The sequence below is a fragment of the Nipponia nippon genome, unplaced genomic scaffold (genome assembly GCF_047370975.1).
Source record: "Nipponia nippon isolate SJK-2023a ecotype South Korea unplaced genomic scaffold, ASM4737097v1 scaffold_6, whole genome shotgun sequence".
In the NCBI taxonomy this organism is placed as follows: domain Eukaryota; kingdom Metazoa; phylum Chordata; class Aves; order Pelecaniformes; family Threskiornithidae; genus Nipponia; species Nipponia nippon.
The window spans coordinates 17,292,430-17,364,518 of record NW_028262380.1 but is presented as its reverse complement, the minus strand read 5'-3'; the positions used below and the strand labels follow the sequence as shown (position 1 = coordinate 17,364,518).

The window sequence follows — 72,089 nt, the reverse complement described above, 5'->3', positions numbered from 1 at the left end:
AGATGTATGTCTGAACTTTAATACTGACAATTTTTGACTGAAGAGAGATCACATTTTATTTGCTTGTTCTCATTTTCTTTTGTCTTCTGAAATTATAAAGCAGAAGAAGGTACTCGAGTTACAAAGCTGGACACTCAGGCACCATCAATAATTTTAGGGGCATTAAAGACTTTTTCACAAGTGACTAGTCTCCTCGTGATACTGAAGGACATTTGGACATCAGCAATGAATTCTACTTGAAATCGCCATCCATGGTAAAGAAATCAGAGACAAACCCTTGATTTGGACTCTGTCCTTAGTTGGTGTTGCTCTCGTGACTCATTTTTGTTTCCCAGTGTCTCAGATAACTCCATCTTAGGCCATGGACAGACGTCCTCCTCAAGATCCCAAGTGCCTGTTCAACCATTCCACCCCCAGCTGTTTGCACAGCCAGCAGCTGGAAGCTGTCCCCACAGCTCTGCTCCTGGAAGGGATCTTGGATGGATTTGCTAAAACGCTTCAGGCAAAGTTAGCCCCACTAGCGCAAACCACTTTCATCAGTTGTTCAAATTAACCCAACTGTGGTTGTCTGAAGCAGATTAGCAAATGCTGACAAGATTCCTCCTGGGGACAGTAATCTCTAGCATAAGCAAGTAGCATACAGCTGGGGGAGGGAGAGTATATCCAATGGGCATAGCGGTGTGAATGTCCATCCCTGATCTTGGGTGGCTGCAATGAACAGCTAGACAGTAACTGGGTGTATGGAAAGCAGGTTAGCCAAACTGAGGTCGGTCAAAGGGACAGGCAGTGTGGGACACGGTTTTGGGTTTTGGCATGTTCAAGTACCTACATAAAGAGCCTGTTTTTCATATATGCTGCCTGGTTTCTGCTCCTATGGAAGTTAAGGTTAGTGGCAGATGCTCAGCACCTGTGGGACGACCAATGTATTCAGGCACCTCACTCTTTATTAAAGTGCCAACTTTAGTCTTAGCTTTGGAAGTTTTTCTCCTGTACATAGACCTTCTGGGGTTTTAATAAATTCTCTTTAAAGGAATCCTAATCTCAGTTCCTTCAGTTCTTATCTTACCAGGAACAATATTTAGAGTAAAGCATCAAACTAATCTCATGCATTGTGATCATGCAGTACAGATGTGTGTTTGCCAGTCAACTGTTTTGCCTGTGTATGCACAAAAAGGAATTCTTTAAGTGACATGAGGAATTGTTCAAGCCTTTGTAAATCCAGACATAATAAGAAAAGTGAGTACAGTGGTACTAAATGAACTATTTTGATATTAAGACTGTAGAACATTACAGTGTGATAGGGCTTGAATTGGGAGAAGGGCAATAAATTAGTCTTATCCTATTTGAAATTCTAAAATTAGATACAATAGTAGATAATATAGAGATTTAAAATGTAGTTGTGCAGTGATGAGTTCTGCCCATGTTTAGTATATCGGGAGTTAGATAGAATGTATTGCTGAAGAGTGAGTTGTGAGAGTCACCTTCGATTTGTTAGCCCTAATCAGGGATGCAGGTGTGACCCTTCCAGCTTAGAAAGATGAGGAATAGCCTTCTGTCAAGGCAGAGGCATGAGATCCAGGCAAGCAATGCTGTAACTGCCCCCAAATTACTCTATGAACCAGCAAAGCTCTGGATTGGGAACCTGGCCCATCCTTGCCTGCCACGGGGCTGCAGGTTCCTGCAGGAGGCTGCTTCCCACTGCAGTTCTGGTGAATTCAAAGTCCTTAGGTTGGGCTTTTTTACTTCTAATGCTTACTTCTGCCCTGCTCTTCACCACGTGGCTCATTCTTTTCTAACTGTGTACCTACATCGGTTGCTAACTCTGCAGTGAATTACTTCAGTGAAACAATTGCGGCATCCATTGTTCGTCCTTGACCATCATGGTTAAACAAACTCATTTTTTCATCAAGATTAATGAATCCATGTTATTCAAGGCTCACAAACTTCTCAAAATATTTTTCATTGGTAGTGAAGTATCTCTTGATCACACTGATTTAATCTCTAATATGCCTAGCATCACAGCCTGCATGCACCAGCCATTCATGCAAGGGGTTCAGATCCTGTGGCTCAGGTCAGCCTAGATGGGGCACAGCTGTGTGCCTCTGGCTCAGGCTGCTGTGAAAACAGCTACCTGCGAGAATGAGCTGCAACAAGCCTTGCCTGGGATATCCCCCATGTACCCTCTGCTCATGGTCTGCCACCTGCATTTAAGCTTTGGGACCCCTACCCTGCTGCCTGGCTGGTGCCTGCAGCCTCCAGAGCTCAAAGGCTTGCTGCTCCCTGATGCAGCAGAGTATCTGACAGTAACCTGCTACCAGCTCCAGGGCCAGATCAGGCAACTGGTACTGGATGTATTTTCAAAACACTTAGGTTATATCTAATTGTATTTGAAAGAATCACTTCCTATTTCACTTGAAAGGGATTTTTAACCTTACATGCAGATTTATGTCCTTTCAGAGGCATAAAATGGTACTTGAGAGATGAGGTCTTTGTCTCTCAACTAGATGAGAAAATGAGAGCAAATCCTCCTACTCTACCTGAGGGGAACAAATGAAACAGGGCTATTCAAGTTTGATACTTGTGCTTGGCCACACTGTTATATTAGAATTCATTATTTTTGATCACTGGGCATAGCAAAACCCTGCTCTGAGGCTAGATGGTCCTTCCTTAATTTGGGTTGTTAATAAAGCTAGAGGCATAGTAATTCTGGATTTACCTGAGTTTACTGAATATTCTGTTAGGTACATTAGCTGGCTGGATTTAAACTTAACATCCTACATTAGTGCAGGCCATAATGGTGATAGGATGTAACATGCTGTTGTATGCAACAAAGTATTTCTCCATCTTTAGTCCATGTTCCAGCATCACCTAAAATGACAAAATATGTACGGTCCTTGGAGGCTTAGAGAATTTACCAAGCAGCTGACTGGGCCAAAACCTTCCTGGTGACCTTCCCCCCTCTCTCAGTAGAGTGTGTACCGTGCTATAGTAATGAATTAGCCTCATTGCAGCTTACTTTGACAAGATATGTTTCCCTTTAAACTGCTTGCATAGTGCTTGATTCTCTACCTACATGCCTGTATCTTCGATGCAGAATAGGTTCGTTCCCTTCTTCCTTTCTTCTCTAATTGAAAAATTAGGTTTTCTATAAAGTGCATTTCAGACACTTAGTCAACAGTGATGGATGGCTCACCTTTCCCACCTTCTCAGAGCAGACATGCTCAAATACTTTTTCTTTGGCCAGCTCTCAAAACCAGCCTCTTGACTGTGAGAACGAGTGGTCAGGTGCTGTTACGGTGCTATAGTGAGAAGGCTCTCTTCCCCACCTGTCACTGGAGCACTGCCACTCCAACTAGATTTTTACTTCTGTTTAGATAGGCTTGCCGACAGGTTCCATGCTGGCAACCCATTGGTATTTTCCTTCATTTCCACTTTTTTATCCTGGAAAATTGCTCTTCTCCTGGGTATTGTGGGTTGAACTCAAAAGCTGCCCTTGTCTGCTCTGGTTTCTTCATATAATTCCCACTGGCAAAACAAAAAGTCTCTCTCACTAGTGGTCCCAAGGAAAGATCACTTACAATGGGTGATGCAAAACTTTGTAACATGCTTGTCTTTTTTCTTACACACGTTGAAGGATAGGTACCACCTCTTGGAAATGATTTACGGAAACATTGCTGCATTATGTCTGATCTGCCTATGTTGTATTCAGGCAACATAATATGAACTGGGGAAGAACACTAATTCTGGGTGGATGAAAACACGTTCGTATAGTATTAGTGCATCAACATGCTTACTGTATGAGCGTACTTAGTTGGTCATTTTCTCATGAGAGCAGAGTCCTTGGACTTCAATCATATGCATGTACTCTTCTTCTCAGCCCTAATGTCGAGGACATTACCTCTTTAGTTTTAATGAAAGTTGAGCAGAAGATGGAAATCTCACAAAAAGTATTTATTTGCTGACCTCCCTGAATCTGGGCAGAGGAGATAGTGTGTGATGGATTGTATGGAGTAAAAAAAATAACATTATTTGCCTCTTGCAAACTGATATGGCAAAGAGAACATAAATGAAGCAGCATTAAGGCACCAAAGGAGAAAGGAAAGTGATAACTGACTTTAGAAAATTATTTTAGAAAGAGGAAAAAATATATAGACTGACTATACTTACAAAAAGGGGATGAAAGCTCTGAGCTATAGAGGAGGGAGCTGGAGTAAGAATTAATAGAAGACTTCAGGCAAACTTCAGGTTATGGAAGTAAGCTTTATGGAAAGACAAACACAAGCAGAAATGGAAACTCTTACCAAGTTTTTAACTTGAGAGAAGTATAAAAAGCAAAGCAGACTCTGTTAAATGTGCTGCTGATCAGTATTGCAAGCATTGCAAGCTTTCAGAAAACCTGAGAGAAAAGATAATTTTAACAAATGATACTCATTTTGCAAAGTCAGGAGAATGGAAACAGTGGAAGAGAAAAGACTGGATGACCCAATCACATAATTCTGATTGAATTCTCAGGTCTTTTAATAGAATGTTGTCAGCCTTAACTATGAGTATTTAACCAGCTATTAAGCAATATCATCAATGTCTGTGGTCTTTAAAAACTGGAATAAGCTTAACCACTCCACTCTAACAATAGATTGCAATACATTAGAAAGCCCTCAATTTATTTGCAACCTCATGGCTGATAAAGGATATAATATTTTGCCAAGGCTGCCCTGTTTTGGTGACTGAATTAGTCATAAAGTCCCACAGCCAAATAACAGCCCTACATGATTTTATTTATATTTTTTAAAGCCAGCAGTTGCACTGAGTAAGTCAAACACCGGCCAGCTTTTCTACGGCAAGGTCAAGCTGTTATGGAAGTAGCAGAGGTAGAAGCTTCCCAGTTCTTCCAAGGTGTAGCACATCCAGCAACAGCACAGCCTTGTTTTGCCAAAGATGCAGGGAACTCCAGGGGCAGACGTAGAGAAGTTGGGATTCTGGAGATGGCTGCAACTTGCATGTCACCTTTCAGCACGACTGGACTCTTGAGGTATCTATAAGGTGCAGAACAAAGGAGGTGTGCAGAGATCCCTGGGAAACAGTACAGGGTGAAGGAGAGGTTTTAGGGCCATGAGTCCTTATTAAATGGCACCCAACCCAGTTTTCTTACCACAATGTTTTGCCTTCTAAACATAAAGTAGGTTTAGAAAAGGATGTAGATGTAGATGGTATATAGGCCCTGTAGTTCACCGCTAGCTCGCCGCTGTTCAGAGAAAGCAAGTTATGCTGGCAGCATTTGTCAAAGCAAACCTTGAGAAAGCAGGAACATCATGGCACATACAGGTTCACAAGACTAACTTCTGATCTCTGACACCCCTCTGCAACCACCACCCTACTGTTTTCTTTCTGAGCACCTGTAAATGGCAATGTATTTATTTTTACTTTGCTACGTCCAGTGGAATATTCAAAAGATTGGCTAAAAAATGCCACACCTTCCCTACACTAATCTTACATATTCCTATGCTACAACTCAATAATTTCAAAATCTCTGTTATTGCAACACCTGGCTCCTTTTAAAACTTTCCTCACCAGTCAGTCTCCAATGCAGTCTCCATCTCTGCCATTCACTTAACTAATTGCCACTGCATTCTTCAAGCTGTCTGAAAATACCTTCTAACATAAAATGAACTGCCGCTCTCTAAATGTACACTATGTGCACAGTATGTCAGCTCTCAGATCCATCATGAAATGTATCATTGCATCCATTGAATTTTATCCAATGTATGCATCATGAAATAGGGGTGCCACATGCACCATCTGTGTACATAAACGATGCAGTTTATTCTGCACAGAGTGCAACACATCAAACCCACTGCATGTGCTAAACAAACAGCTCCACCTAGTTTCTAAATAATGTTATTTCTTAATTCGCAGTGATCATGTACTCTGAACAAAACTGAAGGTGATAGTTTTCCTATCGGGAAAGGAAATGGAAGAGACATGGGATGGAAGACCTGAATAGAAAACAGAGACCTCAGTTTTACCCATGCTGGTCCTCTCTGTGAACGTAACCCGATGTCCTTCAAGCTCTCCCCTATTCCAATTCAAGCTACATCTAAATCTCTTAAGTTTTGGGGTTTTTTTGTGTTTGGTGGTGGGGTTTTTTTACATTATTTTGTTAAGATACAGCACTTTCCCTTTGTTCACATAACAAAAATTCTTACCCAAGCTTTCAAAAGTTGGTGTCTCGTTAACTGCAGCAACCACTGGACTGGACTGGAAGCAATATCTCCTGAATTCTGGCCAGTAACCTGTCTTAAAAACATTTTCAACAACTTTAACAAGATTCATCCTTTTACTAGCCAGGTTTCCTTTACTCTCCTACACGGCCATTTCAGAACCTCACTGATCTAGCGGTTAGCAACTTTTCTCTAAATTCTAGACTAAATTCATTCTTAGACAATTTATGCCCTTTACTGTATTGGTTGATATTTTCATAACAAATTAGTTCTTCCACCCTCAGATCTTTCTGAGTTATTGTTATTTAGTATGTCCTCCAGCTTTGAAAGTTAGTTTCTACACTACGGTGCATTGAAGTGTTAGACATGAACATCTACTCTATCATCTACCTGGTGCTGTAAAGCTAGTGTGCCTACATGTGCATCTTCATCTTTCATCTATGCATCTTCATGCATACTTCATCCCGAGTAGCATCACCAAAATCTAAGGCTTTCCAGATTGGCTCTGCTTTGTGCTAGTGATACAGTGCATGGTATAGCCTATCTTACTGTGTGTTTAGCAGCTAAGAGCCACCCTCTCTACTGGCTCTCATTTACTCGTCTTCAATAGGCCCCTCAAAGCTAAGTTGTGGGAACAGCAGGATATAATGCTCTATAACATCTACTAACTCAACTTTGAATTTCATCCCAAGCTAAATGTCTGTTCCTTTATGTTACAGAGAGGAGAGGGAACTCACAGGCTGGCTGTTATTTCATATTGCCTTCCCATAGTGACAGAAAAGCTAACTTGGTATTTTCTCTAGGGAGTTTTGAAGAAGGGCTACCCAGTGGATCTCTTTACCCACAGTCAGGAATTGATTTAACGGATGCTTACAGAAGTTCCTTCTCAGAAATGTGCATGGACAATGACCTCACTGTGTAACCATCCTATCCACAACGGCCAAGCCTGGGCCTCCTCACTGATGACTGCATTAGCAGAATTATTGCCAAAGTATTTTCTCTGTTCTTTCCCTGCGAGCAGTTCAGTATGGACTGACTAGGTAAGAACAGAAAGAGTATTTCAATAAAATGTTCTCACCGAGCTGTACAGGTGGTATTTAAAGGGCTTGGTATTCTAGCTATTATATGCCAGCAGGTCACATTTACAGTCACAAGATGGCAGCATAGAATAACAGATTACTGATATGTTATATTTGTTGTTTATGTGTATTAGTTGAATTTCAGTTTGATTCTATACTATAAATGTTGAGTTTAGCAGTGCCAAAACCATTTACATTTGGTGCTAAATTTATTAAGTATTTTCCAGAACTATAGTCACCTTTTTATTTCACATTTTCTGACAGAATTCCAGGCCTTTCTTTAAAAATCTGGTTATCTTTGGATTTTCTTCCTAGTGAGCCTTTCAAAAACAGAAATAGTACTTATAAGCAGGCAAGTGCAAACAATTTATATCCACATCAGAATTATAGCACAGACTGTGATAATTCAGCTGCTGGCAAGGACTCTTCACTGGCAACTGTATAGACCTGGTAGAAGTCCACATTAAAAATAAAAATTACAGTGACATGAAAGATGCATTTTTAAAAATCAAGGGATTACTCATAAATACAAGCCTGGACGCATCAGTAAGACAGAGTAGTGAATAGAGTTCTGATCTGAAGGTCCCTGAGGTCAACAGAGAGCTAAGAAATCCCATAATTAAAAAGGGTATATCCTACCGCAGGTATGTGCAGCCCCTGGAGTACACTGGCCTAGTCTAAATGTCTCCCATAACTTGTTCTGTCTGCTCAGTGTCCCCCCCAGAACTTGCAGGAGCCAAGCCATAGATGGGATGATAGACTACCCAGAGCATATTTTTCTCCTTCTCCAAATATTCACCCAAGAACGCTTTGACACATCTTGCAGTGACCTCTGCAAGCAGTGGGCAGACTTGGTCTGTCAAGACAACTAGCTGCACCCAGGTATTTTGGGGAGCCTTTGGGTTTTGCCTTGCTGTGATTCTTTGCTAACCTAGCTGGGGCAAGTCTCTATAATACAGAATACATTTAATTGCTGATTGTTTCCACAGTTCACAATGCTTTGTATTATTACTAAAGATGTTAATCACTTAATGTCAACATAGATTGTTGGCTTGTTATTATTACAGGTATGCAGATTCAATAGGCTACATCACCAATGTTTCCGAAATACCCATATAAAGAACGTAGACTTAATGAAATTTCTTCATCATAGAAGTCATCAGTCTCTGCACTTTTTTCTCCTCAAAACAGCATAAATTCAGAACTTACAAATTAGGAAGGGGTCAGTGGCTGTGTGAGAGACCCAGAAGTGAGAGACCCTTTCTGACTGCTGATGCAGAGAAAGGCACCGATACCACATGGAAACAGAAGCCCAGGTGAAGTCAGATGCCGCAGTATTACCTCCAGTTTGGTCTGGATTACGACAGCAGCGTGAGGCAGAGTCCGGTGTCTGCTGATGAGCGAGACATGAATGATCTCTGTCAGCTTGAAATCCTTTTTGTGCCAATTTTGTCAAACCTGCAAAAGGGGGCGAAAGCAGAATACAGCAGGGGGCTGAGGTGTGCCAGAGCTAGTCCTCTACTTGACCTAGCTCATTCACGCAGTGCAAACATGGAAAGGCAGCACACAGCCACTTTGGGGCCCCTTTTGTGTTTAAGTGGAGCATTCTTCTCAATTACTGGTAATTACTCATTGTGTGGTCCTTAAAAGATCTATCATACTGGAATTCATAAAATCTATGCATGTTTTGGATAAACAGATAAGCACGGCCACAGCTGATGAGACCTCTACTTACTATGAGGTAGTATCCCCTCTCCAGCATCCTATCTTCAACCCCAATTGATTTCTTAGGAGGAAAGAGCAAGAAATCCTGAAGCATACCAGGCTGGAATAAAAAGTGCTCCTATAGGCAGATTTTTCTAACTCCCATCAGTTAAAACTTGGTTCATATCCAAAAGAATGAAGATTAATCCTTACCACAGAACTGATCTTTACCAATGCAATTCTGAATATTATATCTTCATTTTCTATTTGAAGCTGTTGTGTACATAGCTACATGCTGTTAGAAGACCTTTACCTCTATATTGACTGAATTTCAGTTGTGGAGACAGTCCCTATCCTTTTCAGCAGATTTTTTTTTTTATATAGTTATTTCTGGCAGGCATGATTACACAAGCTCTAGAGGACAAAGTGAACCCTTACTAGCTTATTTCTGAGTGTTTATCCAGCACTGATATGAATTATCTTAGATATCACTATTCTCTTTAATTAGAATAGGAAATAATGGTTCTTGTCAATTTATTGTAGCTATTTGTATGATTCTAGGAAAAACACAAAAATAAAATTTTCATCTGCGGCCTATATATTTTAAATCCAAGCTTGTGCTGATAAAAAGATTAAAAACTGCTATAATTTTCACAAATATCTGGAAGTCATTGTGCTTCAGACAATTTAAATAATCCTACATTTACCTGTTACATCAGCAACATTCACATCCATCTTGTACTGAGAAAGAAAACCTCCTTGCTTGTAAAAAGCACCTTGTCCTTTCCCTTTGTTACTTGGATGAACTAACAAAATATGTATATAACAGTAACTGTTCTGTTACCTCTCACAACTATGTTCTTCATTTCCTTGTAGTTCATTCATTTTTCATTTTTAATCGTTTAATTTGTTATTATCTCCAGTTTAGACAGAAAAATTCTTGGAACAAAATCTTGTTGTGCCTTATTTGTAGGGGAGATGCCATGAATTTATATGACAGTACATAAACAACTGCAACAATCACGCAAAGGAAATCCAGATGTAAATCAAAGTTATGGTATTTGCCTTCCTGATGTATTTCCCATTTGAGAATTTCAGAGATATTGACAGATGTTGCTGAATCAAGCATCACAGTTCTGTGAAAAGATGGCATATGTACTAGTATCCTCATTTTATACATAGGAAAAAAGCGCTATAGAAATAATGATTCTACTTCTGGAATAACAAAAGAAACATGTTGATTCCCCATGCTTTAATCATAAACTGTTCTGTTCTGCTCGTGTTTTAAATGGTCATTTGTAAGTCTTCTACTACAGAGAAATCCCTTACTTAGCCCCTCTGGCTGAGAAGCAGCCATGCTTTTCATTTGTCGCAAATTGATGAGATGGCTTTTTACTAAAATAGTCTACTTTTTGTTCTGTGCATTTCATTTCTAGTTGGATTCAAATGTCAACAAATTGATCCTTGGCAAACCAAGTTTTCCACTATGTAATGCCATTTCCTCATTGAACTAATTACTTGACTGTATCAGTTGAAATATTGCTTTTAAAGTAATTGGGGACTTACATATCCATGTTCTTTATGCAAATTAAAATAAATAGCTATACTTAGTAAATGAGAAAACTGCCTAAGTGTTAGAGCTGTTCCCAACCTGGAAATCCATTTCCCACAAGAGAAATTCAGTTGTTAACCCACTCCTGAATTTAAGTTAAAATTTTTAAGCCTGTGTGTCTAAAATGACACTCCTCAACCCAGATCTAAAATTCTAAATACAAGTGGCTCCCTTACAAAACTGCTTGTCACCTCCAACCGCCTCTAACCCAGTAAGACTTGTCAGTGCTCTCGCTTTCTCGGTGCCGAATTATCTGCTCAATTACTTCCTTCAAAGCCCACAGAAATCAGGCTTTGTTGCACAGAAAAAGCTGGCTCAGGATCAGTCTATTCCTTAACTTCCTAAAACAGGAGGCTTCTAGCATGACAGTGTTTGAGTGGGCATTGCAAACAAATGGGAGGGTGCTCCTCTCTCCCAGGACACCATTTATTTTCCAGAGTGAAACACTCAACTCCTGGCTTTGCCTTCAGGACACTGTGATGCTGATTGTGCGGCTGATTCAGCCAGGCATTTCACCCGCTCACTCAAGTTGGGCTAGAGGTCTAAAAGGTCAATTACAATATTCAGGCAAAGTTTTAAAAATTTGGCTACTGAGGACATGAGCTAAACACAGCTAAGGAGGTGAGAAGAAGATCTGTCATGGAGACACACTGCAGAAAAAAAGGGTGAATTGGCACCATGAGCAATCTTAACTCACAGCATCAGAAGCCAGGAACATGCTGTGAGTAGGAAAGAGTAAATCAGAAGACACAGTAGTTCTGTGAACATTATTATCTTTTTTCTGTTAATTCTCAGTTATCGCTTTATTAGGCTTGCTTGTCCATATCATGGACTCCAATTTAAATGTATGCTTGTGCTCTGCAGACACATCAGGGCATATAATTTAACCATCTTACTGGAAGGGTGAAATATTGCTATTAGACAAGGTGTGCTTTGTATATTACCACAAAGTATGCCGCTTGCAATTAAGATGATAGCTCTGCATTCATCCAAGGGGCAACACTCACATATTCAACTGTTCTTATTTTAATTGATAATTCTCCTGATTTCATTTCAAACAATCTTACTTAAGGAAAGGGGAGAATAATTGCTATGGATTGTGAAATATAGGAGTACTGGGAGAGAACTGAATGTGCCAGCTGGGAATATACAAAGGAGGGAATGAGTCATGCAACTTCCAGTCATTCGGAAAGGGGTCGTCCTGACTGGGCAGGACTGCAATTAGTAAAATTTATGTATCAAGCATTTATTCCTGGGTTGAATGAATAAATGATCTGCTAGCAGATCATAATGATCATAAATGATCTGCTAGCAATGCTGTGATAAAGGTTCTGTCAGCAATTATATTATAGAGATTTATAATACAGAACTAAAATAGTGCATCCTGGTCACTAAAATAACTCCAGAGTCAGACTTTGGATCAAGTTATCATAACCAAGCAGCTGACTAATGCCCACAAAAATATCTGTATGCATGGGAGTCATCTTTATGCAAGCTGGTTGGGTAATTGCTTGTCTAGGATTCTCTTTGCTTATAAACATCTCTATAGAATGTATGGGTACTTCGTTACCTGAACGCCCATTTCTGTGTGCAGGTGCTCTAAACAAACACATGAACATCAATGCATACCTGTGCAGTTTTTTTAGGCCAAAACAAGCCATTAGATTGTAAAGAAGCATATATTCTTAAGGCAGTTAGAAGTTTATGTAGTACTCCACAGTAAATCCCGGTAACAGAAATGCTGACGGTACTTTAAACGCAATAGTGTGAAGAGACACCATTTACAGGACTTTTCTTAGTCAGCTGCCTGTGCTTGAAAATGTGCTTTCACAAGATTTTCCAAAAGGGAATATATTTCATATTGTTTCAATTAAATTGCCGGATTCTTTAACCAGTTGACGGTTTCCCCAATACCTATATTCTGATATTCCAAACGTGAACTCAGTGACTGACAGATGGAATCTCAGCTTTTACTCTTGATGTCCCTCTGCGAATTCTGTCAACTCTTAATGTGGCTTTGGTGCACATAACTTGTTGTAAATTACAGGATCTCACAACAATAATAATTTGAAAATGGAAAGGAAAAACATGTTTAGTTAGTGCTCTGCTAGTTGATGCAAATGTAGGGCAGGTAAGGTTACTTTGCAGGACTATCAAGCATTTTCAGTGTAAGTGCCTTTCTTCACAATCTGCCAGGGCTGAAAGAGCAATCCCAAACACATTCCAGTGCATCTTGTTACTCATCAAGGTAGAGCAATCCTCCTGGAGTTCCAAATGGTAATTGGATTTGTATGGAGCCTGCCAAATTAAAATTGCCTGCTTCAAAATATAAAACTTGAGCAAAAAAAGGATGGGAAATTTTGAGTTCCAGTTGACAATGCATTCTTATCTCATCATGCTACTACAGAGGGTCTTTGGTGCATGACATAAGAAGTCACTCCCTTGATGCTGTAACTGTGCTATCGATAGAAACAATTTGATATATTGATAGACAGTTTGTGAATACATCAAAAATCTACGTCTGCACACTAACATATAAAAGATCATGCAGACTACGTTGGCGTTACTGAAATTAAATCAAAGTTGAATGTGATCCAAATGCTGCTGTCACATTTGAAAATTGAATTGTAGGAGTTAATAACAAAAACAACAACTAAAGCAAAAACCAATCTCAAGGGAAGACAATTATTAAAATATGTAGCACTGAACCCTTGCCTGAAAGAGACTGGCTGATTTTAGAACATTTCTAATGTTAAAACAATACTTAGCTCCTAAAGTTGATCTTGATTTCAGTATTCTGTTGTCATGTATATGTAAATAAACATTTGCATGTGTTTATATATATAACAACAACATCTGTGTTCATGAAGAGCAGTTCTGCATAAGGTTTTTCACCTTCGTTATATTGTGCACAGTGGATTAGGTGATCTGTATCTATTATAGCATTGTTTAAATAGTAAATAACAATTAAATTAAACAATAAAACATTTCTTCTTTCAAACTTAAAATAACTCAAAACCAGTCCCAACCTCATGAAAACTGCATGAGTCCACTGAAGGTCACGACTTTATTTTGACTTACAATGACTGAAGGTTTGGTCTCACGGCCATTAGTTATACATTTATAAGCAATATTTTTCCTTTTCTATGTATGCTATGGTTCATGTTTTTCATTTGCAACTATAATTACAAAATGAGCCATGATTTTCAGAAATAGGAATTTAAACTAGGTGGGACCCCTAGTTTAACCTCTTAAATGATTCAGTTGGTCCTACAGGAGGCTCAATATTTTTGAACAAATTTTTACTGCCTAAAATCAGAAAAGCACTTACTCTTATGTTTAAATCTAACACATTTGAATTCTCTCCTGAGTGGAGATGCTTTCCAGAAGTGAGAGACTTAAGATCCTATCTAGAGATCTCACAATCTAATTTTAGGCACAAAGCTTGTATGTATGTATATATCTGCATACTTTATCATAACAGAAATGCTCTTGCTGAGCTGAGATTTTCAACTTATTAAAATCAATAGGACTGTTTATAGCAACTCTGATTGCTAATGATTCTTATAGCAGAGATTTCCATCTCAACTTGGGTTTGGCATGGCTGAAAACTCATATTGTAAATTCAGGCACAAAACCCACTCTAAATGTGGGATTTCACTTCTGCTCCCTGGACCTGAAAAATATGAAGAAACAGTAGACTGAAACTTATACATTAGGAAACCAGTTTTTAGAGGTAACTTATTTTCTGACACCTAAACAAAACACCAACCACTTTCTGTCTGATACTGGGAATTTTATTCTTAAGTACAGGAAACTCATGTTCAGGTGCTGAGACCCTCTTCCCCGGGCGCTTTTCTCTTCCCAGTTCATGACTTTTGGAGCTCTCATTACCATTTTTCCATCTGCATCTTCTCCACCGATTTCCTCCCACTTATTCCCCTCACACCTCATGTCTGGCTTAGCTCTGCTGAGGAAGCAGCTGAGGATGGAGTCAAAGGCAGCTGCACTCTTATTTCATAACACTTAAACCCATCTTGTCATGTGTAGAGCCATCTTGAAATGTTATGTAGTATAGCTACGGATATGTAACAAGAAAAAAAAAGAGGAAAAAAGAGATTACAAAACCTTTTTTCCAGCACTTCAGGATGAAGATTGTGATAAAGTAACCTGGAATCAAAGAGATTTAGGAATCTCCCTGCTACTTTACTTCCAAATGTGTAAACCTTATAGGGAAATGCCCCATATATCACTGAGTTCAGTTATGTTGATGTTGAAAAGACCATTTGCTGCTTTTCTTACATAATAGGTGTCAGAGGTTCAGGTATCTGCGTTCCAGCAGAGGCAGCAGCTTAAGTATTAGTTGTGGCATTTTGCTCAAGATATAAATCCTGCAGAAATCTTGACACTGAGAAATGGAGATCAGACCATGGGCAGGAAAAATCTGTCACTGACGGTCACAGAAAAAGTATTGCCTTCGTAAAAACATTCAAGATATCTGACAGGGAAAGAGCTATAAAAATATTACACTAGGGAACTCCTAGAAGTCTTAAGAAAAATCAAAGAATATTGTAAAATTTATTTTTAAGACAACGTGAGCATGTTTCTAAAAACCTGTAATAGTGAACTAACTTTCTGTACCTCTGCCCTTCAGTCCTCCTTGAACTACAGTCCCAGGATAAGATCCCGCATAAAACTATCTCAAAAGAATTATTTCTTCCAAAAATTTCAAAGATGGCAGATGTGGAAAATCAGGCTGTCACTGGAAAGCACCATTGATTTTAACTGTGCAGCAGCTCCTGTGCTATATAATACAGTATCCAAAGCAAACAAATAATGGAAATGTACCAGTGAGAAGTCAAACCCGACTTTCAGGTACTGTAGTATTGTGTAACATGATTTGTGCTTGCATTATTCAAGGACATGCTGATGTTGAGTAATGCCCTTAGCTTACCTAGGAGCCAACCTAATCTTTAGTGAGCCTACAAGTCAGGAAAAAATATGGTAAACTGTAGCATTGTAAATTTTATATTGAGATATGAAAAAAAATTAATAAGTGAAATACATAGGGTGCTAGTGTCTATACAACAATTTCTCATACTGATTATTTTTCATATGTGAAGATTATCCTATGCAAAAATTCATGTGCTGCTTAGACATTGAACATAAAATGGAGGAAAGAATCTTTACATGATTTTTCTCCTGTGGGCGTAAACAGATATTTTTAACTTCAGCTACCAAACAGAACTGACTGAGACAGAATTAGATTATACTTCCAACCAATACTTTTGTACTTTGCAAATATATGACAGCTGCAATTCTGAAAGATTTAGAACTAAGTTTGTTAATATCAGTTGTTGCTAAGAGATGCATTGCCTTTAGTAGAAGAATGAATATGCACCCACATACTAAGTGGATCGATGAACTAGAAGTCACAAACCCAATAAAAAATTACTTGTTTATATTACAAAAGGGCCTGAAAATATTTTATTGTGGAAAAAAATCAGCATTATTGCACTTTGAATTCATCATGAGTTTTGTTGACTTGCCTCCTCACAGAACAGGTACTCAGTGATGACATTTTTAAAAATGAAGAATGACTGAAAATCACAATGAAGACTATAACTCAATATAATTCTTGCAGGAAACTCAAGAAATTAAACCATTAAACCATACATTTTTAGTATCTAGTCCTTTTTGAATGATATTGCAAAGTCTAAATAAGTTTGAGCCTCACTGACGAAAAGCTTACAATGGAAGATAGATACCAGATGTTTTCATATAGTTATGAGTATTGCAGTTACTCATAACTGTTTCCTACAGCTATGAGTATTGCATTATTATCATAATTTTAACACCTGCCTCTTCTTTATTGCTAATTAATGTATTCTCCAGTTCCACTTCTGCTTAGTACAGTACACTGAGTTTCCACACCTCTCTCTAGACTTCTTTTGTATTTCCTAACCTATGTCCATAATTTACTTTAATATGAGATATAATTTTGTTGACAGGTTTTTTTGCCATGTTTGTATTGCTCTCTAAAAAGAAGATCTTACTCGACCTCTTTTTAGCACACTTCACTAATAGATCATCTATATTAAGCGGGGATATCTGAGTCGGTGGGGGTAAATGACAGATGGCAAGGTCTGAAAAGACAATAAAATTCTGCCGGCAAAAAGCACTACCAAAAATTATTATACATTTTCTGAGTCTTCTTCTTAATGACCTTTTATTGGGTCTTGTGGGGAAAAAAATCCATTACAAAAAAGGAAGTGTTTTAGACCATGTAAAAATGTTCTTTAGAAAAAGACCATACTCACTAAGAGACAGAGTAATCGCAGCAATGAGTACTCAGGGACTAAAGCACAGCTGAGCTAGGCACACTGTAAAAGTTTTAATACTTGACAGTGCCAGAATAAACTTTCCTGATATCAAATTAGCAAAAATTCCTCTGTGATGATTATGCACAAGATCCATGATAGGTAGATAAACGTGACTCTACTATACGTATGGAAAATTTAAGGCAAAAAAAATGAAGTAGCTTGCGCAAAGCCCCAAAGATCAGCAGTGCTGACATTTCTAATAAAATTCAAGTAACTCTTAATTCCCAGTCTGTATTCACTGCACGACTAGCCTAATGGTTTTTGCTGTTGTATGAATGAAACTGTTTTTTCTCCTTGGAGACAGTGATTATTTTGAAACAATCCTCCCTTTCCCCCCCACCTGCTAATTATCTCTTGGGGAAAAAAGTGACACTCCAGCTGTGGCAACATAGACAGGGCTGTGTCTTGTTTTAAGAAAATCGCTTCAGGAAAAAGATTGGTGAATGGTTATGAAACTGCAAAGTGGATTCTGACCTGCTGCAGAGTCACTCCATGGCATGTCTCATAGCAGATAAGCTATGGAAAGCAACAAAATACAGCTTCTCATGCCCAAACAGCAGATGGTCCCAGATAACTCCCAACAGCAGATATCGTAATGAACCACTACTTCCTACATCAACACCGCTAACATTTTTCACTAAACAACTTTTCCCCTCTAACTTGGCTAGTTCAAGGGCTCAAATATCTGAAGACTGGATTTTGCTGCAGTTGGGCTGACCTTCTGGAAGCGGCCACCATGCCAAAATATCACATGTAATAGTTGAAATGCACACATCTTTGCATGTGGAAAAGCACATATTAAAATTCTGGCCAATGGTGGGTTACAAACGGCATATAAAGTACAGAAAAACATACAGAAAGACTCTGTGGGTAGAAGCTTGAGGGTAGCTGCTCAATGCATCAAAAATATGTGCCAATTCGGTATTGCAGTTATACTATTATCGTGCCTTCAGCTGAACACGTTCAAGCGGAAAACTGGAAGATCTTGTAAACTAAGCAAGGTTATCTTGGGTCAACCCCTGAATAGAAAATGTATGTGCTGACACAACTGGTGCCGGCAATTCATGAGAGAGGTTCTCAGTGGGCCTGATGGAAGAACATAGCTGGTTGTTAGATGATGCTTGATGCTGCAAACACCTTCATTTAGGTAAGACTGATAACAAGGTTGTGACAATTTGTTGTCCTTAAATATCATGCAATGCATTTTTATGGATGGATATAGCTTTTATACACAGTTGGAAGGCGAGAAGCAGACTATCTCTCAGGGCGTCGTATAACTTTGCATGGACTGGAACAGCTCTCCTGCTGAGGGAATTTTTCAGCTCTTTTTGGAGCTCTTTGTTCCACATCCTATTTTTCCAACTGTTTTTTACATCTGCGGAGAAAAGATGGGAGAAGAAAGCCCAAACTGATAACGTATAGTACCTTTCAGTGGTAGCTCCTGGTTTGATACTCTTATTACACATTATGAGTGCCTGTAAAAAGCGCTCCACTGCCTGAAAATATCAAGACTTGGATTAATCCTGCTGGATTTTAGGCATTTAGAACCACTAATGGCAATGGAAATGGGCACCTCTAGTCTATCCAAAGCCTGAAATGCTCTTTGAGACAATGGTACAATTACATTAGAGTTATAGAGAAAGACTACTATGGCCTTCCAAAGAAAAAATAAAGCACTCTTTGTTTTCCCAGGACGAGTGGCTAAATATTAAGCTGACCAAATCTGGCCTCTGAATTCATGATAAGAACATGAGAACTGAATGTGAAGGAGATCTTGTACTTGAAATTCATGCCAAGTATTTTGTCCTCGTGCCCATGTGAATTCCCTCTGCAAACAAGTGCTTCGCTGTTACCTTGAGCTCCCTGCTTCTTATATTCACGTTTACTCTTGTATAAATTATAAGCACTTTGAGACAGAGCAATTATTTTTCATTAATATGGCCTCTCACAAGCCTTATCACCGCCAATATCACGCTGCCAGTAACTAGCAGCGTTTCCAGCCTCAGCTTTTCATGAAGGACAAGATTTCAGACCCTGGTTCTCAGGCTGGCAGGGCTTATTGACCTTAGCGGGCTCCTCGAGCACGGGCGCCTGCCCTCCTGCGCCCGGCGGGGCGTTGTGAGCGCCCTGCGAGCCAGGTGGCCACGACAGCAGCCGTCCTTCGTCCTTCGCGCGGGTGGGCTGGGCAGCAGTGACTCCTTCCAGAGGCCTCCTGCGGGAAGAGCTGCACGAGGGCGGGGAGCGCGGGCCGGTGACCTCAGGTGCCCGGTCCAGTCCAACACGTGTTACGCAGTTCATGGAAGTCCTGTTGGCTTTAGAGTTAATAATTCATCTCTCACTTTCCATTTTTGAACAAGGTCTTTATTTGCATGGCGCGGGGTAGATTAATGACATTATTTGCAATTGTTTTGACTACCGCTCCCCGGCCTGTGCGGCGGGGGAAACCGTGGCCATTACACACTTGTTTCTTCCGACAACGGCGGAGGGCCCGCCAGATCTCTCCCCTAACACAACGCCATTCTGTGCGCCCAGCAGCGCCTATAACACCAGGGTAAGCTCCGAGGGCGGGCGGAGGAAGGCGCTGAGGGGCGGCGAGCCGTTAGCGCGGCGCTCCCGGCACCTAAGCGGTTAACGGCGGCGGCGGCGCGGCAAGATGGCGCCGCGCCGGCTTCGCCCCCGCCCCCCGAGCCGGGCACTCGCGCGGCGGCCGGGCCTCGCCGCTGTCGCGCGGTGATGAGTCACCGCCAGGGGCGCGGCGCGGCGCGCGGCTCGGGGGCGGCGGGCGCGGAGCGGGCGGCGAACATGGCCGGCGTTGCCGACGCCGCTGCCTCCGCCGCCGCGCCGGGCAGCGGCGGGGACGGACGGCGCGGCGGCGCCCCGGAGCAGCAGGACGGCGGCCGCGGGGAGCCGAAAACTCTCTGGGGGAGCGGCGAGCAGCGGCCGCCTTCCGCCGGCTCGGGGCAGTCGTCCCCGCAGCAGCGAACCGAGACGCTGGGCTTCTACGAGAGCGACCGGGGCAGGAAGAAGAAGCGGAGCCTCTCGGGTGAGGGGCGGCGGCGGGGCGGGAGGCCTCCTCTCGCAGGCCGGGGCGCGGGGAGGGCAGCGAGGGCCCCCGGCCGGGTTGCCCCCCACGGGGGACCGGGGTGGCCGCGGCGGTGCTGCCCGGGGCGGGCGGCGCCTCCGGGGCGCGTCGCCAGCGCTGGCTCCTCACAGCGCCGCCCGGCCCGGCCCGCGCGAGGGGCCGAGGCCGGGGTGGGTGCCTGAGGCGGGGCTGAGGGCGCCGCGGCCGCCCGCCCGTGCGAACTTCGGCGAGCGACTTCGAAAAGTGCGCCGGGACTTCGCGGGCCCGGGGAGCGGCGGCGTTCAGCCGCCCCGGCAGCGGGGCCGGGCGGGCGGGGAGCTTCCCGCCGGCCCCGCTGCTTCTTCGCCCCCTGCCCTTAAGTTTAGTCAGTGGACTCGCCCGCGTCAGTGAAATAACGCCCCTCGGCGCGGCTGGCCGTGTCCCGGCTGGGAACGGCGGCAGCGAAGTCCCTGTGCGCTGGCAGGCAGCGCGTTAACTGGGAATCGTCGGGAGGTTGTTACACCCCAAGGGCATCATCCGCCGGTGTGTGTGTTCTACGCTGAAGCCGCAGCTCAGGTTGCGAGGCTGGACACCTGCCAAGGCGCGACGGCAGTCAGCGCGTCGCACGGCGGTTCCTGACGGGAGCGGGGCGGCTGGGAGCTGGGCCCTGCGTGTCCTGAGCCCCACGGGCCCGGAGGGCTGCGGGCGCGCTCAACTTTCTTCCTCAAGTACGAGGAACGCTTCATCGCCTTCGCGTTTCTTGTTACGTACGCGGAGCTACGAGTCCAATGGTCTTTGCCTCTGCTACTTGAAGTAACGCTGCCGTTAGAGCCTTGAAGTTGCATGCAGATTATTAGAAGTCTTTTAAACTAAATGCAGCTTACTAGCCGAGCATTTTATAGGGAAAAATACGGGAAAATATCATGGCCTTTGCTATCAACGTGCAGCTATATTTACATTTACACTTGGAACTGGTTATTTCAGGTATCTACAGAGTAATTTTTGAAAATAGCCCTGCCTTTTTTGTCAAAATTGTCACTCAGCGCGGCAGGGTTGATTTAGCGTTGGTAAGGTTATAAATAACTTTATTAGCACCATATTCTTAATTGAGTGGCTTGCTGAAAATGTGGAAAGTGCTCAAAGTGGTGTTCAGATTTCCAGGCTTTCTGCGTCAGTGTTGGCTTGAATGTGATACCGCAGGTCTTACCTAATATAAAAAGGAAAAAATAGGAATTAGTATTTAACTTAAATAATCTGCCAACAATTCAGTGCTTTCCTTCTAAGCTTGACAGGTGCTATGTCCATTTCTGACGCGTGTTATGTTATAGGACATGCAGCATCATTGACTGCACTTCTGTGCTATCGATGAAACTGATGTCGTTTCCATAGTTGTAAGGAATTGGCTTGATTGTAGTATTATGAATTGCTTTGTGGTGAAAAAAAGAATGGTCACGATACATACTGATGTGCCTGAAAGAGAGCTGAACTAAATAACTTTGTGAAAAGTAAGGAAATCTTTATTTGGGGGGGGGGGGGGCTATTTCCTAATTATCTTCTAGCAGTTGATTTTAAATTAAAAAATAGTTAAAAATCATTGGTGCTCTCTGACTCTTCAGGACAAGAAAACATTAGAAGAACAGGCTGCTTGATAGAGCAGCTAAAAATTCTGACTCATCTAATGGTAGCAATCTGTTAACTAGTAGATAGAAGTAGGGTTTTTTCAAGTAGTAAAGCAGGACCAGTACTGTGCAGAGAAGTTGTTTAGAGGAGAAGAAAATACTTGTTTTTTTTAAAAATATTGTGCTGTTTTAGTCTTGATTGATTATTTGAGTGTTTGTGGAGGAAGTGTGTATTTAGGACTGATGGAAGGGAAGTCAGTGCCTGGAATTGTTGCATTTAGGATTAAAGTTATGATTACATAACAACAGAAGATTATTGTGGCGCAGTGCATTTCGCATTTGCACAAATTTTCCTCTCCATTTCTGGTTAATGGTTATCCTTTGTGTAACTGTGCATTCGAGTGTAACTTGGGTAAATCATTATCTTTTTACCTTGAAGATGAATTAGTGGCCTTTTACGTTTTGAAGATGCTTGTGCTTTTCTGTCCTTAGGTGGGGAGATAAATGAGAATACTTTAAGTGTTAAGAGTGTGCTATCTGAACAGCTTAAACTTAGGCCACAATCTAAAACTTTCTGACTGCAAAGGAGGGAAATTTGAAGTAGGGAAGGAATTTGAAGTAGGAATGAGAGTATTGACTTATTTTTAAAAGAAAATGATGCTTTGATAACAGAATTGAGCCGTGTTTCCGATGATTTGTTACTCTGTCCTGCCTTGGTGTCTCATCCTGTTCTTTTGCTTGCTGTGTTTTTCCTACAGGGTCAGCCACTGATCTGTTGCACAGCTGGCACAGAACTAGGGCTGATGCTGGGTGGCAGTAAGTGCTCAGAAAGGAGCTGGCTGAGCGACTGTGTGCTTCAGTGTACACAGTCGCTGTCACTGGAGAGATTGTTTTGCAGTCACAGTCTGGAGCTTGCGTATTGATCAACCTCAGTCATGAGGAGTGATTCTCTCTTAATGCCTAGGGCATGAAAGTCTAGCCAGGTGGAGGAAACTTAAAATAATTTGTTTTTTAACAATAGGCCCATGAACCAGTTTGTGTGAGGTAAGGAGTGGGGAACAAATAGCTCATTAGTTAGAATCACAGAATATCTCAAGTTGGGGGGGACCCACAAGTCATGATGGTTGCCCATATGCATATATTTACTTCGCAGGAAACTTCAGTTGTTTGAGATGCATTATTTTTAAGTAGAGAAGGTCGGTTATCTGAGGTGGAAGAAAATACACTTGGGCAGTTAACAGAGTAGTTAATTTGTGTGTTTATACCGAAGGTTTTTACTTTTAACTTTTTAAACAAGAAAGAATTGGGAAAAACAAAAAAGTTGCAAGTGATAGTGTTACAAAGGAAGACTCCAGAAAACAGGTTTGCAAGAGATCTTAACAATTATTTAGTGGTATGAACTTCTGCCGTATTTCACCAGAATGAACTTCGATTGAAACTTTACATGTCAATATTAGTTTTTTACTACTTATTAAACTGCATGTTGGTTTTATTTGTTTTAAAATAAATACCTTTAAGGCTTACAGTAGCTTTGGCCTAATTACTAGAAGTGACTCTAATATATAAATCATCAAAATCACTATCCAAAGAAGCTCATACAGGGAAAAACTGTTAAGTTCACAGAGTTTAAAGCAAATAATGACTTAAATGATTTATTAACAATACATAATTAACCAGCAGTCAGTGAATTATATAGCTGTGATCAGTATCAGCAATATGATAAATCACAATTCTAGACCTACACAGAATGTTAATACACCACTGCAAACTTCAAAATGCCTGTTTGTAATCCCCATAAGTTCTAATCACACTGAATACACGTGCCCACCAACCAAGGCAGTGTAGGTTATAAGCACACCCTGCCTCTTCTGCTTTTGTGCTTCTGTTTGAGCTGATTTCTTCTTTGCTTTGAAACTTAATTTTCTGCGTAATTTTTGCCTAATTTTCTGGCTACTCTTCCAGCTAACGGTTGTCGTCACCTTCAGTGTGATGAATATTGAGAAGCCACTATCTCAGACAGTTTTGGGTGAACTCTTCACGTGTAGCACCTATACTTGCAGTCCTTTCTTAACAGCTATTATCTAGGCTATTTTACCAAGGGTGTGTTAAGCAGCCTCTTCCTCACTTCAGAAATGTGGAGCCTTGTACCACGCAAGGTCCACCCCTACCCACGGCCAGTAGTCACTAACAATTTGGCTAAAATGTGAATTTACTATTTGTGAGCATGTTCTTGTGTCATGATAAATGCACTGTAGCTGTTCACCTATCTGTCTAGATAAGTGATTTCCATTTTTTGGATGTTGTGTGAACACTGAGAGTTTCCATTTTTAAATACTAGCAATAACCAGAAATGTACTTTATTGTAGTGTTCTGTCACTTCTGAAGTGTTACCAGGAGGTAGTAATGTCAGACCTTGTCAGTGAGTGTTGAAGCTTAAGCTCAGCCTCCTTATGCTGACAGCCTGAATTTTCCTAATTATAATTCCATATTTTATTTCCTTTTGCAAGACTACGCGGTACAAAGTATTTTCTTAGAAGCCCTATGAGTTGACTAAACATAGGTCAGTCAGCCTTCGGCTTATTTACCTACAGCTCTTAAAATGCAGAAGACCTGTATGTGCTCGATTGCTTTTTGGTCTTGAAAGGCATTGGTCTGATCATCAAATGATCAGCATGCTTGTACTGTTTGTGCACTGAATCACTTGGGATCATGTATCCATGAACGTTTTGATCTTAGAGAAAGTTGTTCTTTAAGATAAAGAACAAGTTGCTAGTGTTGCTGAGAGAGAAAATAGCTTTAAAAAGTCTAAAATAGAGTTTAGTAAATTTAGGTGGACTGTCAGTATGTTAAGGATTAGGTCCACTCAGCATATCGCATTCAGTGTAGCTGATTTGAGTAATGTTTTGGAGAAGTGGGATGTCTGATGAAAATGATTGACTAGAAAAAGTGGCTTGGTTTTTTTGTTGGGAGCTTCTCATATAGCTACTTCTATACCCAGTTATTTGACATTCTGGTTACTATCAGCAGAAACCTTCTGGGCTAGATGTGGTGTAAATGAAGCACGTAGCAAGTAACAAAAGCATAGCGCTCTTCTCACTCTTTGGGGGTCATGCCTGAAATGTCTTCTGCTTATGTGTCTTCCTGAATGTAGATCTTTCATTGCTGAGATTCATCAGTGCTGAGCTAACGAGAGGTTACTTCCTTGAACACAATGAAGCAAAATACACGGAGCGGAGAGAGAGAGTATACACATGCATGCGGATACCAAAAGAACTGGAAAAGGTGAAGTATTCTTTTAAGAGATTTGTTTTAATTTAGATGAAATCTGTTGCATTAAATTATTTAAAGAAATATTTATTTTTCAAACACTTTTGGTACTAAAAAGATTTAAACTTTTATAATTTTAAGTGTCAGTAACTTAAACATTTGTGTTTCAGTTTTTGTTGCCTATGTTTGCTTGTTGCTGCTAGCAACTCATGGCCATTTGTTGATGTTATTAGTAGATATGGACATGGGTAATTTTCAAGTCCAGATGATGACAAATTAATTCAAATATAAAGATGTCACTGATCCTTAAAGGAATAGTCAAGCAAAAGAAGAATTTACTGCAAAATGTAATTTTACATTTAAAAAAAAAAAAATCTTTTAAAGATCTTTCCAGTCCAAAATGTTTTGAGGGTGGGAAGATTTCAGTCCTTTAAAAATATGGTGATGGATGAGTTTCTGTCTAAGGTTTTTAACTTAATTTTCATAGCCTTCTATTTTGCTTCTTGCCACTGTTTACTGCATCTTCCCTCTCTATCCCAGTGCTATGACCCTTCCTGAGGCATTCCTGCCACCTCCTTTATGGCAGCTTAGATATAATTCTGGCCCTGCAGTGAGCAAATTCCAGTGCTGTAATGTAGAAGAGAGTTTTATTCTGGCTTAACCATTTTGAAACCCTGTAGGAGAGGGTGTCAGATTTGGGAGGCAGCAGGAATATGCTCAAGAATGAGGAGTATGGCAATATTGGTAATAAGGTTTGGTTAGGCTGCAGTGTAACGATAACATTAAAAGTCATATTGCTAAAATTCTCAAAACCTCTACGGATGAAGTTACACGGTAGAGCTAAATCAATTTATCCCTAACTTATGTTGAAGGAGAAGTCTTGTTTCACTGTTCCTCCCACTTCAGTCTCCTGCCTTATGCATGCTGCCTGTTTTGCATGAGTTGTGGTGCTTGTAGGACCGTTCTCAGAGTTACATCAGCTCATGCGGCAGTGAATGCTTCAGTTTTCTTGCTCTATTTGTTCTCTGCCAGGATAGTGAGCTGAATTGCTCAGCCAATATTCTTGAGAATCCAGAGCCTACATAAGGGCGGAAGGGGAGCTGTATAGCTTGGAGTAAGGGTAAAAGGATCGAAGAGCAGTGGAGGAGGGAGGGAGAGTAGGATACCCTTTGTCAGCAGCACTCAGGTTCCCCCTTCAGTATCATTAAGTTCATCCTTGGACCATGATGAGACCTGGTTTTACAAAACTAAGTTCCCAGTCAGTTACTGCAGTAACTGTATGTGTGAGTAAGTATGGATGAGACTGGGCTGGACCTCTGGCGATGATGGAGTGCAAGCCCTTGGTTAAAGCTGCATCACCTACAACAGGTGACAACAGGTTGCTCAGGACCAGATCCAGTTGGGCTTTGAACATCTCCAGGGATGGTGTCTTCGCATCCTCACTGTTTACCCATTCCAGTTTACAGTAGAATACTCCAATTATGGTAGGGTGTCAGTTGAACAATATAGCAGTTCTACATCATTTCCATTGTAATTATATAGACTATTATGTGCCGTGTCCAAGCCACAGAAATTATTCTGAAGGATCATCACCATAGATTCCCAATAAAACTTTCAGTATGTAAGAACAAGTGAAGGCCAACAGACTTTCATAAATAAGGTTGATGCTGTAAGTGGTGAAATTGATGGTTTTTACATGGTAAATCAAACTTCAGTCTGTACTTTGAATATGAAAGAATATGAAACTGACTAGTAAGCAGATAGATTTAAAAGGTTGTAGTTATCTTTTTATAGAGAGATTATGAAATAAATTTGTTACTTCTTTGCATGGGCTTAGTCCAGGTTAGTATACATACTAGCTACATCAAATTAAGTCATACTTGTTGAAAAAATTGAAAAAGTATGATGATGAGCACCTAGAAAACAAACTAAATAGTGTACAAATCATTGCCTATTGGAGGAATTGCTTGACTGTGTGATTCAAAAGTCTGCTTAATTGAAATGAAGCACATGAGACACTAGGAAAGGAAGAGAAGAATTTTCATAATGGCTTTTATTGTTTACTACCTAATAGTTTAGTTACAGACTAGGAATGAAAATCATAATTGGGTAGAGTGAGAATAAACTGGAATAAATTTGCCAATGCTTAATCTCAGGAGATATTCTTTAACATGCACTTATTACATGTATATAATTTTAGAGTGGGGTGTGATGTTAAAAGGTTAGTATTTTTGTTATTGTTCTGAATACTCCTTTTTTATTTAGAGAAGCTAGATAATTTGTAATATAAACGCTACTTCCACTTGAGCTTTTTGTGCAGTGTCAGTGGAAGCTCTTCATTGTAATAGATTATATATACTAAATGAAAAAGTGGTCTCTATTCCTGCTGTCTTAAGGGAACACCCGTAAATGGATCTCAAAATTAAACTTTGTGCTCTTTTGCTAAAATACAGTTATGATGATGTAAAAGCTCTGTAAGCTTCTCTGTTAGCTCCTCAGTACCTGGAATGTAACAGCAAACATAAGGCTTACAGAAATAAGTGGAAGGTTCAGTGCTGATTATATTTCAATGGGTGCATGTAAGTGTGCAAGTGCAATGTTGTAAAAAATTAGGAAAATGAGGACATTAAACAATAATTGCAAATATTAACGCAAGCTTATAGAATAGGAAAAGCCGTGATTATACTCAGGCAGAGAAAAAGTCTGTCTGAATCAAAAAGAAAATGCAGAATTGTTTTTCTAGATTATAAAGATGCCCTCAAAGAATACAGGGGCAAAATGACAGGCTATCTTTATATTTTGCTTAGGTTAAGGATTAAAAAAAAAGCATGTTCAGCTCCAGTAGTCAGCACCTGGTTTAAAAGTTAGCAAAGAAGTAGGTAACTTGATGGCATATTAAAATGCAATGCATAAATTCATCTATTATTTGTAACCACGGCTCTTGATAATTTTGAATGATAACTCTCTGCTGAAATTTTAGGAAATGGTACTAGAGGTGAATAAGTGAATATCAGGGCAGAGACCTTAATGTTGTGATGGTATTGAAGTACAGACTGGAGAAGGTAGAAATAGTGTTATAAGGGAAAGCAACAGCTCAGAGATGATAGCAGTGCTCTTACGCCTGAGTCAGTCTGTGGCTTTCTGGTAGATGTACTGGAATGTACTCTGTAGGGCTGCTTTCAAAGGTACAAAGATGAGAGGAGTAAGAGTGAGAGAAAGGTACTCATCAGTGACCTGAGCTCATTGGACATTGACCTGGCTGTTGTGCAAGCTGACAACAAAGGTGTTTTGAAAGGCAAAGAGATTGTGGGAGATAAAAGTAATTTACTTGTGCTTTGGTTTACTTCCCCCACCCCCCCACCCCCAACCAGTGTCTTCCTTTCCCATCAGCAATACTTACAACTTTCATGTGTAAATGCATATCTGTCGTGGATATCTGGGCCTGCTTAGATGTTGCTAGCCTTAATTGTGTAGCCAGTTAAGCTTGCCTTTTTATGTGATTTTCCTTGCAGAAAAAACCACTAGCTTCTGGTCTGACAGAGGCATAAAAGCATAAACGTAGAGCCCCATTCAGGTACATACTAGATACACTCAAAGAGCAGATAAAGAAGGAATGTCATGCGGGGAGAGTCTGGTATATAAGAGCTTTCTAATTGCAGAATTTAGGTCTAGTTTAATTATCATAGAGTTGCTTGGCTTGTGGCTGTAATGACATGGTTTTAACTGTTTCTGTAAATTAAGGATAAAGCATTTAAACTGAGAGCAACTGGAAGTTTACCTCTTCATATTTTATATTCTTTGTATGAAAAAGGTGGATATTCTCTGAAGGCGAACTACCACAGCTGTAATTAACTGTGTAATAGAAAACTAACAAGGTTAAAAAAAAAAAAATTATTAAAAAGGATGTAGGCAGAAGATGGCTGTGCACATGTACACACAGCTCTACATTTTTTTCCTAAGGTTAAAAACATTTTGTAACCTTAGAGGAAAGTCACCATTGGAAAATGAGCTACAGTTACATCCAAGTGCAGTTCATCTGTTCAATAAAGACTGAGTTCGGTGACCCATGGAAGTCTGCAAAAGCCTTGCTGCTTGGACCTTGTGGTGCAGAATTTTTGCTGAATAGTCTTTCCAGTACATGGCATGTTATTTTTCTTACAGTTCAGCTGATTGAACAAGTGAGAGTACTGTGCTTATTTGCTTAATTAGTCTTATGTAAATGTATTTTTCATAAAATAATATAATTCTTTATAAACCTTTTGTAACTCTTTATAAACTACTAACGTACTTCTGTTTTATTTTTGTAATATAGTTGATGTTTTTTGGAATCTTTTTGTGCCTGGATGCTTTTCTGTATGTATTCACCCTGCTTCCTTTGAGAGTTTTTCTGGCAATGTTCCGGTTCATCACTTTGCCTTGCTATGGCTTACGGTAAGTTGATTCAAGAGAAAGGTGTTGATACACTTAAATAATGTTTCTCTGTTTATGTGTGTGCTTAATTTTATGGCTTTTCAGTGCCATTTGAACTACTAATGACTTCTTCCACTGAAAGTAGAAGTTTTGGTCTAAACTAGCCCAAGCAAAGGTGTGTGGGACCTTAAAGCTTTGCCACCAGGCACTAACTGTCATCGTTGTTTCCTTCAGACACAACAGTTTGATAACAGCACCACTTAGGCATATTCAGGTTAGTAAAGGACAGAGATGTAACCTTACCCTATAGTTTTGTTCTTTTAACTAACATCTATTTGAACAGTGTTTTGAGATTTCTTAGACTTGAGTTAATGACTTGGTTCATGTCTTTTGATAGACTCTCTGATATTGAAACAAACATTTGATTTTTTCACAAAAACAAAAGTTTTCCTTATTTCCATGGTAAACTTTGCCCAAAGGATCCCTGTGTAAAATTTGTTATTTTCTTTCCTTCAGAGAGTCTTAGAGAGTAATTGGATGGGACTAACTAATCAGAGTAATAGTAAGAAATTTTAGATCTTAACCCCTTGCTTTTTTTTCAGATCAATACTAAGAAGAAGTTGCTAATACATAGGATTTTTGCTTTGCCTTTCTGGTGAAGGCATCAAAAATTGGATAGAATTAATTTCCTTGATAAAAGTTGCTACTTCGTGATAAAGCTGGTTATGTAAGTCTTAAGTGTAGCCTAAAAGAGGAGGAGTATTTGTATTGATGTTGTACTTTTTCCTTGAATAAATAAGGACTTCAGGCTTTTCATTCTGGATTCCCCCAAACTTTTAAGTTAATTTATGGTAGCCGATTTGTTTATTTATTTACTTCTAAAATTGAGTTGCTTGCATTTGCATTATTAATAGTCTTTTATATGTGAAGTGCTTTTAGATTCATAGTTTAGAGTGTATATTCTGATTAGAGCAAATGCTAGTCTAGTTGCATAAGAAATAATAATTTATAGTCTTAAGCTGAAATGTTTACACTTGGGTGATGCTTAACATAGGCACTAGGTGGCAGTCTCTAATATTTTATTGTGCTGCTAATTTTGAGCTGAATCTCAGACTTTCATTATGTTAAAAGTTTTCCTAGCAGTGTAAAAAATATGGCAGCTATTTAGTTTTAACCTGATGACAAGTCAAATTCTATGCCTATTTGTAAATATGGATGGATGCTATTGCTAAAATATTAAAATTAAGGTAAATGTAATGGATTTTAATCTATCATTTGGATCTTACTACTTTTTCCTGTTTTAAAGTGTTCTTCCTTGTCTATAAACTCAGCTTTGCTTTTGACAAACAAATTTGATGCTCTTCTGAAATTACAATTAAAAATTTGAAAGACCAGTTGCTGGTTTGGGGTATTGTTCAATACACTGAAGAAAGCAATGTTGAAAATACCATATACACTCACGTGTGTGTGTATATGTGTGTATATATGTGTACACACACCTGAAATGTTAAAACTTAGTCTGCTTGCTTGACAGTATTTTTAGTATGCAAGGCAGGATAGAATGCAGTTAAATCTTATTAACTTGGCTATGTTAACTTTAAAGTGTTATCAGGTAAGATGCAGTGAAACTGAGATCATCTTGAGTGAAGAAAGCTTTATTTTTGTAACAACTCCTGAAGCAATTTCTTCTGTCAGTTTCCTCAAATGTTTATGGAATTCATTTCCCTAGAATCTCTTTACTTGTTCACTACTTGAGGCTTTGTCTAATTCATTAATGTTTTAAAGTTGGTGGCTTTCTATTGGATGGTTCGCAATTCATGTTTATAGTATGTAATGGAACTTTTTCAGATATAGTGATTCTTATTTCCAAATATTCAGAACGTGTACTTTGCTTTTTGGGATTTTTTGTTGTTGTTGTTGTTGTTCTAGTTATGCTGATTTGATTTGTTATGGGGAAAAAAAAATTTGGGATATTCTTCTAGCTCAGGAAATACATTTTTATGTGTTTGTAACAAAATAGAGTTCAATAGGTAAAACACATCTGTAATTATAAAAGGTACTTATAAAGCAGGTGGCTGTTTATCTTTTAGCTTGCTCTTCCTCACAAATGTCAAGTAAGTGTTGAGAGACATGACTAGTTGTTATTTGAACCTGCCACATCATATTCCATTCTGTGTAGTAAATAAAAGTGCTCCTCCCTTCATCTTGACTTTTTTCTCAACATCTCAGTGAAGTGATTGAGCAGTGAGTGTTCTGTCTCCCTCCCAGTTTACTCCAGTTCCATCTATTTCATCACAACTCTTTCTGCTCTTCTCAGTGTAGAAAAAGTTTATATTACCCATTATTTCTTTAAAACAATAAAACCACATCTTATGTAAGATCGGCTAATTCCTGTCTATGGTATTGTGTGCAGTGCTTAAATGTAGGGGGAGTGCTTTATAGCCTGTTCCACATGTTTTAATATTCCGGTTTACAGAGCTCTGAAAGGGAACAAAGAGTAACGTATCTTAAGGAAATTTGTTTCTTTTTTCTCCCTAGACAGTGTAAGTGCTTCAGTTTGCTAAGTCGTCATTCCTCATCACTTGATCTTTCCTCTTGAGTAAGTTTAGTTCTGTGTATTTGTCAGAGCTACATTGGTGTTAACATAGCTGTTTTAGAGAGACTCTAAATCTTTGAAAATTTCAGTCCGAAGGATCCAAGATTCTGTCATTAACTAAACTGCTGGTTAAATTGCTACGGTCAAACTGGCAGAGGCTGAATCATCAGATTGTGGTGGTTTTGGCAGGTGCAACTTCATTACTGCTGTGCTCTGTAAATAGTAGGGTGCTCTTAAAAAAATTAACAAACACTTCACAAAATTAAATTACGTCTTCTGAAATTACAAAAAAAAAAAAATCAGCTCTGCTGTATTTTCTTCCAAGTCATGGAAGGAAGTTTCCTAAATTATTCTCTTTGAATGTTACAAATTACTCTCATTTTATTAAAATACTCTTATATTTTAATATAAAGACATGAAAGCACATACTTTGCTGGAACAGCAAATCTAAGGTAGAGAGAGAAGTGGATCTGGTGGAGTTCTGTTCAGAATTACAGTCCTTGATGATGGGTTCCTAAAACTAACTCTACCTGTGGTTGAAACGTACGGTTTCCTTTTACAATTCAGGCACTTTTTTTTTTTATTAATACCTCAGACCCAGAGATTCTGGGCAGATTAATATCTCTGCTTGTTTTGGAGCACTTTTATAGAGCTAACTTTCTGTTTTTCTTGAAAACATGTTGCACACCAGTAAAAGCTCTTGTGGGAATGTGGAAAAGCTCTTCTGTATTATTTGAAAAACACCATGATATGAAAGCTAAAATGGTATGTTAGTGAAACTCTGATGGGACTCCCAGTTTGATTACACTTAAGAGAATTTTACATCTTGTCCACAAAGCAACTACGGACTTGTTATGGAAAGTGAGACTTTTTTTTTTCCCCTCCAAATTCTAGCTTTCTCAAGAAAATACAGTAGTAGATTATGAATTTTCTTATATGTGAAGATTGATTGACAAGATCTTTACATTTCTTCCATGTAGAAATAGATACAGATTATAAATGTGTTCTGTGTTTTTTACTCTGCTCTCTTCTCCCTGAAATAAGTGAATTTAGGTCCTGTCAGCAATAACATCATTAACTTCAGTTGTATTATATGTACCTCTTAAAATTCCCATTGCCCTCCTGTGAAATCATAGATTTATGCTTTTCATTAGGAAATAAATAGAACGGCATTACTTCAAGAAAGAAACTGTAGAAAGAAAGCATCTCAGGAAAAAAACCCCAAACAAACCAAAACAAACAAATATACTGGCATTCTTATTATGGGCATTATTTCTTTGTTCATATTATCAGGTTATTAAATAAATTTGAACCTCTGTTGCACACTTATTCCCAAGCCTATTTTTTTTTTTTTTTTGCTAAGGGCTATAGCTGTTAAATACATAAACTTCCTATTGTCTGGTTAAGTTCATTGAGAAAGTAGTGCACCGGTCCACCAAAATGTGTGGCTTTCTACCAACCAAAGCAAGCCAGGCGCATTCAGTATTTTCTGTAGTAAACTCTCAGATCAAGTACTCCTTTCTCCTTTCCATAACAGTGCATAGTGTAGCAACATTACAACCTTCTCTTTCTTTCTTTCTTGTAAATCAGACCGAAGGGAAGAGCACTTTCACTTCCTTTATAGGATGGAATGTGGTGTCACAGGGATTCCTCCTTGGTGAGTAAATCCTGATTTTCTTTTTCCTTCTATGCTGTCAGCCAAATTCACACATCTACATGTAATCAGTAAAAAGACTGATTACAAATGAATAGTATAGCTAAATTAACCAACATACTTCAAAGGACAGAACATGACTTAGTTGTAATAACCAAGACATGAAATTGATTCAGTGCTGTTTATGGTAGGTATATTTTCATATGTAACTTCGCATCATTGTGGAAGTAGGTTGTGATCTTAATAGATTTGAAACATTTTTTACATAGAGCACCTGTGGACCAGTTCGGCCCAATTTAAAACAGGGTATCTTGGAAAACTATAGCCCCTGCTGTACTTAGTTTATAGTGCCTTAAGCTTTTTTGCATTTATGCTAAGCAATGCTTCAGTCAGGTTCATAGCAATATTTTTGTGTGTATGTTAAGCAGTTTTTTGTAATGTTTAAATTTTGGGGAGTTCTGAAAGTTCATTGCAAGGTGTCTTAGTATTAGACTTGAAGCTTATTCTCTGCATAATAAAATACAGCACTTTAGCATATGTTCATTTACTGACTTCAGTTATAGTTGATTCTGTTGTTAAAAAAAGTAAAAGCTTAATGAAAGCTAATTCTAGTTGTCACTTATTTGAAACCTCATTTTTTTATTTATTTTGAGACAGCTCTCATCGGGGCCTAACAGCAAGGTTGGTTTCGTTTCATTCTTAGCATGGTCTCGTGCTGTGTCGTGTGCATGTAGAGGCTTTTTATTGTTTGAGAAATGAAATGCCATCTAATCTTGGCAAACTCAGCTCTCCGTATCTTAGAATTCTTCATTTGGGACATATTTTTATCAGCACTTAGCCTGTATATCTCACAATTTTACAACAGTGAAGTCCTGCGTACTGTAAGCTGTATCTGTTTTTAAAGTCTCAAACTGGATATTAGATTTGATCAAAGTAGCTTTTCTTCCTGAAGCCAAACTTAATTCCAAACTTGAGCATAATTGTAGGAAAATACTTCCAATAGTTCACTTTGCGCATTTTGAAAATTCTTATGTAGCTGTGTAGCTATATGGGCAAGTATGCCCTTCAGACAAACTTGCTTGGGTTTTGTTTTCCCTGACATCTTTGCTTAGTATGCTAACAGAAAAATATCCCTTTATGTGTTAATCTGATCATTCTTGTTAATGCTTCATATAAGATTAGAAACTTACGATACCACAGTATGTTAATGAAGGATACATTGAAGGATTAAGACTTTGATCAAGAGTAAATACTTACATGTAAAACAAAATCCCACAGTTCAGTTTTCATAAAAGTGTCTGTGATGTAGAAATGGAGAAAGAAAAGATACCTGAACAAAACTTTAACTAGACCACCATTTCAAGAGCTGAAATATATTATTAATTAATATAAACCTCAGTGGTTGTCTAGCTTTTTCAAAGTGTTAATATCAAATAAATAATACAGTTAGGTTTGCTGTAAAATACTTGCTCAAACTTGTAACCTCGGTGCTAAAACACTTTTTCAGTGCATTGTTAGCCAGACAATAAGCCTATATAAATGAAAAGGTTTTTTTAATAGTGTAAAGTACAGTAGCATTTATAGAAATAATACTGTTATCTTTAGAGTTTATAAATATATGCAGATGGTTAAGTTCATTATTAAGCTTAAAATATCCATTATTGCAATGATAGTGTATTCATATCTTTAAGTTACTGTATCTGTGACATCAGTATTGGAAATTTTGTCTGTGCTAACGACAAAGGAGTAATTGTTTAGAGTAATCAGAATTATTTGGATGAGACCGTACTAAAGGAACCAATTGAAAATGCAGTCATCCTGTTGGACATCTTTAAACTGTAAAATTAATCAAGAAAAATGTATTGAATTTCTGTTGGTTTATAAAAACCAAAACCAACAACCAAAAACCAAACAACTGTACAGGGTGACTGGGAAACCAAATCTAATCAGAGTAGTGAAGATTTGAGGAACACCAGAAAGTCTGAAAGACAAAAGTAAAGAAGTCATATGATAGCATATGACAGTCTGTGCAGAGTTAAGTTTAAAATAATCTATGCAGAGTGCTTATGCATCAGATGCTAAAATAATTAAGTACTCAGACAAGTATACTTGTCTACAGATTACTTTGTATACAATGTAGTGAAAACATTATTCATTTTGCGATGACAGTTGCAGATAAGCATACCATAGGTGGCTCTAGTGAGATTTTTAGACTTTTTTATACAGTAAGAACAAATTCCTGCTTGTCCTGGGGTGCATTTTATGTTCCAAATGGTTTAACCACTTTAAATTCAATAAGTAAGGCTTATTAAAACACTTAACACCCGATCTTGGGTTTTTTTGGAAGTCAGTCACTTAAGCAAACTTGTGCATTAGCTGCCTGTGATTTGTAACATATTAAAGCCAAATAGTAGTAAACTGTGATTTATTTTTAATTACGCTCTACTTAATGCTAAGTAACTTTTCATTATACAGCCTTTGGAACAAAAAAGGGATTGGTGGGGTAGATGCCAATACACTGAAAGCCTTCAGCTGTTTTGCTTCTTTAATAACTTAAAGGAAAAATACTGTGAAATCCAACATGCTGTTCAGCTGAAACAGCCACAAACATATATTGGTGGTATGAACATTTGTGTGGTAATGGCCCGTATGAATGATTGAACCTAATGTTTTTCAACCAGTAGATGGAGACAGAACTCTTATCACTGTATGAAATGTGGATCATGGCCTTTTGGGTATGGTATCATACCTTGAAAATGACAGTCAGGTAACTAGTTCCTTAAACTTTGACTTGTCCAAGGAGATTGCTTATGACGAACACTGTTTTTCACACCAAATTTTTCTTCACTGAGTAGCTGTTTTATGTATATCTTGAAATAAGTTTGACTCTTAATTTTGTAACACTTAGAGTGGGTTTTCTTACAAATGTCACAAGTAATCATGAAAAATTCTTAGATTTTTTTTTTTTTGTTCCTAAAATTTATAAAACAAATTTGTGGGTAGCCAGACTATTTGTTTATTCTAATTTGATAGTATTTTAATTTAATTTTATAGTATAGCAAGGTAATTCTTCCTAACTGTTTATAAGGGAAGTTGCTTGGGTTTAGCTTTCTAAGGGGGAAGACATACACAGATCCAGTGGTTTTCTAAACAGAGGAAAGACTTAGATTTGCCTTTTCTAAACGTGTCTCAGGGTGGACAAACCATAAACTGGAAAGTTTGAAGAATGAGTGTTAAAACTTGAGCTTATGAATTGTGTTCAAAAAAGTAATTTTTTCTGTAACAGACCAGTTTTCTGAATTCCTGGTCCTTGGTTGATGTCAGTCTGTGCACTGTATAGATTTTGCTGCTGTTTCACTTTGAACTGCCTCAAACACTATGTGGTAAGCATTGAGCTTGGCGTGCTTCTCCTTTTGCTTATTGACTGGGCTGAAGTAGAAGCACGCTTTGGTGGAATAAGGAGGTATAGTAGTAGGGCTTGCACGTCACTTTCTTATACTAAAATGAATAATAAGCTTGTATATCCCCTTAAGCATGCATTTGTATAATTATATTATTTGGAGACATAAGGGTTTGTTTCAGTGGAGATTTTCTGTCAATTAGTAGACGTAATGGTAAATGTACCCAAAGGCTGAGGAGTTTGAAGATCTTGTTAAGTACATGCTGTAGAATATTGAAGTCCCTGCATGTGTCTTTTCTGTGTTGTCTTAATTTGCTAGTTAGTGTTACAGTTTGAGAGAGTTTATCCCTAGAGGAATGCTTGGATTTTCACTCTGAATTCCTGCAGATGGAAGGATCATCTCATGTTTAACAGCTCAGTGTATTCAGCAGTAGTAATAGTAAAGCAATACAATATTTTATGTAGCAGATAATAGAAAGAATGGATAAGCCTTACTCTTCACTATTAAGGTACTTTGATGTTTGAATGAGTTTAATTTAAAAATTTGATTCCTTGGTAGTCTAGTCTGTACAGCTAAACATGGGAACTTGAGACTTAGCATAATGAAGCCACTTGTAAAATTCTGTAAAGAGCATCTTGGAGGGCGTGACCTATAGCAAAAATGTTAGAAGTAGTAATGGAATAATGGCAGAAAATAATTAGGTGAAAAGACAGAAATCGTGTATCTTAAGGCGTGTTTGAAGGACAGTCCAAATGCCCTGAACCTGTGTATTTACTGGTTTATGAGAGGTGAAAGTTGTAATTTAAGTTATATGCAGCTGTGTAATCAGCCAAATTGTGAAACACTTCACATAACATTATTTCTGGAATCTGGTAGGATATTAGAGTAACTGCATCTTGGACAAAGGCTCTCATGGTACTATCTTTTAAGAGCGGAGTTCACTAAAGCCAGGAAGGTGTTAATATTTAATTCACTTCTGCAGCATCACTGTATGCCTGGGATATCTTTGAAGGAAAAGACCAACTGATTTCTACAGAAAGATTCTACTGCTTGCGGTTTTGTAACCAGAATGATTAAATATAAAATAAGATAGTTGTTACGCTCTTTATTTATTGTCCTCCTTTTCTCACTCATGAGTAAAAGCACCCGTAACTAATTTTAATGTGAAACCTTTCCCTCTGTATTCTGTCACACTTCATGCACAACTGTAAAACTACAAAATCTCTTGAAATGGGCTAAGCTGTTTCAGCTTCTCGTATCTCTGTTCAGTGGTTTCTGGAGTTGTACAGTAGCTCAGTATTGTCTAGTTCTTACCTCTTGGCTCCCTACTTTCAAATGAGATATTGAAAGTATTGTCAGCGCTATGCTATATGTTTCTTGTGTGTTTCTTGACCTTTGTATAGTTGTCATAGCTTGGCCGATATGAGCTTTTTTCTTTGGTTTTTTTTTTTTTTTTTGAGGTTCTGTAGTACTCATGGTGTGGATGAATACAACATTATGAATTTGTATGTGATGTTAATCACGAGGTCTGATTACTTAGTGCTCAAGATTGTTCTGAAAGTACTTTCCAGTGTTGGCACTGAGTAGTTACTGGAGACAATAAGTAGAAGCATATAGTGAGAAAAATGAAGGCAGAAAATGTAATGTGTGTAATGGGTGGGCTAAGACTTTCTGTAAGAGACATAAAATCACATCAGCCTGCGTGTGTTTCTATGTATTAAACAGTTTAATGCAAAGGATAGGAATGATTTGTGTCAAATACAGATTGAACCAATGTGAGCCTGATCATGTACTAAAACTGCAATGTTCAGTTCTCACTGAACACTGACTACATCATTTCATAACTGCAGGCTTTGCAGTTAGTTCTGTGTATTTGCCAAAAGGTGACAAATCATTAGACTTAATCCATTTACTTGATTTCCTTGGCTTTGTAGGAAATAATTATCCCTAGCCCATATTATATTCAGAGCCACACCTCAAAATCCTTTTGTAAATGTTATTAGCCAGAGCGGAAAAGGATTCTGCTGCAATAAAAGTGCTTTTGTGGATTTATGCAGTAGTCATGGTTAATCTCTCTGAATCGGAAACATGTTAGTTGTAGACCATAGATTACTTGCCTAGTCAATATGAAGGGGTCTGTCTTAGGGTACAATGAAAGAACACTGGCTTGTATTTTAAATGCCAGGATCTTCTTACTCTTCTCACTTTCTAGAAAGCAGTTTTCTGTACTCAGCCTTTGCAATAATCCCTTGTACTGACTAGGGGTTAGAGATACTGACAGCTCTTCTGTCATCAAACTGAGTAAATTGAAAATGTGAGGATATTTTTGCGACTTCTTTTAAAGATGTCTTTTGCAGAAGTTGTCACAGCATTACTGTTGGTTCTGCTTCTCATGTGGATGAGAAGCACAAGAAGTTATTGCACAACTTTGAATAGAACATTAATAGAGTGTATTTTTAGTTAAAACATCAGAAAAAGAATGAATGGACTGTTTACTGCAGTTTTTTCTGGATATACGGACTACTGAGAAACTAAATCCAAGTCACTTTGAGAGGTAAAATTCTCTAAAAATGTTATTTGAATGTACTCTATTCTACAAAAGCTTAATTCCAGTAAGGCACAGCAATCAAGTGTAGTTGATCTGACCCTTTTGGGCAGCCTATGAATTGAATCATATGATATTCAGTTTGTTCTGTATACAGCAGGTTCTCAAAATATGTTCATGTTTCCAGTGCATAGGATGCTGTGTGCAAGTTTGGATGCACCTTCATATGGCATTAGTCTCCTGAGTTAGTTTTCAGAGTTGAGACCACCTTTAGAAGAGCAGTTGTGCTCTTGATTGTGTGTAGTCCGTCCTTAGAGTTTGTATTCCCCTGTGATGGTTGCTCTCTGCATTTACACTGGCTTCCCCTAAGTTGGTTTTACTCAAGGGAGCATAGTCCTACTGATGAAAATCAACACAAGCAGAAGAGTGACAGGGTTAACAGTACAGAATAACTCTGACTTGTGACTGTACTGGTGGTTGAGCGTCTTTGATGTTATTTGTAACCCAGAAAACCTTTAACATGATAATTTTGAGTCTGTATGGGTTTGTGGACATCAAAGCATTTTTCTGTGAGAAATTTCTAGGCTGCTTCAGAAACTTCATAAACAACAGGTACTGCTTACTAGTGCATTTCAACAAGAGACCATACCATCATAAAAATTGGTGCCTTGCCAAACTTTCAAAACATAGACTTTTGAAGTGGGTGTCTCTTTTTGCTAGTCAGGTTTTCTCTACCAGGTACTCACTACTTCTCTAATGGTAAGGTGTCAGCTGAAAGAATGAAGATGCTGGGTTTTTTGAGTAACAAATTCCAATTCTCTTTTTCAAATACTAAGACCTAGCATTACTCTTGTGGAGTTATACTACCTTTGCCATTTTATCCCAGTCTGCATTGCGAAGGCTGAGTGTTGGCTGGGGGACTTGTACTGAAATGACTCTAAGTACATTTCCAAAATTGAAGTTAGGTTGGAGAAAAAGGAACATGCTGTGTTGCTCAGCATATGAGTGGTAATCATAATCATGGGCTTGCTTAAATAGTATTAATGTTTCAATATATGCTAATATATTTAAATAAGTATAATCATTTAAGTCAGATGTAGTTAAATAGGGCAGTAAACTTTCAAAATGTAATTTTGCAGGTTGGAGAGGGTGCTTTTTTTTTTTTTGTGTCATGCAAGGGCATAGGTTCTTTAAGCAGCAGGCAAATACTGGATGTGCTGGAAAATGGACCCTTTCAGTTTTCTTTAAGTTTTTAAATTGGTGTTTTCAGTTAAAACTCAGTTGGGGTTGGAAAGGAAGAAAATTCACCCAGGCTTTTTGTCAAGGACTTAGTCTGAAATAAAATGTGGTGTGGTTACTGTTACTGGATGACTTCTGAGAGCAAGAAAATGTCTCTTAGGGCGAGAAAGCCACTCTAAGCAGTTCTGGTGTGCTGGACCAGCTTGAATTCTATTATTTAGAATATAATTAATTTTAATACAGATTATGCCGTAAAAAGTATATAATAAAAGGAGCAGTTCATCTCTGTTCAAAGTGTAATAATGTAAATCTGAGAGTTCTGGAAACTTTCTCGCTCATATTCCTAGAATGAACGTGATCTATTTGCCCATTGTAGAATGACGCTGTGTGGTTCCATGAGTGTTATAATGCATGAATGCTGTCTTCAGGGCTTTTTTCTTTTGAATGGAAGACAATAAAGAAACCCGAAGTATGACACTCTAGCTCTGATGTTGTATTTAAGTAGAATGAGTCAGGTAGCTGGGATTTTTTACCTGTCTGTAGAATGTATTGACTACCAGAGGTCCTAAGTAACTGTTTGAATGTGTTTTAAAAACAGCATGAATTTTTATCAACTTACTCTAATTTTTTTCTAAACGTGTTATCAGTTTATGGGAGCATTGTCTAATCTCTGGATAACCTAGTGATTTAAGAATACAGAAAATGAAAATTCATAACTGGCATTCTGCTAATTGGTTCTGACTTTTGTGAAATGTTAACTTCTGCAAAAGCCTTTCAGTGTATATTAAAAATAAGGACATGTAATAGAAATTATTTCTCTATTTTTTAATATTTAATTCGAAGGCTTTTAAAATGTTTTGTGTCCTAGTAATACTAAACTAAGTAAATAGACAAGTAAATACTGCCTTGCAATTTCATTATGCTTATGGCTGCTGTTGTGGCAATTGAGATAAAGCTATTTTCTTCCTGTAGTTTTAGTTTATAGGATGAAACTGTGTAATGATTCATTTAGTTTTCTGGGTTACTTGTGAGACTATAAATGGATAACTTCTGCATTGGTTCAAGATCAACCTCAAGCTCTGATGTCAAATTGTTTGCATTTACTGCTGCAGAGCTTAGAGCTAAAAGAAGATAAGGAATTGCGTTTAGAACATGTTCCTCGGCATCTGGTTCATTATACTGAAATTGAAGATGTCTTCTTCATTTCTTTTTCTTTTGGTTATAGCAAATACAATTTCTGTAACTGAGGAAGTCAAAATGATAAGTGGAATTGGCTGGTAGAGGGAAGGCAAATTAAAAACCAAAGGGCATGCATGTGGAAGGTTCTTAACCAAGTGGGAGCTCTTACCCGACAAATACAGTATTTTAACTAAATGGATGTGGCAGATAAGAGAATGTGATCCTGTTCAGGAGTGTGATCTCTAAATGTGTATCACGGTCATGGTGTTCCTTTTGTGTTGGCGTGAGGGGCAGGGGAAAGGGCAATAATAAACTACATTGAAATATACCCTTGATTAACAGCTTCTGTAAATTCCTATTGACTTGGTAACATTTGTATTTTGTGGGTATATGGCATTTAGTGGAACTTTTTGCCCTTTGTGTTTCAGTGATAGACGTTTGCTACAACCTGCTCAGGTATGTGACATTCTCAAGGGAGTTATACTGGTCATCTGCTACTTCATGATGCACTATGTTGACTACTCTATGATGTATCATCTGATAAGGGGACAGTCTGTCATAAAGCTCTACATCATCTATAACATGCTTGAGGTAAGAATGTTGGCATCAGAATATCAAGCATGCTTTTATTAGACTATCTAAAATGTTGTTGTGTTACAGTATTTGTACTTAGCATATGTCAAATATTGTATTCTCACAAATGTGTACACACCCATGATAAGAAGCCTAGATGCAGTGAAACGGGCAAGTTAGTGAAAAACAAGTTTTGTAGATATTGTTTCATATTGCCTAATTCCTGGAGCTTATTAATCAATTTAGTTGAATGAAAATTGAGAACTGGAAGTGGAAGAAGAAATGTTTTAAACTGAAATGCAAGAAATGGAATGAATGAGGTTTTGAACTAATTGAGAAAAGTAGAAACTATTGATTTGAAACAGTGATAAGATCCTGAGAGAGAGCAGAGAAGGAAAATGGTAGAAGACATGGAATTTGGTTTTTAATTCTTCATTATGGAAGTATAGCTTTCATTGTATGCAAGGGCACATGTTACTGCTTAACCTGTCTCAGTCCTGGCTAGCAGGCAAAAGTCTGAGTACATAGAAAATCAGTTGAATGAATGTAGTGAAACAAGAAAAGTAAATTCTGGTTTGGGAGATAAGATAAAGAAATTCTGGGGAAAAAAATTGTTTCTGTTCTATTAATGTAAAGCATGAGGTTTTTAATTGCACTTCTATGATCAACGATTCACAAAGTAAATAATGTTTTCATAGCTACAATCTTATCTCCACCGTGCAAATATAGGACATATTAGGAATACGACCTCTTAAAAGGACTCAATGAGAGCTTTGTACACAAGAGTTACTCTACTAGGATTCTGGGATCTCTGAATAACATTAATCCTTGTTTGGACATCTGTTGCACCTTTGTTTGAAGACTGCTAAAATGGGGCTACACTTTGTGCAAAATCCAAATATTTTGTCTGAAGACATTTGTTCTTTCCTCATAAAATATGACAATATTGCATAAGGAACACACCATTATCCTAAGCAAAATAAATATCATACAAGCTACCTCAGTAGTTTATTTATAGGTTTTTGTTTCCTTTGATTTTAGATTTGCTGAAAAACATGTGCAAATATTAAATTGGCACTGAGTTACTGTGTGGATTTTAGTTGTGTTGGGAAATATTCATCCATATATAGTTCCATAATCTGTGAGAGATTATCACTTATGAAATAAATCCATGTGCTCAAAATAGTAATTTCTCTATTTCAAGACTACTTCAAGTCACTTCTCTTAAAGCTGAGAAAGTACAGCACTATGTGCTTACCATGTAATTTGAGGAGAGACTGCGGTGTTTGCTGTGAATTGGAAGCCATGTGCCGTTCTGTTCTGAATGAAGAGTTGAGTTTCTTTGCTGTGTTTGGCAGAACCAGAAGTGTGTCTCAACTAAGAACTGCTGCCTGAGTTTTGTTGGTTTTTTGTTGGTTTTTTTTTTTGTTTTTTTGTTTTTTTTAGGAACGGAGAAAGTTTGTTACCACTCATAGTTATTAGAAAAATTACAATAGACTTTGAAGTTGGAAATGGTATTTAATTTCCATAGTGTCTCATGAAACCCACCATGCCAAACAGAGGGCGTGTTTTTTAAGGGGCTTTTTTACCATGGTAGGTCGCAGCCACAGTATTGGCAGAAAATGTCATGGGATCCATCTGAAAGACTTGATTGATAGCCAGCTTTCAACAGTTTGAATATTGGCTTGCTTAGACTACTTTGGTGAATTTTGTTAATAGTCTTTGCTACTAAAGCAAGCAATGCTTTTTAAGGAACTATAAAATAATCTTTTTTTTAAGTAATAAACTTTACGTTTTCACAATAGGAATATCTTTTTAATTTAGTTAAATCACTGAGCAGCAGAGATGTTTACAATGTCCTAATGTTTTCGGCTGTTGACAAGTCCAGGGAATTTTGTCCTGGACAGATATGAGGAATGCAAAATCTTCAAATTATGTGCTGAATGGTCCAGATAGACAGCCTAAGGGGAGCATTCAGCACATTTGGCTTAAATGACACTTTTCTTTTTTAGATTCAGACCCACCGGCTCCTGCTCCTTGTGAAGCCCCAGTGTGCGTTACGCTGGTGACAGCACTCACCATGGAATTCTGCTGGAGCCTGGAGCCGGCATGTAGGGTTTAGGTAAGTCACATATGGAAAAGCAAGCAACAATATTGTGTGGTGGGTTTTAATATTTTCTATCCTGTCAGCTAAGAAACAAGGACTATTTAAATAAAAAGGAAAGCAAAGCCACCATTTTCTCTATTAAAACCCTCACAATATTGTGAACAAAAACTTACCGAACTCCAAGCATTCTATAGTTGGTGTTACTGCACCAGGTGTAGTTACTCAATGGGTCATCACAATGAGCAGGAACCAAATAATGCAGACCAACTTAATTTACAAAATTTAAAAGCCGAAAACAATACCACTGTAAATATCTCTCAAACTGATGGGCTTTTGAACTTCAGATTTATGATAATTCATCAGCTCATGGTTTTGTTCATTTTATTTCATAGGTGATGCTTAAAGAGTAGCATATAATACAGTTTACTTGAGACATCCGGTCAAAATTTGTTTTAATTCAGTGTTCATGTTTTAGGAAACTTTAATAAATGTTGGCTTGAATAAGTTAAAGTATATGACTTCTCTCCCTTCAGTATCTTTACATTTAGAACTCTTAATTAACGAAGTCAGGAAATGATCACAAATCTAGGTTTACTTATGTTGTCCCGAGAACTTATTTTCTAGTCAATAGGTATGGTTCAATATTTGCAGGTATATCGTGCACCTAGTTCTATACTGCTACATGTTGTTTTTACACGTCCAAAATTTTTGTCTTACAGAAAGACAGTAAGAGGAAATATCAGTTGTCTTTATTAAGTAGAGATAATCAGTTTTTCATATTTAACTGTTTCCATTTGGTTGAGTTAGTAAGCAATGAAAGATATTTCTTTTTTTTAGCCAGATATGTGCCTTGTGATACTGAATTTAATTTTTGAAGTGCTATTTTTGTTGTCCTGTGCAGCTTAGTTTTTAAATTACTGAACTGTAGTGTATAGGCAGAAAAAATGTCTTTCCTTGTAATGATCTTCAGTTTTACATGTTTGCTGATGAAGTGTTGAGAACTGGTGGAACTCCGTGTGACCTTTCTTGCTGTGGTATTGAATTACAAGCTCAGATTGCTGTCCATGTTTTTCCTGCCTTATAATTACTGCTAGGGTTTTTTCCTACTTGTGCATATATTCTTTGGGTTACACTGCAGATGTTTGTAGTTTTTTCGAACTAATTTTCCCTTTTTGGCAGAATTTCTAGTCCCTCTTGATCACTTGCTGTTGTGTTATAGTACTTTTAATTTTGAATTCTGCATTATGCAGAGATATATATTGAGTATATGCTTTATTGCAAGATGTAAGGAAACAGTACAGCCAAATCTAATTTCAGTCCTTTTTGTACCTGCAAGCCGATGTTGTTCCCTATCACACATTTGAAATTTACTTTCCATTTTTTTTGTCCCTTATTAAACCCAGAGGGATGGGAAAAAACATTTAGGATAGTTTGATGCAGCATACATATTGCTTTATCAAAGGCTGAAGTTTGAACTGTACATGGATGTCTTCCCAGGAAGCATCTAAGATAACACTACATGGTTATATATTGTAAATACTGTTGAAAAAGGGACAGTAAATTTGAGAGGGAAGTAAGCTGCTGAGTATATGAAAGAAACAATATCACTGTGAAACCCAGAGTGGAAACGGAATGAACAAGGGATGGAAAGTGATAATTATGTGAAGCTTTTTTTAGGTTGAGCTGTACTTACAGTGGCATATTCAAATGTCGGAGAGAAAAATATTGCTTTAAGGCAGTAAAAAGTTCTTCTTGTTTAGGTGGCTGATCGTCTGTTTTCTTCATTTGGACAAGATATTTTGGATGCTCTTTATTGGACAGCTACAGAACCTAAGGAAAGGAAAAGAGCGCACATAGGTGTGATTCCTCACTTCTTCATGGCAGTGCTGTATGTCTGTATCCTTTTTCTTCAACAAATTGCAAAAGTTTCTAAATTAAATTACACAGTAATTGCTCGGCATTGTTTTATTTTAATATATTTGAAAAATTGATGGTATTCCTAAATCAGTGTTCCTTTACTTTCAAAGGAAGATTGCCAGTACTACAGGTTTTTAAAATGAATGAGCAAAACCTTTTAACCTGCTTTAAAAAAAAAAAAAAGCCCTTCATAATGGTATACCACTGCAGTAGTAGAGAGCTTTTTTTAATACCTAATGTGTAGTAAATGTAGTAAAGTGAGAAACAGTAATTGGATAGTTCATGGAAGTTTTGATTTCTGATTTGTATTTGAGTATTTTGGGTCACAGGGTTTGAAGACAGTGGGATTTTGTTATTTAGTGGAACACTACAAACGCCTAGCTTGAAAATATTTTCTTGAAATGAGGGGATACATTCGTGCATATTCAGGATGCAAATAAGTTTAGTGAGAAGTAGCCTTACAGTGAACTGATGAAAATGATCTGTAAAGAGATACATAGTCCGATAGATGTGGTGATGAATTTTAAATTCTTGTACTTTCCTCTGTGTCGTCTGAAATCTTTAGACTAATTCTGAATCTTTCTTCATCTCAGATTTTTTTCCTTCAGGTTGTATGGCTGTTTCTCCTGACTAATGTCATTGGGCTCTTTAGAACAAGAAAAACTAACAGAATTATTACATGCTGCAAAACACTGTGGGTACATTACATAAGTTTAATTACTGTCTTGCTGTAAATCTAGTTGACAGGGAGATAGAAAGTTTTTTTAAAATTTTGGAAGTAAAATAGGAAATTTGAGTTTTGGTGCTGTTCAGTACTGTTGTGCAGAAAAATTATTTCCAAATATGCTTCCTTAACCCTACTGTCTAGTCCTGCATGCTATTCTTATAATGGTTCAAGCAACAACCCTTAATGTGGCCTTCAACTCCCACAATAAATCACTGCTTACCATCATGATGTCCAATAATGTAAGTATGTAGCTTTATTTTATAGCTCCCCTCATTTTTTTCAGCATCCTTCATCTTTGTGTATCATATGTCTATTTGCATATTATTTGAGTGTCTGATTTGTTTATATCAATTTTTAGCAATAAAAACTAACTAACTTTTTTAAAATTGCAGTTCGTTGAAATAAAAGGAAGTGTTTTCAAGAAGTTTGAGAAGAACAATCTTTTTCAAATGTCAAATAGTGGTATGTATAGCTGTGCTAATCAGGAGAAAATGTGAAGTGAGGCTGATTTTTTGGGGTTTATTCATTTATTTAATATTATTGTTAAAACAGCTTGACCTTGGTGAATTCGAGTGCTCTGACTTGAATTCCTCATCTCCCCTATTACTGTTTGGTTCAGTGGGACGAAACTGGGATTCCACTTCCCGGAATGCTGTTTCTTCTTAAATGGCTAGTTTTTATTTGAGGTGCTAAAACAAACTGTTGGCTGTGTGCTAAAGGTATTATTAAATACGACTTTCAGATTTCAGTTATGGTATTCAAAATATCTATGCTTTGAAGTCTCTGAAGTCTTCTCTGTTTTCAAAAAGTTGACTTTGTGGTGTGCTGTGTTGACAGTGATCTCAGAATGCACGTTGTTTGGCAGTTGTAAGGATGGATTTTGAAATACTTTCCCCCCCCTAAAGAATGTAACGATGAAGTAGCTGGCTTATGAAGGAAATACCAGAGATGACTGTAACTTTTGACATGCTAGCAAGACAATAGTATAGGGTACTTAGAAACATGTTATGCTTCTGGCACTTCTTAACTGTGTTGCTACTCAGTGTGAAGTCTGGGAACTCTTATTCAGTGTGTATCATGAAGAAAAGCTGTTACAGGTATCCTTTGACGGAGGTTCTTTCTAACACCATCATCAGCCTTCTGAAATATTTGTCGAAATCTTGGTTTCAAAACGAATAGGAGAGATTGGACTTTAAGGTTGTACTAGAGCTTCTTTGTAATATTTTCTAATCTTTGAACATGACGGTTTCTGTTATTTTGTGCACATGACATTTTTGGTCAGAGCTATTTATACAGATAAGCAAACAAAATATATTTTTTTCATTACAGCTCCTAGTTGTTTAAACCAGAGAACTCAAATGCTCAATAGGTTAATAAAAATAATGTAACTACTTATTTAAAAACAGATGATTCAGATTTTTTTATCAAGAGTTAAACTTTCAGCAGGCTTGCTTCAGGTTTTGAATTCTGGCTATTGATGTGATTTTTCTGTAATTCATCTGCAAACTGCAATGATATTACATGCAAATGTTGATTGGCAATTGTTTTGTGATGCTTTGGATGAAAGACTATTTACATAAAAACTTAAATTAATCACATAACAGAAAAATTAGCACTAAATTTTAATCTACCTCATAGAAGTTCTTAAAAACCCCCCAAAATAATCTTCCCACCCAGGTTGATGAGTTGTTTATTCTGTGCTAATAGTATGTATTTTTGGTTCCAAGATTTAAATACTTATATTTTTTAAATTAAAGGTATTTAACTTTACCGTGAGAACATCTAAAAATGATGTTTACTGAAATATTGACAGAAAACATAGACGAGTTTTCTTAAATTTTCTCTCATTAATCACAATACTCACAGAAAATAGTTATAAGTATGCACCTAGCTCTCCTACTGAAAGGTGAGGCCTCTTTCTTGATTTAAATGTTGAAATAAATGAGGGACTGCTATTAGAAATGGCTGGTAATTTCCTTCATAAAAAGCACCTGCAATAGTATGCTAGAAGAAATGTATATCAATATTTTATTGCTAGACATTATTATTGAAGACCCGTAATAGCAATATCAGGTCTCCCTTTATCGCTTGGTGGAAAAAGTGATGCCATTCATTGTACCATATGGGGATGGAAGCAGGTGAGTACCTACATAGCAGAGTGCACAAAACAAGATAATTTATTCCCTTCAAACAGATAACTTTTCCTGGAATCACTTCTCAGTATGGTTATAAATAGCAGTGTTTTTCTTCACATAGGTAAATAACGTAGACAGGTTCTTAGGAGAGATTTTCACCTCTTTTGAACTTGAACAGATTTACTGCATCACAGCTTCAGTTAGGATGGATCAGTATTGCTTCAGTTCATGTATTTTGATAACTTTGTTATCCTTTAAATGTTTTATATCCTGCAGCTGAAATGGTAGTGCATCTGGGGTTGGCATGCTACGCCAATGCTATATCCTACCCCTGGAAGTGAGGCTAGTCTGGTCCTGTGGACTGAGCTTCCAGTTAGCCTTTGGAGTGCCTTCTGTGTCCTAGAACATATGCTTAAACTGCATGCTTGGACTGAACAAAGCTGCTAAAATAAAGCACTAAATACAGGGTGCCTGATGTATTTCCCACCTTTCTCTCAGTTTCTTCCAGCTGTTTTCTCAGGTCTGTAGTCTCTGCTGTAGGACAATGGCAACAGTAGCTGATTAAGCTTAGACAGACTGAATGGATGCCCCCTTGCCCCACTTTTTCTGGGGCTCTGCTCAAAATATTATTGTTGTTTCAAACATATGGTTTAAATTCAGTGAAAAGGCACTGATTAGTACAGAGAAGCTAAATGTACTAATTCTTGGGGGAGGGGAGATAAGGTCAGTCTCCTAGAGGCATCTGAGGAACTTGTCACGAATAGGTGAAACTCCCTTCTTATTTAACATGTTAATCCAAAGAAAAATATGAACTAGCAGAAAAGTAAGATATCAGTGATCTCAAGAGTAGACATTGTGATCAAGCAAAATTGCTACAAATAGAATTAGAAAGCAAATAATCTTGTGAATAGAAGCATGAAAACAGAAATGAACTGTTTCAGTTGTACTTCGTAAGACATGTCCTATATCATGCATTGAAATACTTTGCAGAGCTCTGCATGGTATTAAAGACACTATGTAGTAAGACACCAGGATGTGAAGTGCCACCAAGCTACCAGTTTAGATCTGGAAATTATGAAATCATTTTCACTTGGCATAGTGCTCAGCACTGGCTTGTGGATAGCAAGATGATGTGTGGCTGTATTCTTTTTCCCAGTATTTCCAGTTCTGGGCTTTGTGTCAGTCAGTGATCCTTCTCACCTTCGTATGGTCATTTAAAATTCTGCTGTAACAGCTAATTCATTAAAACTTTGGGACTAAAAGAACTGAGAGTCATCTACATAAAAACTAATTGAATAGACCATGAGATATACATTGGTTACAGTTATCTAACAAAACCAAACCTGTTATCTTTTAGGTGCAGGAGGTCAGCAAAGATCTTGGGGTTCATATAGCAGCTTGAGATTGTAGCTGCAGAATCCGATTTCAATCATATCGGCTCCTGCAGCTTTGATTTGTCAGCCACAGCAAAACTACTTTCACATTGTCAACCTGACTTTCACTAGGAAATTTGTGTACACCCAGGCAATCTAAACACTGGCCATTGGAAGAGACTCCTATACAGAAGACCTTAGATTTGTTGTAGCAAGAAGAAATATTTCCCTAAACTTAAATGGTATATTCTCTTTTTGATATAGAAATCTGTAAGCTAATTTTGCAGAGTTCACGATTAGTGAATGAGGAGACGAAAATTATAAAGAGAAGCTCTTTCATCATTGTTGAAAGCACAGCATGCTGCCTTCCTTTATGCTTTTAAATGTTTTATTTTAATTTCAAGCTGTGCTCTAAATTTTTCACAAAACACAGTTGTACGTCATCTAAAGTAGTACATTAGGTGCAGTGCGTTATGTTATTTGCTTCAGTTGGCTGTTTGGCCAGTTTATTCCTTGTTTTTTAAATCTCTCAAAAATTTAACATATTTATTCTGAAGCTTTAGGAACTTCCATTTTTTTCTTTGTAATTTCTTACTCTTTTTTTATTTTCTTAATTCTGTTCTTTCTGCTTTGGTCCTGATTTATCAGTCTCTTTGATCAAAATATTGAATGGCCTTTATTTTTACCTTTGGTCTCTGGAATTCAAACTGCTTTCTCATGTGGCTTTAGGGTTTTTTAATACCATTATTCTGATCCAGTTGCTCATTTTAAGGATGAGGGATTTGGGGGCAGGAGTCCATGTAAGATAGATCGGTGCCTCCTTGATGATTCCTTGTTCAGTCTTTGATCCTTTCTTGTGCTCTGGTCACTTGTTATGAGGTAGTTGTCACTAGAGCTACTTCAAATTTGCTGAGATGTAAACCAAGAGATCTTGTTTCACTTCTTACACACCATGATTTATAACCAGCTTTTGATCTAAACATATAAACAGTGGGATTAACATGATCAAAATTATATTTTCCTTCCTGATTAAGGATTCCTGCATGATGTGTCAGGGAATCTGGAAGGAAATAACTAGGTGTTCTATAGACTATTTTCTACCCAGGTGAGTAGAAGTGCCACTTCTGGATCTCTCTCCGTGGGTTCTCACTGCCCTTCTTGTTAGTTACCACTGCAAAGTACCTAAGTTCTTCAGAGTTCAGGTCCTTTCTTAATGAGTTCAGTAATCAATTATTTGGAATGTTGGCTAATTAATTACACTAGTCCATACTAGATGCAGTGCTGTCCTAGGAATATCCTTTATTTCCAATCACATCCATTTCTGTAGTCTTTTACATGTTATTTAAAAGCGATGATGCCTTCTGACACATTGGCAATTAAACTTCGGGTCTCTATTGCTATCAGTCCTTTAAACTGAATGTCTCCATTTTCCAGAAGGATTTATAGAAGAGCAGAATGTGTTCTTAATATGGGCATAGAATTCCATTTGAATTGGAATGGCAGGGTTGATGTAAGTGGGGCTAAGGTATTTAAAATCTGTTTTGGCTATGTGCAATCACAGAACCAATAGGAAAAAAGTCCATCTTGCTTTTTTCCCCTTTTGCATTTATGGCAGTATGCACATTACTGGCTTTGAAATAAGTGTTTACCACCTCTATTCATATGACAACCCTAATAGGCACACGTGACTTATCTTTATGGAAAAAGGTATATTGTGATAAGATTTTGACACGACTACTAAATTTTGATGTACTAAGTTTTGGAATGTCTGATTCTTCCTTTCTCTTTTCAATATACTGAAATACATATTTTAAAGGAAACTGGAAACATTTAATCGTAAGTTGTCATTTGCACCACCAGTGGGTGAATGGAAGCACAAGCAAACTCGGCGTCATCTTTCAAAATAGTCTAAAGAGTGTGTATACAGGAATATATAGTATGATGTGTGGCCAGGCTTCAGGGCCAGCCCTATTAAGAGCAGAGCTTAAGCATGGTATTAGAATGCAGTCTGTGCATGGTACGTGCTGACAAGAGACCAGTCAGCTGGGTAAGGATATCTGAATTAGTGGTGGATGTCAGTTCGTCAACTCTTAGGAGCATAAACAGTGAGAAGGTAAACTTCTTAATGGTGTGCTTGTGGAGGTAGCTGAAGACCGTTTAAAATGTCCTCAGCCTGTTGTTTTGGCTGTCATTTAACCCTTTCTTACAATGGAAAGGGTTATTAAAGCTATACTGTATTCCAACTGAAAAACAGTTTGTGATATGCTTGTCACCAACACTTTGTGCAATATGTTCAAAACTGAGTTGAAATGGCTCATATCAATGTTATTAAGGATTGTCATGATGGAGAATGAAGAACAGAGATCCCTTTTTCTTTCCACTTTACTCTTTGTCATGCTAAAGCAGAATAGAGACGTTTCCTTTTGCCAGTACCTGTGCTCTCTATAACTTTCACAGTAACACTGGTGGCTTGTCACTGTTTCCCCAGATTCACAAATATAGTAATTTACTTTCCCTTTGTTCTTCTTGAAGAGCATGATGTCCGTAAGTGTGAATCTGGGGATGTAGCCGCACTTGTTTGATAGTTCACCACATTATCTACGAAGTGGCAATACATGGTACAGGAAACTCCCCTCACCTGTTTAAAAAAAAATACATGTACATATATAACATCAAATAAGTTCATAATAAATTATGAAACATTATTTGTACCTATTTTGTATTCTGAAATTTTAATTGGGATTTAGGACTGATGACTATTGGTTGTTTGGATATCCTGAAGCCTTTTTTGTCCTTGTCCATGAGGGTGAGAAATGAAATGGATTTCTGAATCATTTGGGTTTACTGTTGAAGGTGCTGTAAAATGCCCTTTCTCCCTTGCTTGCGTCTCTGACAATGAGTTGATGAGAGGGACGAGGATGAAGAAGAGCAGCCGCATTCATTCCTCGCACTCCTTGCAGCCTTGAACAATTGTGGCAGCAGAGATAACAGGTTAGAAGGGAGGCCAGTGAGAACAGGAAAAATAAGCAGAGGGGAAAAACAGGTGTCAGCCTGTCATCCAGTCTCAGAAATTAGTGGGGGGAAAATGTTTATTATTACAGCATAAGAGGAAATTGAAGGCCAAAGATGTCCCTTCTCAATTCTGTCAACTGGTAAGCTAACATATACTGAGCAGGTAATAAATGTCTGAAGGATTGGCTTGAGACATGCTTTAATGTTTAGGCCTGAATTGAGGTCCTTACTTCCCACTTGAGAATTTCCAGCTGTATAGGCCTCCCTGGGATCCGAAGCACTAAAGATGGGATCTCAGTGTTGTGTTACACATTGCTGATCAATGATGTGTCGTGGCAGTGTGGAAGTACGCAATGTGGGAAATATAAGGTGAAACCTTTTTGAGATGTTGGGCAAAAGTCTGAAAGCTCAATGATTACTTTCAAGTCGCTAATGGGTGTGATAGAGAATATAGATCAAGGAATGCTAGACTGCATATTAATCCATTGGTGACAGTGCCAAGTGATATCTCATAACTAGATTAATCAGAAAATAACGTGTTCTGGTAATTTGGGCAGTATTTGGTGGATTCAGAAGCATAGAAGAACATACTTGACTTGTTGGGAGTATTATTGGCAGGAAACTAAGGCGTTAGAGTTAGGACTTCACCTATGTCCTGTTTTTTCTGGTATTTAAATTTATTTTACTGAAGGATTTCCTTGTTTCTTCCCACATACATATGCCACTTGTTCCGTTTTGGAAACTTGTGTTTGCTCTGACCCTTCCCCAGCCCACACTGAGAGATGAGTTCATGTACCCCAAAATGTGCCTTTTTACATGTGTGCGTGCAATCTCATTCTTCTCTAATTCTCTGTGCTTTTCGTTCCCCTCTCCTGGAGGAGTTGTTCTCTTTATGTTCACTTTCTTCAGGCTTGCCAGTATTTTGAAACTTCTTTTTTAAAATAAGAGATATTGTTATACTAGAATATAGTAACTGCAGCCATGAACATTGTTGTTGGTCTGTAGTCAGAGATGATGGAAGCTGTTGACACAAAGTCAAAGTCAAATATGTTTTTGGCCAGCTTGATCCTTGTGTGTTCTTCTGAACATTTCTATTTCTTGTGTCCTAAAACCAGAAGGTAGAACCCTACAGAATATTTTAGGTGCTTAAGGAAATTAACCCTTTGGATTTGGAGATGACTTGCCCACAAAGAAATTACTGTCTTGGTTATTAACAGGTGTAACAATATCTTCAAAGATTTTCATAATAGTCCTGTCTTCTAAAAAGACTTCTGCAGACTTGCTTATTTGTGGTGACAGTATGTTTTAGGTTTTACCCCGTTTTTCAATAATACAATTTCAGGGAGGGTTTTTAATATATTAAGAAAAATGGGAGGCTTCCTGAAGCAAGCTGTATGGGTCACTTCTGGCGATAGGGCACCGAAGTAGAAAAAAAGACCCTGGCTAGTCTGGGAGGGCAAGTCATAGGACTCTGTCTCAAGTTGGACTGCTTTTGTGTTATAGTTCTTATGGTTTTGATAGCTGAGTATCCTGCTGTTCCCTTTTAAGGTGGCAATGTGAAAGACTGGTAGGAACCTTCTAAATAAGGTGTAATAGTTGTCTTGAAACATTCGTTTGTTTGTTTGTTTCCCCTACTACTAAACCCAGTATATAGCAATTTGGATATCTGTGATCTGTAGAAAATGAAATTTGCCTTGCTAATAACTTGGAATGACAGACAGGTATCCTGTCTCCATTTTTGCACCAGGAGGTGCTGGTTCTTTTTGAATCCCACAAGAAATGCACAAGCTTTATCAAGAAAGATGACTATTTTATTAACATATTAGAAAAGGTGAAGTTCCTCCTGATGCTGGGAACCCTGAGTTGATGCAGCATCAGATGGACCTCCAGTCAGGCCACAGCATACTGCAGAGATACTGTCCATGGTGAGGTTCCCAGCATCCCCTCCCCTCAAATCCAATCCAATAATTTGTGGAAAAGATTGTCTAATCCCAGACTTAAAAAATTATAGAACCTCAGAATGAGTAAATATCTATGTATGCAAATAAATGTTTCTTTGGAGTTGACAGCTTTTTTTTTTTTTTATTAGATATAAAGGAGAGGTTCACCAATTACGTGCTGCTACTGATTGTATGTCTAAGAAATATGGAACAGTTCTCATGGAATCCAGGTGAGTAAACTAGTAAAAAAATTACATACAATATGATAAATTCCCATGCTATCAACAACTGTGTCTCTTGCTTCTTTCCTCAATCTGAAAGATAAGAGTAACCAGGACGTTTAAGTGAGGAATCTTAATTTGTCAAATACCTTAGCTTCTCATTTTTCTGTTTCTGGCTTTCTTGTAACAGTGACTCTATCCTTGCTGCTAGAAGTATATGGTGTTATGCTACAAACATGCATAGTTATGTTTCAAGTATTGTCTTGAATGATTTCTTCCCAGCCCTTCCCTTTCCTTGGAGTACATGGAGGATGAAGGATCCCCTAGAGAATTTTATTTTGTGAGACTAGTGAGATCAAAATTTGGTAGAAGATTATGTAAAAATTTCCGTTCATCATTTAATATTGATTATACTTAGTATTTTAATACCATATTGATTAAATATTGACTAAAATTTGTATTTTATTTTATTAAAGCTTTGTTTTAATAATTCTGAGACCCAATCCATGTGGTGTATTTTGCTTGAATGTTACCAGTCTACCTAAATTTTACCTTAAGCATTAAAACCGCAGGTGGTCTGTCTATTCCTCATACATACTGAACATCTACTGTCTAGTACATGCACAGGTGGTCTTCCTAGTAGAAATAAAGCTTTTGTGGTGGGTTGGCCCTGGCTGGACGCCAGGTGCCCACCAAAGCCGCTCTGTCACTCCCCTCCTCAGCTGGACAGGGGAGAGAAAAATGTAACGAAAGGCTCGTGGGTCGAGATAAGGACAGGGAGAGATCATTCACCACTGCCACAGGCAAAACAGACTCGACCTGGGGAAATTAGTTTAATTTATTACCAATCAAATCTGAGTAAGGTAATGAGAAAACACCTTCCCCCCACCCCTCCCTTCTTCCTGGGCTTAACTTCACTCCTGATTTCTCTACCTTCTTCCCCCCAGCGGTGCAGGGGGATGGGGAATGGGGGTTGCAGTCAGTTCATCACACGCTCTCTCTGCTGCTCCTTCCTCTTCAGGGGGAGGACTCCTCACACTCTTCCGCTGCTCCAGCGTGGGGTCTCTCCCACAGGAGACAGTTCTCCATGAACTTCTCCAACGTGAGTCCTTCCCATGGGCTGCAGTTCTTGCTGAACTGCTCCAGTGTGGGTCCCTTCTATGGGGTGCAGTCCTTCAGGAACAGACTGCTCCAGCGTGGGTCCCCCATGGGGTCACCAGTCCTGCCAGCAAACCTGCTCCAGCCTGGGCTCCTCTCTCCATGGGGCCACAGGTCCTGCCAGGAGCCTGCTCCAGTGCGGGCTTCCTGCAGGGTCACAGCCTCCTTCGGGCATCCACCTGCTCCGCCATGGGGTCCTCCGTGGGCTGCAGGGGGACAGCCTGCCTCACCGTGGGCTTCACCAGGGGCTGCAGGGGAATCTCTGCTCCGGCGCCTGGAGCACCTCCTCTGCCTCCTTCTTCACTGCCATTGCTGTCTGCAGGGTTGTTCCTCTCACACACTCCTCTCTCCGGCTGCAACTGCTGTTGCGCAGGATTTCCCCCCCCCCCCATCTTAAATATGTTATCCCAGAGGCACTACCACCATCGCTGATGGGCTTGGCCATGGCCAGCAGCAGGTCCGTTTTGGAGCTGGCTGGCATTGGCTCTGTCAGACACAGGGGAAGCTTCTAGCAGCTTCTCACAGAAGCCACCCCTGTAGCCCCTCTGCCACCAAAAACTTGCCATGCAAACCCAATACGGCTTTACAAAGTAAAGGCTTTAGAACCTGATCTTAATTGTGGTGGGATTATATAGTACTGGCAAGTTTCTAGAGCAGCAATGGAATAAGCGAGAACTTGGACACTACATGCTGAGTGGCGATGTAAAGTTACAGACTCTTCAGACTCTTGAGGTTTTTTCACTATTGAGCAAAAGTGTTATAATTTTTGTTTTGTATACTGGCATCAAATTAAATGGCCTAACTTGTTTCTTCCCAACCTTCAGATCATCTTTGGGTGTTATTCCCAGATGTTTGCATGGTGGTCGCTTCAGAAATTGCGGTGGATATTGTGAAACATGCCTTTATAACAAAATTCAATGACATCACAGCAGATGTAGGTATCCTGTTTGGAATGCTGAGTGCTATTTTAAGTTGTAGATTATTTTGCTAATATTTTTTTTAAGTATTATAATTGATTGCAGTGCAGAAAATGTAAAAATTGTTATTTTTCATATATAGGTATCATTTGGGAAAGCTTGGTAATTTCCTGGTACAATATACTTCTGAGGATCTTTATAATGTGGAACAAACACCTCTGCTTCTAAATTAGTAGTTCCAGATCCATAAATTATTGGAAGTGTTGTGTAACAGTTCACATAATAACTACAATTCACATAACTGGCAGATCATTTTGTGAAGTGATCACTAGTTAAATCGACAGAAGGTTACTTGTTCTGCAGTCTAGACAGAGCTTGTATCTTTTCCTAACAGAATGGATTGTAGGTTAAAATTCAAGCTTTAGGAAAAACAGATATTGTGAGGCTGCTGAATCTCTGTTCTTGCATGTGTGTTAAAGGTGGAATCTGAAATCAGAGATATATTTTTCCACTGTCCCTGGAGCACTAATATGAAGTAGGTTATGTTAGTTTCCCACTCCTGAAATTTCTTAGGCCATATATATTATGCAGTTCTTCTAAAGTAGTAGATGAGGTTACTTTTTGTGTGTTGCGGCATGATACGTTGGCCATTTGCCTTGCACGTTGTGTGAATTGAAATGCACTTGATAAATTTGTGAAGAGATGAATGACTGTTTTTTCACTATTAAAGCTACTTTTCAGGAAATGAGATCAGAACTTGGAAGTGCTATCTTTTTCAGCATCTCTAAAGTAACTGCATTGTGTGGTGTAGAAACAAGTTTAATGGATGTACTTAATAAGCCCCCTTATGCCAGAGGCATTTATGCATGCCCTACTTTCATATAGAGAGTGTGGAAAAGAGCAATAATGAAGTCATGATAGCAAAAAATGTTGCATGCTTCAGTGTACTGAAACAGCTGGAGGATGGGGGTAGTGAGTGACAATTTTGCAAGGTTTATTTAACAAACTTTCTATTTTTTGTATGAAGTTCTAAAGATTTATGGTTGCTAAGTCAGACTTTTTCAGAAGTTTTGAACACCTGCAGTACAAGTTGCCCTGCCACTTGATCCTTAAAACAGATGCTTTTCTGTCTTAATATGCAGAACTGTTTTAAAGAGGAAAAAAAAAGCTGCATTAATCTTCTGAAACAATTTGCTTTTTTCATGGGATCGCTTGCTTAGTATATAAGTAAGCTCTCTCATTTGTTTAATTTGATCCCAGTGCTACCTTTCATGTAGCTTAAAACAAATTATGAACTGTGGGGAAAAAAGTAACTGTGATTTCTCTTTGTGTTTCTGATGATCCTCAAATTCAGGAAATGCTTTATAAAGTCTCATTCAATTCCTAAAACATAGCGTAGTGTTGTTTGTTGTGTATACATACACAAGTTACTTTATCACAGAAATACAGGCTCATCTGTTGAAGGGTGCAATTAGACCTCAGAAAAACTGGCTTTCACTCCTTCAGCCTGTGCATAAGTGTTTATAATATTTTTACAGAAATATTTTATTAATGTCTCTGTTGCTTCTATAAAGTATGATAACAAATTAATCACACATCCAATATGCTGGATTTTTTCCAGGTCTACAGTGAATACAGAGCCAGTCTTGCATTTGACCTTGTTAGCAGTCGACAGAAAAATGTAAGCCTGAAAATGAAGGCATTTTCTTCTGTTAAGTAACATAATTGTTACAGGGGGGATATTGGAACAAATACTTAAAGATACAGAGCTGTTACACTTGTACAGATCTGAAATTCTACTCTGCTTTTTTTTAATAAGAGATAACAGGAATATTTCCATCTTATTTATGGTCTTATTTTTATCCAGTTGCTCAGGTCACTTTGGGCTATATTTAATACATTGTTGAGAAGTCTCTTCCAAATATACTTTTAGTCAGGGGATGGTTGTAACAACTTTGACATTTTTGAGATCTATTGGAAGTAAGTAAGCTTAACAAGATGTTCTTTAGTTTTAAATTACTGTTCTTTTTGCTTTAACTGTGTTGAATCAAAATACAGTGTTCATTGGGAATTTGTATTATTTCTTCACAGAGAGCATGCACAGATGTATAGGGATGTTTGTACCATGCACATTACTGTTGTGGCATGGGTATTTACAGAACACACAGACTGCTGTGTTTTTCATTAGTACTGTTTTTTTGGAAGACTATTTATGGCACACCTTTCCTGGATGAGTCTCTTAAGTATTAGTGAGCGCTCTGCATGAGTGCTCTAACTATTAACTTTATTATAATAATTTATGTAGCTTTCTTGGGCATGTGTACTAGCTATTGCTAGGAGTGCAGTAGTTATACCTCATAAAGAAGTTAGACAGTTTCAATTACAAATAATTAATTATTAATAATTTGTTAATTAAAGGGTTTATTAGTTCTGAAAACTCCATTACTTTTCCTGAGGATCCTCTGTGGAAAATGAGGTAGCATCGCACAGGCAGTAACTTTGGCATGACATTCAATACTACATGAAAGCTGTCATGCAAAGTAGTTGTGTTTTGACAGTTCAAATGTAAACATATTTTCAAAATTATTTTAACACAGTTATCCTGAGGCTAATTATAGATGTTTGTAGAATGATTTAAAATTGTTAGTGTGGTGGATAATTGTTCTTTTATCCCTGTTATGGGTTTTTCTGTACAGTATTTGAGGATAAAAGTCAAATTAATACAAAAAGGTGTCTAACTAAGCTAGTAATAATGTACAGATGAAATATCATAGCGTGTTTGGATTCGGTGTCCTAATTGCTCTCGATTTAAAGATTTGTATTATACTCCAGTTGGTCTTGATTTAGAGCACTGAAGCTAATCTTACTGGTCATGGTAATATTACATTTTTGTCTGAGGGTACAGCTATCTGCATTTGAATTTCAAAATGTGAATAGGTGCACTTTATACCAGTATAGTGTTTGTTAGCAGAGATTGATTCTTATCTAGAGGGTGTGCCAAGCTAAAATAAGCTGATTCCTTTGCATAAATAGTTCATTATTCTTCCTCTTTTTTTCCTAGGCATATACAGATTATAGTGATTCAGTTTCTAGAAGAATGGGTTTCATTCCTCTTCCACTGGCTGTTTTAGTAAGTTGCATCTTTCCTACCAGTTTTATGTCAATAAGATCTTACTTTGAGAATATATGCCTGTGAGACAGCTAGCTCATTTTGATGTTTTGAGGACGAAATGATCACCTTAAGTAACTGGAATGATGCTGCAATGTTGAGTTAGCATTCAGTATAACCTCTATCACATCCTAATTATGACTTCACGAATGTGTTACTGTTTATCAGCCTGTCATAGAAAATTGAATATATATTAATTTTACAGAATTTATAAGCACTTTAATTTTAGCAGTGGAATTAAACTACATCTGTGCTTATTAAACATTTATTCATTTTGGCAATTATCCTGTTCATTCATTTGGAATAGTCAAAGCAGCTGGTTGCCAGAAGGTTAGCAGCAGTGTACTAGGTTTTTTTAGATTTTTTTCATAGGCGTCCTTGTGGTTGTCCCTGTATTGGTATGCTTAATGACTAAGTTTTCTTTTATATGAAGTACTGAGCTTCTGAGCTGTTACAGAATACATGATTCTGAAATAGTTGACCGTGTTACATGGACATGCTGCTATAAAATGAATCACTTCATTATTGGAATTGTGTCCATATGCTGTCTGTTCTGAATTAACTATTGCAGAATGTTTTCTGTAAGTAGCTGCTCCGACTTTCCCCATACACACATGTGGACAAGCAATAGTTACCGTAATACTGGGAATGTGTCCTTGCTTTGCCAGCAAAGATGCTGATTCATAATTTTCCTGGAAGAATATCAATATGAATTAACTTTTAAATGTAATGTTGTCCCACGGAGATGGGGAAAAATACTGTTGACAGGCTTTGCCTAGTTTTTATCCAGGATTTAAGAGAAAAGAAAGGGGGGGGGGGGGGGGGGGGACCAAACCCAAAAACAACCCCAAAAAACCAAAACAACTATGATCATAATCATGATTTCTTTTATAACTAAGTAAAGTACATCCAGTGAGAATTCAATTGAAACGCTTTTTTTCAGGTTAATTGTGTTCTGATATGATATCCTGGATACTAATAGGTTTAAAACAAACTGAAGTGCTTTGCTAACTCGGAACCCTAACTGTGAAACACGGAAGTAAAACTGAGATATCAGGATCATTGGTGCTGAAACTTGGGATTCATATGGCTAGTCCACAAAGCAATTTCATATTTAAAATGTTAGCATAGTGAGAAATACTGATTCTGTCTTACTGCATCAGCATTTCTTGACATTTTCCTCAAAAACTGTTAACTCGGCTTCCAGCCGGTGACTTTTAGGGAGGTTTTTTTCACTTGTGATTTTACTCAGAAGTCAGTGGTGAAGGAAACATTATCAGACTGTAGTTTTGGCAAAATTTCAACTAGGTGCTACTATAATACTTATTCAAACCAAAATCTTGAATAGTTAGCACTCCCAAGGGGAACGTTAGAGTAGATTTCTATTAATGTAAATGTTTCTACTTTTATCTTGAATTTACCAAATAAGAAATATCTGTTAAAATATTCTTTTAATAATTGTGTGCTATATGTTTTAACTGTTTAACTTTTATCCTTAAAACAGCTCATCAGAGTCGTAACAAGCTCAATAAAAGTACAAGGAGTCTTAGCTTATGTTTGTGTTGTGCTGTTCTACTGTGGGTAAGTAAATGCACACAATTGAAAAGTATTTACCATTGTTTAATCAGATAAGTGAAAAAAGCTTCTGTCTATACTTCTAGGTATACGAGTAAACACAGTTTATGTTCAGTAGAACATAAATGTAAAACACTTATGCTCATAAACTGAGAGTGCAGACTGGTCCCTAAGTACTGTAACTGCATTGGGGGATTATAGCCCTCAATAAGTAACTTCAGTAATGAAAATAACTAATGGAAAAATGAATGAAAGAATTTGACAGACAAGCACCATACCTCTGCATAAAAGGGGAAATTGAATTCGAAGGAATGAAGCTTTCTGTGAAAAGAATGGAAGATTCAATATGCCAACAAAAATAAGCAGTTTAAGTGCTCTGAGCAGATCATGAATTCTTCTCTCTGGTAGTCACATGCAAGGTTTCTTCGTGTTAGGAAACTGCTATGTGGGGAAAAAAGTAAATGCAAGGCTCGCCTTTCTGGGAAGGGTGGGGTCAGTAAGTAATCTTAGTTAAGGAATATAATGTCCTATGGCAATTTGCTTTCCAAAACCGATGATTTGCAAATATCCCTTCACTGCCAAGTCAGTTTATACTTGTGTTATCCTTAACTTCTCACCAATCGATACGTACTTCCGAGATGCGTTTAGTTGTACTGTAAATCCAGTCTAGTTTGCCTGTCTTGAGGCACTTGCTGTAGACTATATGGCGATGACCGGTTTCTAGGAAAGCTACATACTGAGCTGTGTCAGTGTTTGTGGTCTCTCAGTACTGACTGATGTTGGAGTCCTCCTAAAATTGATCATAAAGAAAGAAGTGATTCAAATTGCCACAGCACAGAGAACCTGCCTACAGTATTGTGGGAATATCTCTTCCAATGCCCTACCAAGTTGTGTTTGTAACTGAAGGCAGCAAGACTTGGGAAGTAAAAGACTTCTAGGTCTGGGGGGTGGTGGTTCAGCAGGTACGCTGGAAGAGGGGTGGCTGCTGTTTTACAATACCTTATAAAAAGAATGGGATTACTACACATTTTTTTTTTATGAATAGGTACACTCTTATCTCTAATCTGACCTTGATCTGCAAAGAAAGTAGAACTTGGTCTGATGTGTCTAGTCCATATCATGTAGAGACACGTAGAGACACATCTCTTTAGTGTCGGATAACTAGGACTTTGAGATACTGCATATAGGCCAAATGTTAAAATGTTAGCCATGTTCCTCTGCACTATACTTTGATTTCTTCCCCAGTGTACCACATGCTGTGCCCATGTTCTCCCTAAAGCCAGTTCTTTGTAATTGAAAGCACTAGCCTCTGATCATCACATTCAAGCTGCAGTATACCAAGCTCAGCACCTTCATTCTGCTCAGTGGTTTTTCCTTTTTCCTGGTGTATGTAATATTTCCCTACATCTACCATTCCACTGCTGCAGCCCAGTCCTGGATTTTTTCCCTGTCTCTGTGGCTTGGAGGATAGAGGGCAGGAAGAAGTAATGTGATTAACGTGAAGGATTAAATGCTGCTCTTTTGAAGGCATAGGTCACAAGAGTAAATACATTTTGGTTTATTTTGTCCTTATTGAAGAGCGAGAACACATTTTTACTTCTGCCATGATCTCAGATTTGGAGCTAACTCACCTCTTGCATCTTTCAAGTAACTGTGTTCTGAACATTAAATTTCAGCTTTTCATCAGATTGGTATAGCATAGATAGGTGAGAAACAATGTGATAAAATCTGAAACAGTTAACTGGGAAAAGGACTGAGACTGTAATGTGTAGGACATTGTTTTGTATTGATATTTAACAACTGTAATACTGTAAGTTGTACTATTAAAGACTCTTGCCTAGCATACGAAGCCTGAGTTTTCATTTTCTAGGATTTTGAACAACTGCAAATCTACATTGTTGTTAGATATTTGAGCCTGGGGTAGACTGGCAGAAAATAAAGGAGAATGGCTAGAAACTCTTGCGTAATTTTCCATGAGAAACTGGAACTGATACAGTAAAGTGTTGATTTATGGCCTTTTCAACTTCTGATCTCATTAAATCAGAGTCAAATCATGCTGTAAACACCTACTCTCTCAGAACAAAAGCATGTTACATAAAAAGTGTAGGAAAAACACCTCTAAAACTTATTAAAAAAGGAGGAGAGCTTCTCAGCTCTCAAACAAAATCTGGCCCGATAACCTAATAAAATTGTAGAGAATGACAGCTTTCAACTTGTATAAAATGATACCTTCTTTGTGGTTGCTTGGATACTAAAATGTCAGTTTCTTCTGAATACTGAAAGTGGTCTGCTCTGCTCATTCTGCCATTTCTCTCAATTTCTTCTACAAGTAAATGTATGGCATAGAATTCCCTTAAAAGTGCAGTGTACTTTGTTTTTCTGTGTGGTGAGTTCTGATTACATTAATGCAGTGAGAGATAGTGAAGCTTCTGCTGAAGTGTGCTTGGGTCGCTTTATGGTTAAGCAGTTAGACCCGCTCTGTGGATCTGTGAATGTTCATTTCAAGTCTTCTTTTTAGTCTGTTAGTGGTGTACATAATAAACAGATTTTCAGAGAGTGGAGAATGAATTTAGAGTCTGCATTTGGTTCACTTTTGTTACATAGGTTGATGTCCGTAGAGCGTATTTATATTCGTCCTGCAGAGAACAGATCACTGCTTCCTTGTTCTGTAGTGAGCCTTCACCTGCTTCACCTCTGCTTTCACCTCTGGAGTGGACATTGGTCTGCATGTCATGTAATACTAGTAATGGAACTTAGATTTTACAAAGCTTATTTGAGCTGTAAATCTAAAAGCACTTGATGGTAGATGAGACCTTCCTGTTCTTCAAATGAGAAGACAGGTACAAGAGGGACTTCAGTGATTTGCTGAAGCTTGTACTGCAAATTAGTGATAATAGAAAAGGAATCTGCTGTCAACAGGGCTGTGCTATGATGGTAATGCAGTGCTGTCTCTTTGGATTTGTTGAGTTTTATGGACCGTCTTTTGTGATGTGAAAAACAACTTTTTATGATTAACCTGTAATTTGTGAAAGGTAGCTATTTGCTTTCTTGTGGTTCAAAGTCTACTAGTGATCCTTAGCTGGGCACACTTAAGGTTACAGTTTTAACTGTAGTTGTCTTAGTTTTAGCTGGGATAGAGTTAATTTTCTTCCTAGTAGCTGGTATAATGCTGTGTTTTGGATTTAGGATGAGAAAAATGTTGATAACACACGTTTTAGTTGTTGCTACGTAGTGCTTTCACTGAATCAAGGACTTTTCAGCTTCTCATGGTCTACTGACTGAGAAGGCTGGAGATACACAAGAAGCTGGGAGGGGGCACAGCCAGGACAGCTGACCCAGGCTGGCCAAAGGGCTATTCCATATCATATGGCGTCATGCTCGGTATATAAACTGGGGGAAACCTGGCTGGGGGGGCCGCTGCTCGGGGACAGGCTGGACATCGGTCGGTTAGTGGTGAGCAATTGGTTTTCCTTTGCATCACTTGTCTTTCTTGGGGTTTTATTTCTCTCTTTTGGTTATTTTCCTTTCCATGACAATCCTGATTCTCTCCCCCATCCCAGCGGGGGGTGGTGAGCGAGTGGCTGTGTGGGGCTTAGTTGCCCGCTGGGGTTAAACCACAACAGTAGTGCATTTGGTTTGGGCTTGCACTGTTGAGGGCCCTTTTTAGTTCTGTGTTTAAATATTTGATGTATTAAATGGCTCCTTCACTGTCCTTGTAGTCCTTTTGTTAAACTATGCTAAAATGTGATGTTTTTCTCTAGATGCCTTCTGAAAAAAAAAATTTAAGCATTGAATCTGAAACAAATTGTTAGGAAAACAAAATTACCTTTTGATCTTGCTATTGAAGGGATTTAATTTGTTAGCTAATCCTTCCAAGACAGCAGTAACCATATGCAATTGTTTTAATATGAATAATTGCAGTATGAATAATATGCAATTATTTTAATACGCTAATGCAAATATGTAAACAAATCCTTTTATTTTTTCAGGTTAATATCTCTAAAAGTTCTTAACAGTATTGTACTTCTGGGGAAATCATGTCAATATGTAAAGGAGGCTAAAATGGAGGAGAAATTATTTAATCCTGTCCCGACTGCCACACCAGGGAAGCCAGCTGGCAAACAGCAAAGCATGTTTAAATCTACCCAAGGTAAGGCTAACTGCCTTGTTTTGTTTACAACTGTAAGGAAAATTGCTTTCAGATTAACTTTAATATTAAACCAGATGTATGACATTGCTGCACAGTAACCCTGTTGCTGGACCTTAATTGTACTATATCACAGCTGTGAACACAAGTCTGTAAATGTAATAGAATTTATTGCTTTTAGGTCATGCATCTTCTTTCGGTTGTAAATGCTCATCTCTCTGATAAGATCCCACCCTGATATGTGGAGGTGATAAAACATCAGAACAGTAGCACACTTCTGTTTGAAAATCATAGTCATGCAATGGTTTGGGTTGGAAGGGACCTTTAGCGATTATCTAGTCCAAACCCCTCTGCCATGTCACTACACGAATAAGCAAATATTTACACATCATCTCTGGCAGTGCTGAAGTTTAATAAGGAAGCAATCTATGCATTTCTTATGGAAATTAATGTAAAACATGGCACACAATAGATACAATTACTTATAATTGTCATGAGCACATGAATGAAAAGCTTTATGGAATCCAAATAGGAATTTCACCTGGTCTCTACTTGCTTCATTTCAAGTCTGTGCAGTGTGGTTTTCTCGTATGTGTCCTCAGCATTAGCGGCTAATATATAATTGGAATGGGGCATTATTATATGCCTGTGAGACGTCGTAGAAGGAAATAAACCATCGTTGTTCCAGTCAGCTGAATTGAATTGTATATCTTCCTCTGTGAAGAGCTCAATGAGAGCCCTAGAGAACTTAACAGGGAGGCTTTTATTGTGTTCACTCAGTTGCTTGCCAAAGACTTGAAGAGCTTGCAATGTAAGGTGCTTATTAGTCATCATAGTGTCTCGCCAGCAATAGTCAAGTTAAGAATCTGTCAGTGTTTCAGTCATAAATCTCTATACCTCACCTGTGTCAAATCACATTGTGCAGAAACTTGGTGCAGATATTTATTTTTAAATAGCTTAGATTCATAGAGCTGCTTTAGTTTCATCATGAAAGAATGTAGTATGAATTGGTCTGAATGCCTTTTGCATTTCATTAGATGACTATCATGATAATGTTTTAATAAAAGATTCTAGTACTACACTTGGATATGAGACTTAATAAGCTATACTTACTTAGATTGACCCTTAAACTTACAGTAAATAAATCCTGATGACTATTTTTAGCTGAAGCAGCAGCAAGTTTACCCAGTCAGTCAGCAGAGATGCTTATGTCCTCATATGGAAAGTTTTTGATTAAAAAGTAGCAATCAAAAAGCTTTTGCTGATTTTATTTAGAATATTATAAACTTCCATTGGTGATGAAAAAGCTCAATTTTTAACAGTTTTTCAGGGGTTTTTGTACCTTTTAACAGCCCTTTATTTACTAGAAACCTCAATTATGTGAAAGAATGATTTTGCCTTCCCCAGCTTCTGTGTGTCTGCATTATTACTGCCAGGCTCTGCAATATCGATTAATCCCTGAGCCCCACTTAGCAGCTTTTTTTCAATACAGTCTCTCAACCCATCTCTTACTAGGACGAGGGTGAGGGAATTAATCTGGTCTACTTTCTATCAGTTTATAATGTAAGTCAGTTTATTTTCTTAAGTCTTTCCACCTCATCCACAGAAACAGTTTAAAATTTTGAAGGATAAGATTTTGTATTTGCTGTTGAAGGATGGAAGTTCTAATACTGGTAATGATTTATAGGCTGACCAGCTTTCTCTGGAAGCTGCTGGGTTAGAAAATACTTACCTTTGTAACGAAGTTCTACAATTAGCATTACTTGTCTCCTTTCTCAGTGCAAGTTTAGCACCTTTGACTTGCATAAGACTGTAGAGAGTAATCCATGTACCTTCAAGTAGTAGATGGTATACTGTGAAGAGGTGCTATACAGAAAGAAGTTTTTGTAGTAATTTGGATTCCGTTCTCACAAATAATGTTCCCTTGGGCTGGTCTGCAGTACTCTCCACATTCGTCAGATTTCTTCAGATTCCTTTAGAAACAATAACTCAGTCTTTACGAGTAGATAGTAAATAAGAAAAATTTATTTCCTTGTCATTTGCCTGTGTGTTTTAATTCTTTAAATATTTTAACAAAATGTGGAAACAATACATGGATATTACTTACAAATATCTTAGGTTAATGGAGCCAGTGTTCAATTCCACTGAAGTACAAGGCAGGAATAAAAATAGATATCTTTAATAGAAGTGCTTTAGGAGCCAGTGCTATTAAAGTGTGTAGCAGTGCATGAGTCATTACCTATCCCTAGAGAAGCCAGGTTTATCGTACATATGCAGAGGATTAGGCACATCTAGTTCCCTCTACGGAGATTCCTTTTCTTCATTTCAGTAGAAAATATTTGTGATTGTCAAATCAATGACTGTCAAAAATCTTTTTACCTAAGCCAACAAAAATGAGTATGTAAACCAGAAGAATGCAATATACGTCCTAACATCTGCTGCTTATGCTCTTGATCCTTATCTGAACTCTTGTAGAATTCATTTTCTATCCTTTTTACCAAATTAGAAAAGGAAATCTCTTATGGTAAAACTAAGAAGAGGTAGTGGCTTCCACAAAGCATTTTTTGATTGCTTCTGCTGATTTGATGCAGCGCACTTTTTCAGGACAGCTTTGAATGAATCTGGATGTTACAGATGTATCAGTATGTCTGTTAAATTCATGATTGTCTTTGTAATTGTCTTATGTTCCAACAGGAATTTCCACAGATGAAAATGGATCTACATCAGTTACCAATCAACCTGTCCATCAGAAGGAGAATACGCCATCTTTACTTGTCACAAGCAATTCTGATCAATTTCTGACAACTCCTGATGGAGAAGAAAAAGATATAAGCCAAGACAGTTCAGAATTAAAACACAGGTCTTCAAAGAAAGACTTGTTGGAGATAGACAGGTTTACTATTTGTGGAAACAGAATTGACTAAGGTGGTTGTTTTGTTCTGGTTTTTTTTTTGTTTGTTTGTTTTTTTTAATCAATGTGCTAAGGATACTGAGCTGTTGGGACAGCAGATGCTACCAGAATGGACAGTTGCCAAAAAAGGCACATAAATATTTATTTAAAAACTTAAATTATTAATGGCAAAAAATATTAATTTCTTTCTACAAGTAACTTGGCTTGGTATCTGGTCAGGTCAAGTAAGTGATCTTTAACTTGCCTCTTGGAAAATGTGGTGGATCGTGAGTCTCTAGCCTGATGGCAGAGCTGCAGTATCACTTTTCTGGAAGATAGATTGGAAAAAAAGCATAATCCTGTTCTGCATTATGAAACCATGCTTCCAGAAGATACTACTTTTCGTGAAGGTTCCTCCAGTGTAAGGATATTCCTGGAAATGTATGACAACTTGACCGGAAGCTTGCCTTTCCAGTTACCTGTTTTATTAAACATCTGCAAGCAGAATTCAAAACTTGTGCTTATATCAACAAACGCATAAAGCATTGGTACATAAACCAGTAAGTCAAGATAGTTATTCTTGTCAACAAAAATCTTTTCAAGATGTATCTTGAAAATCTTGTAATCGGAATAAAATTTTGCCTTTAAATGAAAGACTTACTGCATACTATTTTATCTAGATGCTAAACACCAAGGAAAGATCACAGTAATGAAGGTTCTGCTTAACTGGGCAAATATGAAGCATAATCATTTCTTGTGTTGTGTGTCCTGCAAGGCAAATTATTTATAAAATTCTTTTTAAAAGCTGAGGATTTTCTGTTGCTGTAGGAAGAAATAATAATGGGGCACTTCCCTATGCTGAGGAAAGGCAGTGTTAATCGCAGCACGCAACTGTTGTATTGGTACTGTATGTATGGCATTAATGCAGCAGAAAGGAATATTACACTGCATTTTGGGTTTAAGTGTGATAAGAATGACATCTGTGTATTAACTTGCCTGAGGACATGCCTATAAAAGCTCATCCTGACAATCAAATCAGAATTATCCATTTTAATTGGTTGGTTTTAGCCAAACTTAAGTAGATGGACTAGATCTATAAAGAGCATTTTAGCATTACAATGCATCTTAATTTTCAGTGTGACGTGCAGTTGTGGGAGAATTGATGAAAGATGGTTTGGAATCCTGAGACCAGGAATGGAATAAATTTGAGCTCAAAACTTACGTGGGAGACTTGTATCAGAAGACGTCCTTTAGTTAATGATAATTTATTCATATATTATTGTTAAAAGACAGCATTAACTTCAAAAGCCTTTCAGATATTTAAGTAAGCACCAGTTTTACTTTCCAAGGGAAGGTGTCAAAAAAGTACTTCAGTGCTGAACAGATGAAGACAAAATTTGCTCTTTGCTGATTTCATAATTTGTCAGAGCAGGAAAGCCAAAAATTGATTTCTTTTATGAACATGTGAAAGTCTAAAGTCTACGCTTATGCCTGAAACTTGCAGGACTACAGTAATAGAGCAAATGGAGACAGTTGGACAGAGTTATCGCGTATCTCAGCAGCCTTGGTAATGAGACAGCTTTGCCATACAGGTTAGCGTGGTCTGCTCTGGTGGGAATTTCTTGCTGCAGTCTTTCAGCCTCTCCTCTCCCATCAAGAGTAGCTGGAGTAACGGCCAAAATCTGTGGTTACTGTTCAGGGATGAGAGTAAAAAGAAGAGGACTTGTGCTGGGGAGAAGTCTGAAATTCTTTGATTTTTGATGTATTTTATACTAATTGGAGATGTTCACACATTGAAATTCAGATTATCTGTCAATTTGCTGTATCTTTTTTTTGAATTATTTAGCAGATGCTAAAGGAAGCTTGGAATTGCTTTCTTTTTTTCTGTTTAATGACATTCTGTATCAATTTTATAAGTGCATCTTGTGTGAAACTCAATAAAATTCAATTTTGTAATATTTGTTTAAAAAAGGAAAAGTACAGCGTCAACATTTCTTTCATAGTATTCAGAGTTGGTGAACTTGCAATGTATTTACTGTATTAAATTCCAGTTTCCATAAAGTAAGATTCTTGCAAATGTGGGACATGAATGTGCATAAGGACTGGGTTATCAATGGCGTTACTTCTGATTTATTTCTGTGGCAGTTGGTTATTGCCACTTGTAGGAAGAAGTAGGTTGGCATCAACACCTATTAATTTGTTTTTTAAAGGCAAAACCCATGTAAATGAAAAAATATTACGTCTTAAGGGAGTTCTAATTT

At 38.0% G+C, this 72,089-nt stretch overlaps 1 protein-coding gene and 1 long non-coding RNA gene across 4 annotated transcripts in view; both read left to right on the top strand.

Annotated features, from left to right (window-relative positions):
• The window catches only part of LOC148051377 (uncharacterized), an 11,104-nt gene extending 4,905 nt beyond the window's left edge, over positions 1-6,199 (top strand). Inside the window, exon 3 of one of the 2 annotated variants that reach the window (XR_015699752.1) lies at positions 5,914-6,199. This is a non-coding gene — a long non-coding RNA (uncharacterized LOC148051377). Of the gene's footprint in view, positions 1,084-5,913 lie in introns of those variants that run through there. The other variant, XR_015699753.1, reaches the window with a different exon arrangement.
• A 13,386-nt stretch (positions 6,200-19,585) lies between these two features.
• Positions 19,586-71,784, top strand: TAPT1 (transmembrane anterior posterior transformation 1). Of its 2 annotated transcripts, XM_087735688.1 has the most exons (15): positions 19,586-20,039; positions 24,828-24,958; positions 29,256-29,374; positions 34,261-34,284; positions 42,396-42,558; positions 46,408-46,543; positions 47,433-47,530; positions 47,684-47,753; positions 55,901-55,981; positions 57,955-58,064; positions 59,669-59,728; positions 61,109-61,177; positions 62,721-62,797; positions 66,781-66,941; positions 69,633-71,784. In XM_087735688.1, the coding sequence occupies exons 1-15, from the start codon at positions 19,730-19,732 to the stop codon at positions 69,860-69,862; spliced, it is 1,839 nt and encodes a 612-aa protein (XP_087591814.1). In that variant the 5' UTR covers positions 19,586-19,729; the 3' UTR covers positions 69,863-71,784. The 2 variants fall into 2 exon arrangements, with proteins under 2 accessions (XP_087591814.1, XP_087591815.1); XM_087735689.1 differs by lacking the exon at positions 34,261-34,284.
• The last annotated feature ends 305 nt before the right edge of the window (positions 71,785-72,089 follow it).

Coding starts and splice junctions, on each gene's coding strand:
- TAPT1 (XM_087735688.1), top strand. CDS start 19,730: ATGAGTCACCGCCAGGGGCGCGGCGCGGCGCGCGGCTCGGGGGCGGCG. Junction 47,531..47,683: donor CCATCATGATGTCCAATAAT/GTAAGTATGTAG, acceptor TTAAAATTGCAG/TTCGTTGAAATAAAAGGAAG. Junction 62,798..66,780: donor GTTGTGCTGTTCTACTGTGG/GTAAGTAAATGC, acceptor TTATTTTTTCAG/GTTAATATCTCTAAAAGTTC.